The sequence below is a fragment of the Sorex fumeus genome, unplaced genomic scaffold (genome assembly GCF_029834395.1).
Source record: "Sorex fumeus unplaced genomic scaffold, SorFum_2.1 ptg000006l, whole genome shotgun sequence".
Taxonomy (NCBI): Eukaryota; Metazoa; Chordata; class Mammalia; order Eulipotyphla; family Soricidae; genus Sorex; species Sorex fumeus.
This window is the reverse complement of record NW_026606063.1, coordinates 68,031,899-68,103,987: the sequence shown is the minus strand read 5'-3', so window position 1 is coordinate 68,103,987 and position 72,089 is coordinate 68,031,899. Positions and strand designations below refer to the sequence as shown.

Genomic DNA, 72,089 nt, shown 5'->3' with positions numbered 1-72,089 from the left:
GGACACACTTAGGCAAATTATAGCCAGGATAAATTTATGATTTTTCTCCAGTTATTTGATTTATGTGTCAGGGTGTGGTGCAGTAGCAGATAACCAATGCTGTGAGTGTGGTTTTTTTCCCTGTAGGCAATTTTGGCCAGCTGAGCCAACCAGTTCAGTGTAAGAGTTGATGATTTGAAGCTTTTAGGGGCTTATGGTGCTGGAGACCACCAGGGCACACCCCCAATGCCTGTGCCTACCAAGGTCAGTCAGGTAGTACTCAGAGGTTTCCAGGAATGCCCCATAGACACTTGGGGAAACTGTGGTTTCAGGGATCCCCTGGGTGGATTGAGGCATAAACTGCAAGCCCTGTACTTTCTCTCCTCTCTGGCTTGGGATCCTCTCAGGATGAGATGCTCCTCACACTCTGTGTGGCCCTGAAGGTGACAGGGACCCTCTTCTGGGAACCTGTCCGGGAGGTTGGAAGAGGCCACACAATATCCTCACTGACATCTTAGTGGACAAGCAAACAGGATCATCCGAAATAAATACCTGGAAATTAGTTCACTCAGTCTGATGCATTTTCTAATCAGAGAAGAAAAGCAGCCAATAACATCATCTCCAAGATTATGTAGGAGTTTTAGCCAATAAGGCAAGGATGAATCTGAGGCTCTTTACCTCAGCATTCAGAACATCATGGGATGAGGATGAAGAGAGGAGTGAAGCTCCCCACCCCCTCTCCCCAACCCTCACAGACACTTCCACGAAGTGCCCCCAATGCAGACCCCGCTCAGAGGACATCATGGTGTAAATCCTCAGCTCAGACTCCCCCACAGGAACACAAGACTGAGGGTTCACACCCCACATGGGATTCTCACACTCTGGGAGGTTGGAGAGAGAAGTTGGAGAGTCAAGGTTTCCCGCGGTCACTTCCAGTGAGACCCTTCTCCTGTCAACAGGTGTCCCTCTCTCCTCTCGTGCAGCAGATCTCTCCTGGGTGGGTGTCTGGTGGGACAGAGGGGGGTTCCCTGAAGTCCCTATATTCCGATCTAATCCCCCTCATGTGACCTCCCTCATTTTACCTTAAGTGATTCGACAGATCTATCTCCAACTATGAATAGTAAATATGGGATAAAAACAGTTCATAGCACAAAGACATTACAGGACTTCTGTAGCGTATTATTTTATATATTTAGTTATTTATTTCTATTGAATCACAGTGAGATACACAGTTACAAGTTGTTCATGATTGGGCTTCAGTCATACAATGTTCCAAAAGCCATTCTTTGGAGTACATATTCCACCATCAAAGACAAAAGGACTTCTAACACACCAGAAAAGGGTGAAAATCTCGCTCCAACTCAGACTCCAAAGTCTTCACACTTTCCCAACACACTATAAAGCCCCTGTCCCTGCTGACAACAGGCCTGTGACTCTCTCAGTATTTCAAAGTTACGGGGACGCTCTTGTCACTGCTGGGGTCAGTTTGCCATCTAGTGGCCAATGTGTGATATAGCAACTTAATAGGTTTTAGGTGCTGGTGATCTCTGTCATCCTGGGGAATCCAGAGATTTTCTCTAAGTCTTTGGAACAGAGTGTAAAGCCCATCACCAAGCCAGACTACAGGGAAATGGGCCTCGCTGAAGCCAACTGGTTTGTCACCTTCAACCTCCATTCATCAGGGGTTGGTCACAGAGAATGAGACAAACAGACACACAATGAGATAAACAAACACACATCCAAGGACTGTCCAAGCTTTAGGGTGGTGGGGCAAGCCCAGTGAGCTCACAGGAAGCCGTTTAGTCAATGTGGTGTTTCTGCCTCCAAACTGGATCCCAATAGGCGAGTCAGTGTTTAAGTTGTTTAAGATGGCATGGAAATTAGGACAGTTGATGAGCACATCCATAAGGATGCATGAGGAGTAGAGGATGGGGTGTCTCACAAAGACAATCAGTAGGCACCTACAATACAAAGTCTGGGCAATTTCTTATTAATTTTTTTCTGAGTTTCTCTCTACCCCTTAATGATCCTCAGCTCTTTTATTCTGGCATTTTCTGGGTGCTGCCTTTGGGTGCATTTTTGTATGCCTGATTATATACTCTCAGACCTAACGTGTTTTGCCCAGGGAACTATCCTGACCTTAATATTTGTGATACGGGGACAATTTCACACAAGAGTGTGTGGGAAAAAGGAAGTGGTTCATATTACTAATAAACTGTCTACTAGATGAGAAGGAAGGGCACTTAACTAGGATTTTCGAAGAGATGTCAGTCAAAGTGGGGAAGTACTAGGGACTGTGAATCCTATATATGCCCCAGATGTTATTTTTGAAAAGGCAGGAGGGTCCCAGAGATGAGGAGGAGCCTATGAGGATAATGGCACACGTGGGGGTGGGATGGCAGAAAGCAGAGGGCTCCTGGGTCCTCTCTAGAGTGGCTAATGCAGCCTCATTCCTCCTTCCAGGATAACCCAGACCAGCTCTGAGAACCACAGTGGCTGCACCACTGAGGAGGCCTCAGAGCCCTGAGCTCTAGACCAAGCTTAGTGCATATTGTTCCTATGTCTCCATGAGACACCAAGGAGAACCAATCTACCAATAATAACCCATAATGCATACCTGGTGTGTTCGGATTCAACCACAGAGTCTCATACATGGTCTTCTATATCACTGGTCCTGAGTGATTCTGATCAGGAGATTGTGATCAGGCTTTTCTAATGTGTGAATTACTCTACAAATGATTATAGTGGAGAGACTTGAAATGCAGCTAGTGCAAGTCAGTTGTTCTACATTTGAGTTTAGTATAATTTAAAACTATGAATCCACATCTTAACTACACCTATTTCTTATGGTATACACTATACAGCCCTGTTGTGGACTATTTCCCATTTAGGAAGCAATAAGCAGCACCAGGACCACCAGGCTGCCATCTGTTAATCATAGGGTCTGCCCCATCTGGTACATGGAGGATTTATCCCTCGGCCTTTATTTAACCACTGCCTTTTCTAATAAATTTTGACACATGACTAAGAATCTATTGCCTGTGTGGGTGGCTCTGTCTTGGCCATGCTTCATGAGTGAGTCTTTGAGCACGCGCTCCCCTAGACCATAATCATCTCCTCATTCCCGAATTTCCTGTAGTTACAGATAACTACAAGAAACTTAATGGAACAATCACAAGGTGGGAGTTGTAAACTGCCCTGATAAATGTTTTTTCCATTACATGGACAAGTCCCTCTATCTGGAAGGCATGAAAAGAATCCGTACGCTTTCTTGGGATCTGCAATGTTTTTACTGCATTACAGAAATGATGGAAAAACACAATGAAGCAAATGTAAACATTGTCCCATGCTCTAGTCTTTGCAGTAAGATTGCTGCCTGTGGCAAAAGGGCCAGGAGAGTTGCCTTTGCTGTTGCGGATGGATAACTTTGTTCCTGGTCATTGATTGGATGTCTCTCTGGAAGTGAGAAGTGGGTTAGGTGCTGATTTCTATATAACTAGATATGAAAATAATAGTTCTTATAATGTGTGGGTTTGTATTTTACACATTTATGTGAATGTGATAAACCAGCATATTCCCGTCCCTCTGGCCCATCCAACCCAGACCAGCATCACAGGGGCCTCTGTGAGCCAGTGGAAGCTGGACACAACTCTGGTCCCAGAGTGACTTTGGGGTTCTAGAATCTTGGAATTAAGGAGGTATTGGACAGGATCTAGAGATTAGAGTACTCTCTAGAGCTGAGTTCAGGGACAATGTCCACTTGGTGACTGTCAGGAGCAGCATGGATGATCAGGGTCAGCCTGATACCAGGGCACACCCCCCTCAGTCCATTGCCAGCTTCCCATGGAATACCAGTGAGAAAGATTCCCAGCCTGCTCCATTGTCTTTCCTGCTATAAGGATTTGACTTTAGAGGACTGTGTCTGCCCCAGCGACCAAGTGGCAGAGAAACTTCTACTCTACATTCTGCTTCCCATGGTTCCACTCACCAAGAGGCTCTTGCACAGGAATCCAAGGAAATGAGTGAGAATTAGGGGTGACCATGAGCAGTAATGAGAAAACCAGAGTTCTAGCTCTGAAGGCACCAGGACCCCTGTGTGAGCAGGATGACTGGGGCCTGTGAAGTCAGGAACAGGGAGTTGGAGCTGACACACTGGAGTCTCCATCAGGGACACAGAGGAGAAGCCCTGGGGGTGCAGGTGGAGGAGGTGAGAGGGACTGGGAAGGGTGGCCTGGGATAAGGGAGAAGTGAGGCTACTTTTTTGTTTGTTAGCTTTTTCATTTGTTAGTTTGCGGCCACTCCTGGCAGTGCTCAGGACTTATTCCAGGCTTAAGGACCACTCCATTCCCGGGATGTTGAAAGCTTGACCATACACAAGGCAAACACCTTACCTGTTGTACTCGCTTTGACCCATATTAAGCACTTTATTTTCATAAAAATGTACATTTCGCAGTAAATTCCATTATGCCTTGAAATCTTTAAAACATTGTGTCAATAATCACATACTTCGGTAGAAATGTATCTCTTATAAATGTGGGCAAAACTGGGAGGGTGAAGTGGGTTTGCTCCTCAGCAGTCAGTTCAGGACAACTGGTCATTCAGAGCTCACAGCCCCCTGCATACCTGCTGCTCTGCCAGGCCAGTCCTGTGCCTCTGACCAGGCCCTAATGTGGAGTGTCTGCAGTACAGCAAGGGCTCTCAGGGTCCACACCCACAGTTGCAGCTTCCTTCCGTGAAACCCCAAGAGTCTTCCTGTCATTGACTCAGAGACTCTATTGTCTGCTCACCAGCAAAGAACAAGTGTGGTCATCTGGGGCAGACCAGGCAGGGAGGCACATATGCTGGCTGACTTTGACCGTGAGTGTGGAAAGTAGGACTACAGCTGAATCTTATGAAGACAGTGTTTATGAGAAACAACCTCGTTCCTGATGCTCCACTCGTTCTCAATGGAACGACCATCTCTGAATGCAACAGTTATGTGTACCTAGGTAGAGAAATCAATATGATGAATGACCGGGCACCTGAGTTGCACAGGAGGAAGAGAGCAGCTTGGAACGACTTTAAGAGTGTCAAAGAAATAGCTAAGAGGACGAAGAACCTCTGGCTCCAGGCACATCTCTTTGATTCCACTTTTCTTCCTGCATTAACATACATCTCAGAGTCCTGGGCCTTAGGAAAACAGGATGAGAATGTTATTCGGGTCTCCTAAAGAGGAACTGAAAGAACTATGCTTGGAGTATCACGTGTCACTCAAATGAGAGAATCCAGAGTTCCAACCTCCTTAGACAATCAAGAATCAGGGATGCTGTCTCGTTTGCCAAGGTGTCTGGGCTGGACACGTAATGAGATTTGGAGACGACCACTGGACTAGAGCTGTTACTGACTGGATTCCACAAGACGTTAATAGACCATGTGGCCCCCCACCTACCAGATGGTCAGACTTCATCAAGATCCTGAATGATCGGTTTGAGGCTCTTCGTGTTCCTAGAACGAACAGACGCCATTGGGCTACACTAGCACGCAACAGGGACAAATGGAGATGTTACTGACGCCCGCTCGAGCAAATCGACAATTAATGGGAAGTCAAGTGATCGAGTGATAGCCACGCTGGAGCAAATTGTATCTCTAGAGGTCAGTGCAAGGGGTGATTTTGCCATAGCAGACTGTGGGGTTTGAGTCACAGGGACTGTTAGGGATTCAACCCAGAGTCTCTTATGGGCTTCCATAGCCAGTGCAGATTATTAAACTTAAAATGTTTGTGTCTGAATCTTACAAACTTTCAAGCCTTCCCTGGCTCAACAGTATGTGGGTGATGTTTTCTTTAACTATATAAGACGGTAGAAGACTATAACAAATACTTAATCAGTACATGAACGCTATTGTCCCGAGAGGTAAATCCCCTATTTTGTTAGGAAAACCCCCAAATTTTATTTCTATCTCTTTGGTTTATGCCTTTGCTTAGGCCTGTTTGCTTGTGGGGCTGGTTTGGGGAGGGGCACTGCTACACTGCCCGGTTCCCTACAGTCCTGCAGCCCTGACTGTCATTCGTCATCCCCAAATAGTGAAGAAAATTCAAAATATGTGCCTTGTGCCTTTGGTTAGGACCCTGGGTAAGGACAGACTCTGAGCATGGAAAATTAATTTTTGGTTTTCAGGACTAAGGAGTGGCACCTGGGGGCATCCTATCACTTCTTTTTTCTCTTCCAATTCCTTCCCTTCCCTTCTTTGCCCTGCCCTGCCCTTCCCTTCCTATCCCTTCCCTTGCTATTTCTTTCCTTCCCTTGCTATCTTTCCCTTCCATTGTTATCCCTTCCCTTCTTTTCTCTTCCCTTCCCTTCACTTCACTTCCTTTTTCCTTCCCTTTCCCTCCCTTCCCTTCCCTTCTCTTCCCTTTTCCTTCCCTTCCCTTTCCTCACCTTTTCTCTACTCCCTCTTCCCTCCCCTTTCTTTCCATTCCTTTCCCTTCCACTTCCTCCCATTCCCTTCCCTCCATCCCCTAATCTCAACTTTCTCCTTCCTTCCTTCCTTCCTTCCTTCCTTCCTTCTTTCCTTCCTTCCTGCCCCTCTCCCTCCCTCCCTCTTTCTTTTTCTTTCTCTTTTCTCTCTCTCCTTCCTTCCTTCCTTCCTTCCTTCCTTCCTTCCTTCCTTCCTTTCTTTCTTTCTTTCTTTCTTTCTTTCTTTCTTTCTTTCTTTCTGTATTTGATCCAAACCCCACATTCTCCTGCCTCTGCAGTCAGTGATTACTCCTGACAGCCCAGGGTACTGTAGAACCCAGCCACATGCAAGACACCTGCCTTATGCTCTGTAGGATCTCTCCAAAATGTGCTTTGCTAAATATTGTAGAGAACATAATTTTGTACGTTGCTAATGCTAATATTATCCTTTTTTTCTGGAGACTTTTTTTACTTTATATGAACCCTAACTGATGTTAGAACCCAGGTTCCTCATCTTTAATAAACTCTATTGTTTATTAAGAATTACATCAGCAGAATGAACATGTCTGTGTTCCTGGAATGAGGATGAAGGGAGAGAATTGGGGTGACAGGAACATCCTTGTGATATCTCTCACAAAATTCCTGTAAAATCACCATGTGGCTGCATCAGACGCTCTCAGTAGTGGAGGCACCAAGAGGGGCAGCTGGGCCAGCCCAGCCTCACACAGCTGATCTTTGGGGGTTTATGTTCTGGCTTGTATCAATGTGAGAGGGTAACTATTATGCAGTTGACAGTAATAAGTGGCAGCGTTCTCAGGCTTCAGGCTGCTGATATTGAGAGTGAAATCTGTCCCAGACCCACTGCCATTGAAAAAGAGAGGGACATCTGGTCCTAAACCGGTTGCACTTATGAGAGCCTCAGAACATTCCTGGTTTCTGCTGATACCAGGCTAATCCATTGCTAATGCTCTGACTGACCTTGCAGATGATGGTGACTTTCTCTCCCAGAGATGCAGACAAGGATGGGGACTGAGTCACCTGAATATCATACCTGGCACCTGAGATTGAAAATATAAACACACATTGTTGCCATTCATCTTACTTTAAGTCATTTTCCCTGATGCCCAGGTATCATTAGGTCCAGTAAGCCCTCGTTTCCCTCCTTACCCGGGAGCCAGAGCAGCAGGAAGCTGAGGAGCTGCACAGGGGCCCTCATGTCCACTCTGGGTATAACAGAGACAGACCATGCAGGGTGACACAGACTATCATTGAGTAGCCAGGCATGAGCTCTGAGCACTTGCAAATGAGAGGGGGCTGGGCAGGCCGGGCAGCCCTTCCCTTCCCTTCCCTTCCCTTCCCTTCCCTTCCCTTCCCTTCCCTTCCCTTCCCTTCCCTTCCCTTCCCTTCCCTTTCCTTCCCTTCTCCTCCCTTCCCCTCCCTTTCTCTTCCCTTCCCTTCCCCTCACATTTTTTCCTCTCCCATTTCCTCCCATCTCCTTATCTCCACTTCCTCTTTATTTTCTTCCATCCTTCCTTCTTTCCTTTCATTCTCCCTTCCTTCCTACCTTCTTTACTTCCTTCTTCTCTATCTCAGACCCCTCCCTTAGGTAAATGTGATCCTCTTCTGGGAATCAGTCAAGGAGAGTGGAGGTGAGTCACACCCTGTCCCCACAGGCAACTCAGTAGAGACCCAGTCAGGACTCATCACACATTCACACCTGGCAAGGAGCTCATTCAGTTGGATTAATTCTGATTACAATAAAGTCACAAAAGTTTATCCTAAAGGCAATGTCAGGTTCAACAAACAAGCAGAAAATGAAGCCTGAGCAGTAAGAGCACAAGAAGAGGAGAAATTCAAATCCCTGATGTGGCCTCCAAGGTGCTGAGGTGTGAAGCATCAGCTCAGGCTCCCTCACAGGAACACTCAGGTTGGGGGACTCACACCACACTCGAGATTCTCACACTCTGAGAGGCTGGAGAGGGAAGGTCAAGGTCCCTCAGGGTCACTTCCTGTGAGACCCTCCTGTCAGCAGACCCCCTCCCTCCTCTTGTCCTGAGAGGTTTCTTCTAGGTGGGTGGGACAGAAGGCGTTCCCTGGTGTCTCTGTATCCCATCTTACACCCCTCCAGTGACTGTATCTTTACCAAAAGTGACTCTATAGCTCTATATTTGAAACTTTTACAGAGGAAGTTAAGTCAAATTACAGTTTGATGGGGGATCAAACCAGACCATACATTATAGTAGGGTAGAACTTCTCTCCCCACAGCAGATAAAAATCTTGTTAAAATTTACACTCTAACAGGCTTAGAAAAAAAAAGCTTTCATACTTTTCTACCACACCCATAGAACCCACTGTCTCTGCTTAAAAAATGACTTTTACTGCCTTAGTATTTTGAAGTTCGAGTATATTTTGGTCACTTATGGGGTCTGTCTGATTCTAGAGCCCATTTTATGATACAACAACTTATAGGTTGCAGATGCTGATCCTGGGGGATCCAAGAGACTTTCCTAAAATTTTTGGAACAGAATGTAAAATATGTCATCAAGCCAGAAACATTGGCTAATTCCTATTGGATTTAGCCAATAGGATTGACACCCTGATCATCTGTCATTATGGGTTGTTCTCAGAGAATGAGAGACAGACACCCAAGGAGTCCAACAAACACACATACAAGAGCTGTCCAAGCTAAGGTGGCCTGGGCAGCCCCAGTGAGCTCATATCATTGTGAAGTTGCTCCCTGACCCTGGGTTCCAACAGGTGCACCATTGTTTCAGTTGATAGGGACATTAAATACAGTGAGCACATCCACATTCAGTGGGTGTGTGAGGAGTTGCCTTTGTTTTTTAGGATGGAGACCATGTTTCTACACACTTATTAACTGTTCATTGGATGTATCTTTGGAAGTCAGAGGGTATTAGGTTATTGATTTCTATATGACTATACATGAAATCGCTAATTGCTATAATGAATGATTTAATATTTTAAACATTTTCTGAAGGTATAAAACCAGCGATGTGCCCGGCCTCTGGACTGTCCAACACTCAGCCAAACCTCATGAAGGGCAAGTCCCCACACAAGGGTGTTTGTGAGCCAGTGGAGAGCTGGACACAGCTCTGGGCTCAGAGTGACATAGGGGTTCTGGAACCCTGGATCTCAGCAGGTAATGGGCATGACCTAGAGGACATGGGCTCTCCTTAGAGTTGAGCTCATGGACAGTGTCCACCACATTATTTGTCTGACAGAAGGAGCCCAGGGGACTCAGGGTCAGCCTGTTCTCAGGAAAGAGCCACTCCCAGTCCATTGTCACCTTCCTATGGGACCGCAGTGAGGAAGGTTCCCTGTCTGCCCCATTGGCCCTCCTGCTACAAGGATTCACCTCTTAGAGTACTGTGTCTGCCCCAGTGAGCAAGTGTTATAGCAGCTCCCACTCTACATTCTGCTTTCCATGACACCAATTACCAAGAAGGTCTTTCACAGGAATGAGAATATGAGTCAGAATTAGGGTGGACTGTGGGCAGAAATGAGAGATAGCAGAGCCCAGTTCTGAGGGCACCAGGACCCCAGTGTGTGCAGGATGAACTGGGGCCTGTGAGTTCAGGACAGGGAGTTGGAACTGACACACTGGAGTCTCCATCAGGGACGCAGAGGAGAAGCCCTGGAGGTGCAAGTGGAGGAGGTGAGAGGGACTGGGAAGGGTCGAGTGGGATCTTGGAGCTGTGAAGGACTTTTATTTGTTTATTTGTTTGGGGCCCACATCCTGCAGTGCTCGTGCTTATTGATGGCTTATGACTCAATCCTAGAGAGGAATGAAGTGGGGTTCAAAGATCCAGTCAATTCAACCATATGCCAGGCAAACAGTTTGCTATGTCTTCAACTTCATATGAAGCAGCTTACTACACAAATATACATAGCACAGTAGTTCTGTTGTTGTTTAGGATATTCTTGGAGAAATTGTGTCACTTGCCTGATACTTAGGTAGTAACATTTTCCTTAAAAATTTGGGCAAGGCAGGGAGGACACCTTCCAATCAATTGTCAGTTTACTACAACAGCTCATTTACAGCACACAGCCCTCTGCATACCTGCTGTTCTGCAATGCCAGGCCTGTGCTCTGACCAGGCCCTAATAGGGGTTGTCTGAAGTACAGCAGGGACTCTCATGGTCCAGACTCACAGCTGCAGCCTCCTCTCTTGAGACCCCCAGTGCCTTCTCTCACTTACTCAGAGACTCTGCTTTCTGCTCACCAGCAAAGAACACGTGTGGGCATCTGGCCCCAGCTTTGTAGTGAAGTTGGTGTTTGGGGCTGTGGTTTCTTGCTCTTGTACGAATCCCTTGGTTTAGTAAAAAAAAAATGGCCTTCGCTGTCCCTTCTAATCTTTTTCAACCTGAGATCTATGTTTTCCAGATACTAGTATGGCCACCCTGGCTTTTTTGAGGGAGTTGTTTGCTTTCAGGATTGTTTTCCATTCTTTGACTTGGAGTCTGTATTTGCTCTGACTGTGCAGATGTGTTTCTTGTAGGCAGCAGAATGTTGCGTTCAGTTTCGGAATCCACTTTGCCATTCTGTGTCTCTTCATTGGTGCATTTACACCTTGACATTGAGAGAAATTATTGTCATGGGGTTTTGTGCCAAGCCCCCCATCTTCACGTGGTACCTGTGAGGGAATTGGCCTCCACCTCAGTGCCCAGCCAAATTAAAATTCCAGTTCTGATTCTGTCCTAAGGCTTGCCGGGACTCCCTAGCCGGGGTTCTGTGGGAATCTGGCTGAGGGAGGGAGGGGGAGATCTCACAGTTCCCTGGGTCTCTTTTCTGGGCAGGCTGCCGCCCAAGTGCTAGTTTCTTTCATCCTAGCATGACACGGATGAAATGTCAGAAGGATTTTCAGGAAGGAAGAGGAAATACAGCTGAGCATGGGTAAAATGTCAGGTAGCAGAGGGCTCCTGACTCCTGATCTAGACTTCTCAACACAGCTTCGTGCCTCCTTTGAGAACCCTCTAGTCTAGATCAGAGACCCACAAATTCCACACCAGTGAGGACGCCTCTGGGCCATCGGCCTATGGACTCACTGGCTGTGTCCATAGGTTGGTGCCTGTGCCCATAGCTGTTTCTGAAACCAAATGGAATGGTCCAAACATTTAGTGCCCAACAGCAGTATTTTAATTTTTAGATATCATAATGAAGGTTGGCCTCAGATATGTGAAAGGTGACCCAAGGCATCTGCATTTCTGGCACTACATAATTTTCAGCAATGATACAACTTTGCTTGTGAGTAGCTGTGCCCACATATGGAATTTGGATACTTGAAATGTATCATGTGAAAATACTAGCTGTTTTTTTAAAATGTAGTACAAATATTAGTTTAGTCCAACTTAAATCTTTCCACTCAGTTTGGCCATCTTAATAGTGATGTTTTATGCAGTAAAATCCAGCCACATCTCCAGGAAACAAGGTTAAATAGTTATTCCTTTTCCCTTCAGCCAACTGTGCATGATACACGTGTCAGTGTGGATGCAACACGTGGCATCTCTGGAAACTTCCCAGGTTTCTGCTGCTGTTGGACACTTATGGAGACACTATTGAGCCCCTGAGGAAAGCTAGATATATTGGGCCCTCAGGCTGCACTAGAACCCAGACACCGAGACTAAATTCCAGGGTGTCCCTGTGTTGATTGTGTCCCCAAGGTCTTGCTGGTGACATTGATGTGCTAGGGCAGACAGGGCTGTGACACTGCACGAGCTGAGCCAAGGTCTCATCTCAGTGCCCGGATCACAGGCACCTGTCCCTGAGCCCCTACATCCCTGTTCTCAGCTGGAGCCAGAGTCCAGGGTCTGGGGGACTCAGGTCCCGTGTTCAGGGAACAATTAACTCCATGACCCACGGGCTTCCTGCCCACAGGCCGGGACCAGTTTGGCAAAGGCTCTGAGTGGTTGGTCTATGCTTAGGGAAAGTGGAAAATAAAACGTGGAATACAGATCTGGTCATCTGTCTTTTGAAGAGCGGTAAAAATGTTTCCCATCAATGTCACTTTATATTTTATGTTCCCATTCTAGGGATTCAAATCCAAGAAAAATCAATACTGGTAGATAAATGGTGGGCTTTTGGCCAACAAGAGTGGGAAAATATCATGAATAATGTGGATTTCTTAAGGTAACAATTATTTCCATAGATTTACATTTCCTCTGAGAGCATCAAGGCCTGCCATTCAGGGAAGCTCAGGCACTGTGATTCAGGGTATCTCCCACGAGTACTAGATAAAAGATTTTGGGCTAAGTGCAGGGTGTTGACATTTTACTTTTCTATATGATCTCTTAGTTGCCGGAGTTGCACCCTCCCCCCAACCCCCACTTACTTTGAAATGAAGTATATATCTCTTTACATGTTCAAGGGTATCCAGGATAGTATACCAGTTTCTATTAATAAAACTCCTTCAATTCCTTCAGAAAATGGAGTAGATCTCAGTCTCCCTCCTCCCCAAACACACACACTGCAGGATTGTGAGGGTTTGTCCCCTGGTGAGACGCATTCTCTCCCTCTGGCCCACATCAGATAGGACTTCATGACAGTGGAGGATGCACCTGTGAGATGCCCTCAGTGTGAGCCTACAACGCTGTTCATGTGTCCTCACAACTGGGGTGACAATATATGTGATTATTAAAAGAAATATCTTTTAAAGAGGACATGAGGAAATGGAAACATATCCCTTGCTCATGGGTTGGGAGAACTAACATGGTCAGAATGGCAATACTCCCCAAAGCATTATGCAGATTCAATGAGATCCCTATAAGTATACCCATTACATTCTTCAAAAAAATGGATCAAACACTCCTGAAATTCATATGGAAGAACAAACCACCACGAATAGCTAAAGCAATTCTTGGGGAAAAGAAGATGGGAGGTATCACCTTCCCCAACCTTAAACTCTACTACAAAGTGGTTATAATTAAAACAGCATGATACTGGAACAAAAACAGCTTCAGACCAATGGAACAGAGTGGAATATCCTTACATGCACACCCTCAAATATATGATCATCTAATTTTTGATAAGAGAGCAAGAAATGTGAAGTGGAGAAAGGAAAACCTCTTTAACAAATGGTGCTGGCAAAACTGGACAGCTACATGCAAAAAATGGGCTCAGACCTCTACCTAGCACCATGCACAAAGGTCAGATCAAAATGAATTAAAGGCTTCAACATCAGACCAGAGTTCTTCAGGTACATTGAAAACATGGTCGGCAAAACCCTCCATGACATTGAGGCTAACAGTATCTTTTTTTTTTTAAATTTTTATTAGTGAGACACCATGAGGTACATTTGTAGACTTACAAATTTTTGTGCTTGGGTTTCAATTATACAATGATCAAAGGTATCTTTAAAGAGGACACTCCACTGGCCAACCAAGTGGAAACAGAGATAAACAGATGGGACTACCTTAAACTGAGAGCTTCTGTACCTCAAAAGACACAGTGAACAGAATTCAGATATTCAACAGAATGGGAAAGTATATTCACCCAATTCCATCTGAGTATCTCGCCCTCATGGCAAAGCCTGGCAAGCTCCCCGTGACGTATTTGATATGTCAAACACAGTACTTCCACTACCCAGCCGTCGCCACACTGCAGGACGCTTTCCAGACCCATGCGGCAGCTCCGGCCGAGACCCACGCACGACTGAAGACCCACAGAACAAGATAAGCAGAATTCTCTGAGACCTTGGACTCCAGGCTCCGCGGACCCAGGGACAGAGCTTCTCTGCTTGCTCCCACCACCACAGGTGACAAAGGGATTCTAATCAGGAGCCCCACCCTACCCTGCCCTGTCTGCTTCCATCAACCACCCAGGGATCGAATTTCGCACAGGAGACCCACCCTACCCAGATAAATACCCCACTGGCAGGCTTCCACTCTCGATACTACTTCCACTACCCAGCCGTCGCCACACTCCAGGACGCTTTCCAGACCCATGCAGCCGCTTGCGGCCTCGCGACACATCATAAGACACTAAATACCCATCTTCTGGAATTGTTGTACCATATTTGATAGGGTTCAAATATGGTAACACCTACAAGGGTGATTAGAGGTCACCCCAAAAGCCTCTATCCCTCCCGGAAAGACTGGCAAGCTACCGAGAGTATTCCACCCGCACAGAAGAGCCTGGCAAGCTATCCGCTGTGTATTCGATATGCCAAAAACTGGTCTCATTCACCTGACCCTGAAGGCTTCACCGACATGGCAGCACTGAGAAGGATGAGAAAGGAGAGGCCGACAGAATCTCAAGGCCGACGTAGGCTGCCACAACGAAGGAAGTCAAAAATGATCGTCTGTACTTTCAATGTACGTACGCTAACATCAGATGCATCCATCGAGGACCTGATGGTACAAGCGCGAATGATCAAGTACGACATCATTGGTCTGACCGAGACAAGAAGGCACGAATCTCACCATGCCGTTTTCGACACTGGAGAAGAATTGTTCCTCGGAACATGCGATAAAAGAGGTGTTGGAGGCGTCGGTGTCCTTGTCAACACAAACTTGGCCAAGAGCATTGATTCATTCGAATGCCTAACAACCCGAATCGGACGTTTACATTTGAATAGATGTGGCTCACTGCCTGCAGTTTCTATCTTCGTTGTCTACGCACAAACATCTCATTATGATGAAAGAGAAATCGAGAAGTTCTACATGGAGCTAGAGAAGTTCTATAAAGAAGACCACAACTTCTACAAGATCATTGTGGGTGATTTTAATGCCAAGATAGGACCGAGAAAATCAGCTGAAGAACTTCACATCGGGACCCATGGCCTAGAATGGAACGAACAGGGTGAGAGACTGTCTGAGTTCATCATGTCGACCAAGACCATTCATGGTAACTCACAGTTCCAGAAGGCAGAATCTAAACGATGGACATGGGAGTCTCCCGGTGGACGATTCCACAACGAAATAGACCACATCATATTCAATCGACCGTTTTGCCTGACTGATGTCGCTGTTGTCCCAAAATTTCAAATGGGATCGGACCACCGTCTCCTTTGTGCAAAATTCTACTTCACAGAGCGGGGAGAAAGGGCTGCAAAGTTCAAAAAGAGAACACCCAGAATGACCACCAACTGGGAACTCTTTGGCACTATTGCGGCAACATGGGAAGATGCCATTGTTGACAACATTGACGAGGAATACGATCGACTGGTTCAGCACCTCCATGAATGTGCGAGGAATGCCAAGAGAGAGATAGCCACAAAAAGTCGCCTATCTTCGAAAACTCTTGAGCTAATTCGCCAGTGTGGTTTGGCGCATGCCTCAGGCAACCGCAAGCTAACATCCGAGCTTGCAAAGCAGTGCAGAGATGCGATCAAGGAAGACCTCAAAGAGAGAAGAGCAGAAGTACTGGTAGATGCGGCAGAAGCCGGGGAAAGTATTCGTAACGCCCGCCTGTCCTTCGCTAACTATAAGACCAAGATGACTGCCCTCCGACGTCCTGATGGATCCATCACATCCTCCAGAATGGCAATGGAGAAGATTATCCATGACTTCTACTCAAATCTCTTCGATAGCCATGTACACTTGCCGACATACCAAATACCACAGGATGGGTACGTCGTTCCCAACGTTCTCCCTTCCGAAATCCGACACGCCATTTCGTCGGTAAAGAAACAAACAGCACCCGGCCCAGACAAGGTCAGACCTGAACACCTGAAGAACCTGCCATCAGTACTCATCAATACACTGGCTCGGCTCTTCACTCGCTACCTGTCTGAATGCAAGGTTCCGTCCCAATGGAAAACCAGCAGGATCGTACTACTGTTCAAGAAGGGAGACATCCATGACATTGGCAACTATCGCCCCATCTGCCTATTGTCTGTCATCTACAAGTTGTTCACTCGAGTCATCCTGAATAGGATTGGCAGAACACTAGATGAAGGACAACCATGCGAGCAAGCAGGGTTCCGCAAAGGATTCAGCACCATCGACCATATCCACATAATATCCAAGCTCATTGAGGTTTCTCGGGACTTCAAGATGCCGCTCTGCTTAACGTTCATTGATTTAAAGAAGGCCTTTGATTCTGTTGAGACGGAAGTGGTCATTGAAGCCCTAGCCAATCAGGGCATTCAAGCCCAATACATCAGGATCCTCCGTGAGCTGTGTTGCGGATTCACTACCAGGATCTCACCATTCTACAAAGAAGTGATCGTTGATGTCAAGAGAGGGGTGCGGCAGGGTGATACCATTTCACCGAAACTCTTCAGTGCCACCCTCGAGAACATCATGCGACGACTGGAATGGGAAGGAATGGGAGTGAAGATAGATGGTCGGCAACTACACCACCTCCGCTTTGCTGATGACATTGTTTTAATAACACCAAACATCAGCCAAGCGGCACAAATGCTGGCTGACTTTGACCGTGAGTGTGGAAAGGTAGGACTACAGCTGAATCTTACGAAGGCAATGTTTATGAGAAACAGCCTTGTTCCTGACGCCCCATTCGCTCTCAATGGAACGACCATCTCCGAATGCAACAGCTATGTGTACCTAGGTCAAGGGGTCAACATGACAAATGACCTGGCACCCGAGCTGCGCAGGAGGAAGAGAGCGGCTTGGAACGCCTTCAAGAACGTCGAAGAAATAGCTAAGAGGATGAAGAACTTCCGGCTCCGGGCACATCTCTTTGATTCCACTGTTCTTCCTGCATTAACATATGCCTCAGAGACCTGGGCCCTACGCAAACAAGATGAGAACGCTATTCAGGTCTCCCAAAGAAGAATAGAAAGAGCTATGCTTGGAATATCACGTTTCACTCAAACGAGAGAACGAATCCGGAGTTCTGACATCCGTCGACGATCAAGGATCAGTGATGCTGTCTCATTTGCCAAGGTGTCGGAAATCAAATGGGCTGGTCACGTAATGAGATTTAAAGACGACCGTTGGACTAGAGCTGTTACTGATTGGATTCCATGGGATGTCAAGAGACCGCGTGTCCACCCACCTACCAGATGGTCAGACTTCTTCGTCAAGATCATGAACGATCAGTTTGAGGCCCTTCATGTTCCCGGAGCGAACAGATGCCATTGGGCTACACTAGCACGCGACAGGGACAAAAGGAGACGTTACTGGCGCCCGCTCGAGCAAATCGACGACTAACGGGAAGTTAAGTGATTAAGTGATTAAACACAGTAACAACAAGTCTCACAATGGAGATGTTACTGGGCCCGCTTGAGCAAATCAATGAATAACGGGAGGACTGTGACCTTGACCATCTGATAAGAGGTTGATGTCCAGGATTTACAAGGCACTGATTGAACTCTACAAAAAGAAAACATCAAACCCCATTCGAAAATGGGGCAATGAAATGTACAGAAACCTTCTCAAAGAAAAAATCCGAATGGCCAAATGGCACATCAAAAAATGCTCTTCACCACTAATCATCAGGGAGATGCAGATCAAAACAACAATCTGATATCATATCACACCACAGAGGTTGGCCCACATCCAAAAGAACAAAGGCAACCGGAGTTGGCATAATAGTTCTTGGGTGGGAAGAAAGGGACTCTCCTTCACTGCTGGTGTGAATGCCAACTGATTCAGCCATTTTGGAAAACAATATGGACAATTTTCAAAAGATTAGAAATTGAGCTCCCATTTGGTCCAGCAATACCACTCCTGGGAATATATCCCGGAGAGGCAAAAAAGTATAGTCGAAATGATATCTGCACTTGTATGTTCATTGCAGCACTGTGTACAATAGCCAGAATCTGGAAAAAACCCAAGTGCCCAAGAACAAGATGACTGGCTAAAGAAACTCTGGTACATCTATACAATGGAATACTGTGAGGCTGTTAGAAAAGATGAAGCCATGAAATTTGCATATAGATGGATCAACATGGAAAGTATCATGTTAAGTGAAATATCAGAAAGAGAGAGACTGACATAGAAACCTTGTACTCATTTGTGGAATATAAAATAAAAGGCCCGCCTGTCCTTCACCAACTACAAGACCAAGATGACTGCCCTTTGATGTCCTGATGGATCTATCAGATTTTCTAGAAGGGCAATGGAGAAGATTATTCATGACTTCTACTCAGATCTCTTTAATAGCCACGTCCACTAGCCCGATACCAAATTCCGCAGGATGGATATGTCATTCCCAACGTTCTCCCTTCCGAAATCCGACACGCCATCTCATCGGTAAAGAAACAAAGAGCAACTGGCCCAGACAAGGTCAGATCTGAACACCTGAAGAACCTACCGTCAGTACTCATCAATACACTGGCTCGGCTCTTCACACGCTACCTGTCTGAATGCAAGGTTCCATCCCAGTGGAAAACCAGCAGGACTGTACTACTATACAAGAAGGGAGACATCAATGATATTGGCAACTACCGCCCAATCTGCCTTTTGTCTGTCATCTACAAGCTGTTCACTCGAGTCATCCTGAATAGGATTGGCAGAACACTAGATAAAAGAAAACCATGTGAGCAAGCCAGGTTCCGAAAAGGATTCAGCACCTTGACCATATCCACATGATAACCAAGCTAATTGGTTGCTCATTGCTAGGGAGTTCAAGATGCAGCTCTGTCTAACGTTCATTGATTTAAAGAAGGCCTTTGATTCTGTTGAGACGGAAGCGGTCATCGAAGCCCTAGCCAATCAGGGTGTTCAAACTCAATACATCAGGATCCTCAGTGAGCTATATTACGGATTCATTACCAGGATCTCACCATTCTACAAAGAAGAGATCATCAATGTCGAGAGGAGTTCAGCAGGGTGATACCATTTCACCGAAACTCTTTAGTGCCACCCTTGAGAACATCATGTGACGACTGGAATGGGAAGGAATGGGAGTGAAGATAGATGGTCGGCAACTATACCACCTCCTCTTTGCTGATGACATCGTTCAAATAACACCAAACATCAGCCAAGTGGCACAAATGCTGACCGACTTCCACCATGAGTGTGGAAAGGTCGGATTACATCTGAATCTCACAAAGACAATGTTCATGAGACACAGTCTTGTTTCTGACGTTCCATTCACTCTCACCAGAACAACCACCTCCGAATGCAACAGTTATGTGTACCTAGGTCAAGAAGTAAACATGATGAATGACCTGGCACCTGAGTTGCGCAGAAGGAAGAGAGCAGCTTGGAATGCCTTCAAGAGTGTTGAAGAAAAAACTAAGAGGATGAAGAACCTCCAGCTTCAAGCACATCTCTTTGATTCCACTGTTCTTCCTGCATTAACATATGCCTCAGAGATCTGGGTCTTACGAAAACAGGATGAGAACACTATTTGGGTCTCTCAAAGAGGAATTGAAAGAGCTATGCTTGGAGTATCATGCTTCACTCAAATGAGAGATAGAATATGAAGTTTTGACCTCTGTCAATGCTCAAGAATCAGGGACACTGTCTTGTTTGCCAAGGCATTGAAAATAAGATGGGCTGGACACGTAATGAGATTGAGAGATGAGTGCTGGGCTAGAGCCATTACTGACTGGATTCCATGGGACATCAAAATATCACGTGGACATCCACCTACGAGATGGTCAGACTTCTTCGTCAAGACTCTGAACGATTAGTTTCAGGCTCTTCATGTTCCTAGAATGAACAGATGCCATTGGGCTATGCTAGCACACAACAGGGATGAATGGAGATGTAACTGGCACCCGCTCGAGCAAATTGTTGAGTAACTGGATATCAAGTGATCAAGTGAAAATAACAGAATAGGAGACTAACACCCAAGATTATTAAAGATAAGTACTTGGAGGATTACTCCACAGCTTAGAATCTGGACTCACATACTGGGGGAAAAGGCAGCTCAGGTACATAAGGGATCACCAAGTAAATGGTGCTAGGAGGATCCGCTCAGGATGGGAGATGTACCCTGAAAGCAGACTACAGACCGAACATGATGGCCACTTAATACCTCTATTGCAAACCACAACACCCAAAAGGAGAGAGACAACAAAAGGAAATGCCCTGCCACAGAGGCGGGGTTGGGGGAAGGGTTGTCGGGTGGGGATGGTGGGGATGGTGGGAGGGATGCTGGGACCATTGGTAGTCGAAAATGGGCACTGGTGAAAGGATGGATACTTGACCATTGTATGACTGAAATGCAAGCATGGAAGTTTATAAGTCTGTAATTGAAACTCATGGTGATTCATTAATTAAAAAAATTAAATGCCCAAACAACTATTATGATAAAATATATATATATATATATATATCTTTTAAAGCATGGTTTCTAGGCCTTCTAGAGTGACCAGTCGAGCACATATGAACTCTGAATGACACTATCACCTACTTTCTTCAGGAAATAGTAGCAGCAGTGTAGCAGTGTCTAAATCGTTGTTCATTGATTTGCTTGAGCTGGCACCAGAAATGTCTCCATTGTGAGACTTGTTTTTACTGTTTTTGGCATATCGAATATGCCACGGGGAGCTTGCCAAGCTCTGCCGTGCAGGTGGGGTACTCTCAGTACCTTGCTGGGCTCTCGAGAGGGACGGAGGAATCAAACCTGGGTCGGCCACATGCAAGGCAAAATATTCTCTATAAATTCAAACAGCAGACCTGTTATCATGTCTGTGCTACTGGGATGAGAAGAATAATGGAGCCTGAAAATGTTTCTTCGACATGTACCAGAACTGTCCATCATTGCGCAGCCTCGCTGCATCTGACACACCCTCAGTGGGGGAGGCTCTGGGAGGAGTAGCTGGGACAGCCCAGGCTCATACAGCTGATCTCCGGGGGTTTATGTTTTGGCCTGTATCACTGTGCGAGGCAGATGACTATACTGTAGACAGTAATAAGTGGCAGCATCTTCAGTCTCCAGGCTGCTGATGGTGAGAGTGAAATTTGTCCAATATCCACTACCACTGAACCGGGAAGGGACATCTGGTTGTAATCTGCTTGCATGATTGATCAGGAGCCTGGGAGCTTTCCCTGGTTTCTGTTGATACCAGGCTAAAGCACTAAAAATGCTCTGACTGGCCTTGCAGGTGATGGTGACTCTCTGTCCCAGAGATGCAGACAGGGATGGAGGCTGACTCATCTGGGTAGCACAACTGACACCTGAGATAAAAAATATGAGTGGACATCATTATCATTAATCATAAGTTAGATAATTTACCTGAAGAGCCAGGCAGTCCAAAGTCATGTAAACCCCCATTCTCTCCTTACCCGGGAGCCAGAGCAGTAGGAAGCTGAGAAGCTCCACAGGGGCCCTCATGTCCACTCTGTGTGTGACAAAGACTGACCCTGCAGGGTGACACAGACTATTATTGGGTGTCCAGGCATGAGCTCTGAGGACTTGCAAATGAGAGGGGGCTGGGAAGGCTGTGCAGGCAGATGTGAAAGGGTGTATTTGGGGACCAGCACAGCTGCAGGGAAGTCAGGGGTGTGGGTCCCTGTGGGGAAGCAAAACTTTGCCCACAGAGAACATGATCCTCCCTGGGTCCCAGGAGGGCCCCAGTGTGAGCACAGAAGGGCGGGTCCCTGGTCTCCTGAGGTTCATGACACAGTTTCTTGCTCTCAGTGCTCCTTCAGCTCACATCCTTTATCACACATCTCTTTTTCTTCTCCTTTTTCTTCTTCAATTTTTTTGTTTTGTTTTTGGACCACATGAAGAAGTTCCCTAGGCTTACACCTAGCATTATACTCTGGAATCACTCCTGACAAAGTTCAGTGGAGTTGTGGAGTACCCTATGGAATGCCAAGGATTGAAATGGGTTGGCCACATGCAAGGCAAATACTATACCCACTGTGCTATCTTTACACACATCTCTTCTAATTTTGAGAAGCTCTCAGGAAAACCAGGTACAGAGCAATGTGATTTAAGTAAGGATAGGGTACAACCCAAAGAGAAATGACTCACAGTTAGTAGAGAAGGGCATCAAAGTGGGCATGAGGCAGTGCCCAACCTGGTATTTAGGCTCTGAACAGGGGTTAATACCCCAGTGAGCTAGTGAGGGTAGAGTGCTGGGTGAGATGAGTCAGTATAGACTCCAGTGAAGGGATAGATGAGATGAGTCTCCTCCACCAACTTCCCCTTGAATGCACTGTGCTCCTTCAGTTCACATCCTATATCACACATCTCTTTTTTTCTTTTTGTTTGTTTTTGGACAACATATAGCAGTTCCTAGGGGTTACTCCAGGCACTATGCTCTGAAATCACTCCTGACAAGGTTAGTGGTGGAGGTGCAGAGTACCCTAAGAGACCCAAGGATTGAAACTGGGTTGACCACATGCAAGGCGCACACCTTACCCACTGTACTATCTTTCCAAACATATCTTATAATTTTGAGCATCTCTCAGCAAGCCCAGGCGCAGGGCATTGAGACTCAGTAAGGTTTAGGGTATGACACCACAGAGGAATGATGACCAGTCTTAGAGGTGGGCATCAAAGTGGGCATGAGAGTGCCTAGCCTGGGATCTAGGCTCTGACAGGTAATAATACCCTAATGATGTGGTAAGGGTAGAGTGGTGGGTGAGATGAGTCAGTGTAGTCTCTAGTGATGATTCCCTCCCCCCCCCCCCCACCATTCAATCACTGTGTCTTCATTCAGTAGAATGTCCCTGGGAGTTAAAACCAACAAAATATTAAAAGCCCCAAAGACCCTCCATATCATCAAATTCAAGTTTCATGATGTCTAAGGACTGCCCTTCACAAACTGCTGGTCCATCTGGTAGTTTTCTATTTATGAGGAATCCAGAGCCCTAGGCAGGGTCAGAGATCCATGGAAGGTACCACAGAAGGTCCCAGGGGAGCCTTACAGTTATCATGGATTCTAGTGGAGAAGAGTTTCCTCACAGTCATCAGCCTGTGGCTGGGGCCTCCCCCGGTGCTTCTGTCAGACAGGGGCAGCACAGGGAGCCTCAAGTTCTGCAGGGCCCCTGACAGGACCCTCCAGAGTCATTTGAGACCTCAAACCTGATTTAGGCAGGAGAGATATCCCATCAGAGCATGCAGTACCCTACTCCACTTTTGGTTCTTGTGGCCTCCAGGGTTCTGCTCTCATTAGACAACCGATGACCCCATGAACAAACTTCTAACCAACTGATACTCTATGATTCCCATCAACTCACTTACCAAAGGGCAATCCTGAGAGGGATTCTTTGAGACAGGATTGTGTAAGGGTTACTAGTGGCAGGACAGGAGACAAGAGACCTCAGTTACAAAGGGCACCAGAGAGAGTGAAGGCGGGTGCCCTGGGTGCGTGTACTCAGAAGAGCAGCTCAGACCAGACACACACTTTTTCCTTCACTGTCTGCACCAGAGGAGTTGCCCTGAGGTGGTTATTATGGAAGAGGAAGGTGTTTGGGAAGAAGGAGGATGACACTCCAGGGTGTTCACACAATCCTGTTGTCACAAGAGGCTCTATGACTGCGCATTCCACCACAGGAGCTTCAGATGGTGGTTAGCACACAGAGACTGTCTGAGCTCCTGTGGCAGCTTCCTCTAATGATGAGGAAGGGACAGAGCAGCTGTCAACATTCTGCAGAGCCTCAGGGGGAATGCGCTGAGTAGAAGCTGCAGAGCTAGATTCAGTCTCTGATGCTCTGAACCCTCATATTGGCCCTGTAGGGACACTGGTCTTCTGGAGCAGCATAAGGACACCCAAAACATAACTATCAAGGTGATAGTTCCTTCAGTTTGATGGATTTCTGGTTTAAATGAAACAGCCAGCAGTTTCATCAACAAGGTGTTGTCTGACAAAGTTAAAATGATTTCTGAGTTCTCCTCAGCAGTCAGAATAGAAGAAAAAGGAGTAAAGTTGCCTCAGGGCCAACTTCTCTAAGTGCCCTGAGACAGACCCTGCTCAGAATGTGCTGGGTGTGACGCATCAGCTCAGGCTCCCTCACAGAAACACACAGGCTGGGGGCTCACACCACACACAGGGGATGCTCACACTCTGGGAGGCTGCAGACTGAAGGTCAAGGTCCCTCAGTGTCACTTCCTGTGAGACCCTTCTCCTGTCATCAGGAGTCCCTCACTCCCCTGTCCTAACAAGCCTCTTTTGGAATTTGTGCCTGTGGCGACTGCAAGGGAGTGGGGTGGGGGCCGTGTTCCCTGGTGTCCCTATACTCCCATCTAATCCCACTCCTGTGAGCTCATTTTACCTTAAGTGACTCTACTGCTCTCTCTCTGAAATATCACAGAAGAACTTAAATCAAATTATGAACACTGGATGTGGGATCAAAAGTTCATAGCAAAGAGGCAGGACAGGACTTCTATCCCCACAGCAGGAAAAGGGAAATATCTGCTTAGACTCTAAGCAGATACAACTCAGACTCTAACAGCTTTTACACTTTCCCACCACAGCAATGTCCCTTCTGACAATGGACCTGTTTCTGTCTCAAGGTTTCAAGGATTCAGGGTCTCTCTTGTCATGTATGGGGTTTGTCTGCCATCTCGTGGCAACTTAATAGGTTTCAGTTGATGATGATCTCTGTACTGCTGCTATTTAGAGACTTTCTCCAAGTCATTGGAACAGATACTGCAAAGCCTGTCAGTAAACCAGATTATACAAAAATGTACCTCGCTAAAGTCAGTCAGATTGTCACCTTCAACGTCAGTCCATCAGTGTCAGTTGCTGAGAATGAAACAGACATACAAGTGATAAACAATCACACATACAAGGACTGTGCAAGATTTAATATGACCTGGGCACTCCCAGGAGCTCACTGGAGACAATTCCGTGCAATGTCATTTCAAACTGGGTGCCAACCTGTGAGCCGTTGTTGGGCAGAGACATTAAGGACAGTGAGTGTGTACCTGCACATTCAATGAAGAGCAGAGGCTGGACTGTTCCAGACCAATCAGCAGTAACATTCAAGTATAAAGTCTAGACTCTCTCTGTCTCTTTCTCTCTCTCCCCCTCTCTCTTTTTCAAAAATTTTTATTAGTGAAACACCATGAGGTACAGTTGTAGATTTACAAATTTTTGTGCTTGGGCTTTAATTATACAGTGATCAAGTACCCATCCCTCCACCAGTGCCAATTTTCCACCACCACGGATCCCAGTATCTTATTTTTTTAAATTTTATTGAATCACCGTGAGATAGTTACAAGCTTTCATGTTTGAGTTACAATCACACAATGATCAAACACTCATCCCCCCACCAGTGCACACTCCCCACCACCAATATCCCCGGTATACCCCCCCCTCCACGGCAAACAATATTCCCCATACTCTCTCTATTTGGGGCATTATGCTTTGCAATACAGACTTTGAAAGGTTATCATATTTGGTCCTTTATCTACTTTCTGCACACATCTCCCATCCGACCGGTTCCTCAAGCCATTGTTTTCTTAGTAATCTCTTTTCTATTCCAGCTGCCTTCTCCCCTTTGCTCATGAGGCAGGCTTCCAGCTATGGAGTAATCTACCTGTCCTGTGAATCTACTATCCTTAGGTGTCAGCCTCATGTTATGTTTTTTTTATACTTCACAAATGAGTGCAGTCCTTCTATGTCTGTCCCTCTCTCTCTTTCATTTCACTTAGGATGATACTCTCCATGTCTATCCATATATAAGCACAGTTCATGACTTTATCTCTCCTGAAAGTTGCATAGTATTCCATTGTGTAGATTTACCAAAGTTTCTTTAACCAGTAATCTGTTCTAGGGCACTTAGGTTATTTCCAGATTTTGGCTATTGTGAAAAGTGCTGCAATGATGTCATTTCTACTGTGCTTTTTTGCATCCTTGGGATGTATTCCCAGAAGTGGCGGGGTCATATGGAAGCTCAATTTCTAGTTTTTGAAGGACTGTTCATATTGTTTTCCAGAAAGGCTGGGCCGGTAAGCATTGACACCAACAGTGAAAGAGTGTCTCTTTTTCCCCAAATCCATACCAGCACTGGTTACTTTTGTTCTTTTGAATGTGTGCCAGTCTCTGTGGTGTAAGATGATATCTCATTGTTGTTTTGATTTCCATCTCCCTGATGGCTAACAATGTGGAGCAATTTTTCATGTGCCTTTTGGCCACTTGTATTTCTTTTTTTGAGGAACTTCGGTTCATTTCTTCTCCCCATTTTTTGATGGGGTTGGAGGTTTTTTTTTCTTGTACAATTCTACTAGTGTCTTGTATATCCTGGATATTAATCCTTTATCAGATGGGTATCGGGTAAATATTCTTTCCCATTCTGTGGGCTCTTTCTGTATTTTGATCACTGGTGTTTTTTGAAGTGCAGAAGCTTCTTAGTTTGATATAGTCCCATTTGTATATGTTTGCTTTCACTTGCATGGTCAGTGCTGTTTCATCCTCAAAGATTTTTTTTCTTCAATGTCATGGAGAGTTCTACCTACATTTTCCTCTATGTACCTTATGGATTCATGTCTGATATTCTCTCTCTCTCTCTCATTTGCCTATGGTGCCCTCTACAAGTCAAAAACAATAAACAATTTAATATATCATTTTCAGGTACACTTATGCTGTTTGGGTACATTTTTGAGTGCCTGGTTATGTACTCTGAGATCTAAACTGTTTTACCCAGGGACTATCCAGACCTTGGGCTTTTCCTAAAGGGGAAGTCTCACACAACAATGTGGGGAAAAAGTGTTCATATTCCTAATAGAATGGTCAGCTAGTTGAGAAGAAATGACTAACAGGTGATCAGAGATTTTTCCCCTCTTTTATTTTCCCTCCTGACTCCCCCCAATCCACCATGCTTCTACACAGTCTCATTTCTCTCTCTCTCTTTCTCTCCTCTCTTTCTTTCCTTTTGGGCCTTATGGTTTGCAACATAGATACCTAAAAGTTATCATATATCTCCCTTTACCTGCTTTCAGTACTCAGTTCTCATCCTGGTGACTATTTCCAATTCTTATTGTTATATTGTAGGTGACCAGAGTTTAGAGGAGAAGCCAGGCTCAAATATCCAAATACTAGGGACTGTCGTGCCAGAATATGGTCACAAATGTTATTTTTGAAAAGGCAGGAGGGTCCCAGAGCCTAGGAGGAGCCTGTAAGGATAGTGGCACACGTGGGGGTGGGATGGCAGAAAGCAGAGGGCTCCTGGATCCTCTCTAGAGTGGCTAATGCAACCTCATTCCTCTTCCAAGAGAACGCAGACCTGCTCTGAGAACCACGGTGGCTGCAACACTGAGGAACCCTCATGTCATTAGCTCTAAACCGATTCATAAGGATTGTTTATATGGATTCATGAGAGATCAAAAGTAACAATTCAACCATTGTTGTTCTAGAATGCTTTCATGGTGTGTAGGATTCAAACCCAGGGCCTCAAACATGGGACACATGTTTTCTAAGTCAGTTAAATGCCTGGTCCTATATTGATTTTGGTCTGAGATGGTGCTTTAATTACCAATGTATGACTGTCTCTACGAATGATAGTAGTGGAGAGATTACAGGCACAACTAGTGCATCTCAATAGCTATTTTACATTTGAGTTTGGTATAATTTGAGACTATGCAGCCATGTCTTTAATGCAGCCATGTCCTGTCCTATACACTAATCAACACTGGAGTATACAATTTCCCAGATAACAGTGTGTTTTGAGAACACTATAAACAGTAACAGGAGAACCAGGCTGCCAATCATTAATCACAGACTTTGCTCATGCTCATGTAATCGATCTGGGTATCAGGGACCGATGAAGAAAAATCACATGGTGGGTAATTGTAAGCTTCCCTGACATAAGGTGCTACCGGTTCTGAGATGGACACCCTCTGTCTTGGGAACACAGAAAAAGAAGCTGTAGGCTTCCTTGGGGTCTGCATGTTGCACTGAATTACAGAGATGGAGAACAATCACAATGAAACAAATGGAAATTTTGCCAAACCTTGTAATACTTGGAAGAAATTGTGCTGCCTGTTCCTACAGAGCTTTGGAATAGATGATGAATCATTTTTTGCTTGATTATTACTGAAAATTCACTGGAACTGTCTTCAGAATTAAGACAGAGTGTGCTGTTAGACAGTTTATTTGTTTGACTTGATGCAAAATTGATAGTTGTTGTGATGTATGGTTTTCTCTATACAAATTTCACAAAGGTGCAAAACCAACAATGTGTGCAGCCCTCTGACCCAGCTGCTACACAGTCCAGCATGAAGGGCAGGTCCTCACACAGGGACCTCTGTGAGCCAGCAGGAGCCGCACAAAGCTCTGGGCTCAGAGTAACATAGAAGTTCTGGAACCCTAGCATTCAGTAGGTATTGGGTTGGATCTAGAAAACAGGGTCATCTCTTGTGCTGAGCTCAGGAACAGTGTCCACCAGGTAACTTGTCTGACAAGAGCTGCGTGGAGGCTCAGAGTCAGCCTGTTCCCAGGGCAAAACCACCCTCAGTTCATTGCCAGTTTTCCAAGGGACCCCAGTGAGGAAGGTTCCCTGCCTGCCCCATTGTCCTTCCTGCTACAAGGGTTCAGCTCCCAGAGGACTGTGTCTGCCCTAGAAAGCAAGTGTCAGAGAAAATCCTACTCTGCATTCTGCTTCCCAGGACCCCACTCACCATGAGGGTCCTTCAGAGGAATCCACAAAAAAGAGTAGAACTAAGGGTGACTGTGGCAGAAATAAGGAGAATGGGAACTGAGCCCTCCCCCCTGCCCCCCCACCCCCGGGAATGACATGTGTCCTGTGGATCCAACTGGAGTTTGCCACATGCAAGACCAGGGCCTTACCCACTGTAATATCTCTTCCTCGTTATATGATGCACTTTTCTATAAAAGTGTATGTACATCAAAAGCAAATTCCATTATACTTTAAGGGCTTTTTGAAAAGATTTGTGTCAATCATCTTAGGTAGTAATATTTCCCATACTAAAGTGGGCAAGGCATGGAGGATAAGATTAGGCTTCCCATGATTTGTTTGTCCACTAAAATTGGTCATTAACAGCAGATCCCCCTTTATATCTTTTAAGACATGGCTGGCCAGTCCTGTGCCTCTGACCAGGCCCTGATGTGGGGTGTCTGCAGTACAGCAGTGGCTCTCAGGGTCCAGTGCCACAGCTGAAGCCTCCTCCCCTGAGACCCCCAATACCTTCCTCTCACTCAGACTCTGCTGTCTTCTCACCAGCAAAGAACACATGTGGGCATCTAACCCTAGGAAACCAGAGAGGTTTGTGTTCAGGTCTGTGTCACTGTGTGAGGCAAGTGTGTAGCTTGCATATAGTAGCAAATACCAACATCTTCAGGTTCTACCTTGCTTATTTGAAGACTGAATTCTGTCCCAGCCCCACTGCCTCTGAACCTATCTGGGACTCCATGTTCTCGTTTTGAAACTTGATAGATCAGAACCTTTGGAGATTGCCCTGGCTTCTGATGGAACCAGCTCAGATAGGTGATTCTATCACTATGTAGGAGGCTCTCGCTAGACTTGCAGGAGATGGACACTGAGTTCCCGGGGACAATGGGAAGGGTCAATGGAGACTGGGTCAGCACAACGTCACCTCTAAATGCTGAAAAATATTGAGTGGAAAGAAGTGCAAGATTTGCAAATGTAAATAAAAATAAAAAGAAGTACAAGATTCTACTGAAATATGATTAACACCATTGTTTTCTTTCTTTAATAATATTAGTCACAATACTCCTTCCCTTCTTATCATTGCTAGAATGGTTTATATTTATTTATTTTTTTAATTAATTTATTTATTTATTGAATCGCTGTGGGAAAAATTACAGAGCTTTCAAGTTTAGGTCTCAGTCATGCAAATATCAATCACAATTCCCTTTACCAATACTTATTTTTCACCACAAAGAACCCCAATAAACCCCCACCCCCAACCCCCCCAATGTCTGTGGGGTAGATGAATTCTAGTTAACACTCTGTCTACTTTGACTAGCTTCATTGTTTTGATAAAAGTTGGATGAATGGTTTATATTTATATATCAAAAATATGCCATGGGAATGAAGAAGTGATTTTAGTGACACTGCTTGTGTCATTGCTATATTCTTCTCTCCAAAGCACAGACCCTTGTTCCTTCCAAAATGTGTCTCACTCTCTCAGCTCTATCACTTGTCCCATTAGATCATAAATGTGTCATCAAATACACAGACAGACACGCAAGTATCCCCAACGCTCCCCTGCTGAACTATTTCCATTTCTCATGTCCTCTGTCCTTACCCGGAATCCAGAGTATCAGCAGCCCCAGGACCTGAGCAGGGAACCTCATTTTGAGAAGTTGACTTGAGGAGTCCTTGGTGAGTGAGAGGAAGAGCACAGCTGACCTTTATGTAAGACTCAAACATAGACCCTTCCCCGGGAAAACATGCAAATCCACTGGTGGGTGCATGGGTGTGAAAACATGCTAAGGGAGGGGCGCCTCTCAGTTGAACAAAGTGACTTTGTTTTCTGTTCTATAAAAGAAGAGAAACTTGGGGATCTTGAAAGGTAGAAGGTAGAATTGAACTTATTTTAAAGTCTTATTGTGGAAAGATTGAGTTTTGTTCCTTACCTCTTCTAAATAATATATTTTTTAATCAGCAGATTTTTTATCTATGTAAAAATGTGTTCAGGTCACCTCAGAAAGCATCTGACCACTGTGCATCTCTATCTCCAACATGCCAATATGAGAGAGTTCTGGCACGTTTGTTCAGAGTCTCCTGCAAGACAGTCCTGTGAGTCACCAATTTTCTGCTATCTGTTGGTATCAAGTTAAGGTAAGTGTCATATTGTTAGAACCAAGTATTAGAAACTGCTTTTTTCCTGGATCTAGTGAATTAAATTCACAATGTTTATGTGCAAAGAGCTCAACACAGAAAAATCTCATCCGCCTCTTAGTGACAGGGGCTTTCTAACCTTGTGAAGATAAACCTAGAAAAAATGTTTGCCTGCTTTTTTCCCTCATAATACAGCAACTGGAGTCCTGCTCTTTCTGGTCACACCTTCCCTTGGTGGCTGTGTCCCACTGCACTGTGAGTGTCCCTGGTGTCTCGGGACTCAGTGTCTCTGCCTGCTGGAGAATCACCTGCAAGGCAATGCCAGACTCTCAGCCAATGATCTGAGATTGAATCCTGAGTCCTTCTTCCTCTGCAGTCAGAGCAGGGAGGACTGAGGGTGAGGAGAACACTGAAGTCCCCATGCCCTGAGGTGCTTCTGAGGCAGACGACTTGGATCCAAAGTGCATCTTCCAAGGGTGTGAAGCCCCAGCTCAGGCTCCCTTTCAGGAACACACAGTCAGGGGCTCACAACACACACACGGGATTCTCACACTCTGAAAGACTGGAAAGAAAGTTCAAGGTCCTGTAGGGTTACTCCCCTGAGCCCATCCTACTGTCAGCAGGAGCCCCTCCCTCCCTTGTCCTCACAGGTCTCTGCTGGTGGGCACCTGAGAGTACAGAGGGCGGCTCCATGGTGTCTCTATGCTCCCATACAATCACCCCTCCTGTGTCTGGGAGGAGTGATTGCATGGGATCATACAATCACAGTGAGTGGTGGTTTTTCACTCATGTCTACAAATAAGCACCGTATAATTATTCAAAATGTGCATTGGTGGGGCAGAGTTGGGCATAACCCCAACATTCTCATGTGGCAACACTAATATTGTCCGTAGCAGACATGTACGGACTTTCACTTTCTACTCACACAGCATAAATCATATATTTTATCTAAAACTCAGTCATTAACAGTCATTTCAATACTTTCCCCATCATACCCACGGGACCTCGTCCCCATGAACAGAGAGAATAACTCTGTTCCTGATCCAGCACTTCTAGGATCCAGGCTCTTGCTCTAGTCAGTAACGGGTGTTTCTGCCATCTAGTGGTTGTTTATGAAAGGGCAAATGCTGGTCCCAGGGATCCTGAGAGGGACTTCAGCAGTCTTTGCAACATTCTATGCCATCCGTCATCAAACCAGACTCTAATGCAAAAATATAAATAAAAAAGTCCAGTCCTTGATAAACTGATCAAACGAGACCCCGTATCGCCGCCCACGAACGAGCCCTCTGGATACTCAACAAGTGGCTTAAACCTTAATCCCAGAGACTCAGAAACAATGTCCAGGAAGTAACAAGTACCTGGCTGAGGTGCATCCGCACAGGGGCTGATACCAGATTTTCCAAGACTCTGAGCAGAGAACATGGATTTAGCAAAGAGAACAAAAAATAAAATGTAGATCTGAATTTATTTCTATCGAAAAGTGGAAAATTTTAATTTATTGATCATCAAAACATAGTTAATGTTCTGTTGTAGGAAAGAAAATCTAAAGAGATTTAATATTTTTGTAAAACTTGTTTATATTGACCTACTACTATATAGAATATAAAACTAACAAGGAATTCTGAAGATACTAATGACTTTCAGGCACATATATTGACTCTGAGCTTTTCAAGAGTCTTTGAAGCAGGAAGCACAGTCATTGTGATCAATTGTATATTCCCTGTGAGGAACACACAATAAGATGTTGGGCTAAACTTGGAGGTGAAAATTTTCTCTTTCCCATGATATCTCATTTGCCTTCAATTTTTATAAAACTTTTATTTTCAGACACTGGATTGAAATGTCCCTTCACATACAAATGGCAATGAATAAAAAATACCAAATTCCCATCAATCTAACGTTGCGTTTTTTTTTTTCAGCGACAGATATGGCACAGATCTCTGCAGACACAGGAGCAGATCTAAGCAGCTGCCCAAGTCTGAAGTTGCTGGGCCCTGGTAACGTTTCTCCCTCTGGGTCACAGGAGAAGGTTCCTAGGCAGGGCGAGCAGGCACCCTGTGGTATGCACTCGGTGTGAGCATGTAGGTGTGTACCTATCACAAAACGTTGGGGTGATAATATGCTCATTTTATTTTAAAAAACTAGTGAAACAATGGTTGATGGACTTTCTTGAGTGTCATTTTCCTCACATAGCAGTTCTGAATGAAACTACACCCAAGTTTTTTAGGAAAGATTATCTCCATAAAGTAAGTCATCAGATCTATACCGACATCATTAGGAAAAGAGTCGCAAAGACTAGATGTGTCCCTTAACTCCCAGCACTTCACAGCTTAACTGCATCTGACGCTCTCAGCAAGGGAGATGCCAGGACAAGCAGCTGGGTCAGCCCAGCCTCACACAGATGATCTCTGGGGTTTACGTTCTGGTGTGTATCACTGTGTGCCAGAGCTTATCATACTGTTGTCAGTAATAAGTGGCAGCATCTATAGACGTCAGACTGTTTACTATTTCATTACTTCCACTTCACCCTAAAAGTAAAAATTTCCCTTCTCATCTTCAAAAACTTGTTCCTTTTCCATCTTTAATTCATGACAGAACTGAAAATTCCTTGACCTCCTTGACCTGTCTTCCTATCTTTCATTCTCTTCCCTTGAGCATGGTTCAGATGCGGTGGCTGAGACAGTCCAAGTTGATCGAGTTCTCATTGAATTTCCTCTGTCCCATCACAGGTGCATCCCTTGCTCGAAACTGTTGCTCTGAGTCACAGAGGCTCTCATATCCCAGACGTAACACCCAATGCCTTAAGAAGATCACTTAGAGCTCCGGGACTGGTGCGCCCAGCAGCCCACCGCCCCCCCCCCATCCAGGTGGGTTGGAGGAGCCCAGCGGAGCCCCGCCCCTGACCCCAGACGCGCCGCCCGCCCAGCGAGCCCCGCCGGAGGACAGCGCGGACCCCAGCCCCCAGCACGTGTCCAGCTCCGGGACTGGTGCGCCCAGCAGCCCACCGGCACCCCATCCAGGATCCTGGGAGGGAGTGGCCTGGGACTGGCTAGGGGCGTGGCCTCTAAGAAGGGGGCGTGGCCTCCTAAAAGTGGGCGTGGCCTGCTTCCGGCCGCAGGTATATCACTCACTCCAAGCAATTTGGACCTTCATCCTTTCGTCCTTTTCATCAACTTGTTACCTAATACCAACCAAAAATTTCTCACCTCTTCTACTACAATTCAACAAAACCCCACTCGCCTACTCCATTTCCAACAAAAGTTCAGTTGGAAAATAGCTATACAAGCTCAGTAGTAAATAGCACCTCCTCCAAAAGTTTCACTCAATGTCAGTTATAAAACAAAGAATAACGCCTGATTGAGAAGAAGGTCAGACTCAGAAAGATAGAAGAGGCGCATCTAGCAGCAACAAAGCTGAACGGCTCCTGGCAGTCTCTCCTCACTCAACCAGAACAGTAAAAGCGAGTGTGAAGGACCAAACCACACTGGTCACAATGGTAAAGCAACGCAAAAGCCCACCAAACTTTCTTATTCACGAGGCTAGCCCAGAAGACATCAACAGTACTATAGCGTTAGACAATATCTCTGACAAGGAATTCAGAATGGAGCTACTCAGGATGCTTAGGGAACTAAAAGAAACAATGGAAACCAATGCCAATAAAAGACAAGAGGATTTGAAGGCAGAAATGAGGAAAATGCAATCGGAAATGTCGGACCTGAAAAACCTGGTAGCCGAATTGAAAACCTCAGTGGAAGGCCTCAGCAGCAGAGTAACAGCGTCTGAGAACAGAATCAGTGAGCTTGAAGATCAAGTTCAGAGACTTGTCAGAAAAGAGCAGAAAATGGAAAAGAGACTCACAGTTCGAGAACAGATGGCAAGAGAAGATCGCGATGAAGCCAAGAGGGGTAACATAAGAATTATTGGAGTCCCAGAGGGACAGGAAGAAAACCTTGATGAAGAAGAAACTGTCAAAGAAATCATTGCTACAACGTTTCCAGAGCTGAAGAAAACTTGTGACCACATCCAGGAGGCCCGAAGGGTACCGGCTAGAAGAAATCCGAATAAAAATACCCCAAGACACATCCTGATCAAAATGACCAAAACCTTAGACAGAGACAAAATTCTGAAAGCAGCAAGATCGAAGAAAGAAATCTCTTACAAAGGAGCATCCTTAAAATTCACAGCTGATTTTTCTGATGAAACCCTCAGGGCCCGAAAACAGTGGTGGGACATAGTGAAAAAACTCAATGAAATAAATGCTTCTCCAAAAATACTTTACACAGCGAGACTCTCATTCATAATAGAAGGAACAACACACAGTTTCACAGACAAACAACAGCTCAGGAACTTCATAGACTCAAAACCATGGTTACAAGTACAACTAAATGGGCTACTTTAAGGCAAGACAGGCCTCTCAAATACACCAAATTTCAACTGAACAATGGGACAAAATCCCATAACAATAATCTCTCTCAATGTCAATGGGCTAAACGCACCAATTAAAAGACATAGAGTGGCAGGATGGATTAGAAAATTGAACCCAACATTCTGCTGCCTGCAAGAAACACATCTCAATAGTCAAAGCAAACACAGACTCAGAGTCAAAGGCTGGAAAACAATCCTACAGGCAAACAGCTCCCAGAAAAAAGCTGGGGTAGCCATCCTAATATCAGACCACATCGATTTCAGAGTGAAGAAGGTCATAAGAGACAGTGAAGGCCATTTCCTATTGATCAAAGGATCTGCACAACAGGAAGAACTTACAATAATAAATGTGTATGCACCTAATGAGAGACCAGCAAAGTACTTAAAACAACTACTCATAGATTTGGAAAAAGACATCGATAGCAACACAATACTAGTGGGAGACTTCAACACCGCTTTGTCACCTCTTGATAGATCAACCAGACTCAAGCTTAGCAAGGACATACTTCATCTGAGGGAAACAATGGAAGAAAGGGACTTAGTAGATATATACAGGACACTTCATCCACAAAAAGCTGAATACACATTCTTCTCAAGCGTACATGGAACGTTCTCCAAGATAGACCACATGCTGAGCCACAAAACATGCCTCCATAAACTTAAGAAGATAGAGATTATATCAACAATCTTCTCAACCATAATGAGCAGAAATTAGAAGTAAATCACACACAAAAACAGAAAACTAAATCAAACACCTGGAAATTAAAACAGTGCGCTATTGAACAATGAGTGGCTTAGAATGGAAATCAAAGAGGAAATCAAAAGATTCCTAGAAACGAATGAAAATGAGGACACAAGTTACCAAAACTTATGGGACACAGCAAAAGCGGTTTTAAGAGGAAAGTTTATAGCTCTACAAGCATTCCTCAGAAAGGAGGAGCAAGCCTACAAAATAAACTAACCTCACAGCTTAAGAACTTGGAGAAGGACCAACAAAAGGAGCACAACCCTAAGAGGAGAAAGGAAATAAAAAAACTCAGAGCAGAGATTAACGAGATGGAAACCCAGAAAACAATCCGAAAGATCAATGAAACCAAGAGCTGGTTCTTCGAGAAAATTAACAAAATCGATAAGCCCCTAGAAAAACTCACAAAGAAAGGGAGAGAGAAAACCCTAATAAACCGAATCAGAAATGAAAAGGGGGTCATTACAACAGAAACTACAGAAATTCAAAGGATCCTCAGGGAGTATTTTGAAAAGCTTTATGCCACGGAACATCAAAACCTCGAGGAAATGGATAAATTCCTAGACTCCTACAGACTCCCAAGGCTGAACCAAGAAGACCTGGAATATCTGAACAGACCTATCACCATCAAGGAAATTGAAATGGTAATAAAAACTCTCCCCAAGCACAAAAGCCCTGGCCCGGATGGATTCACCAGTGAATTCTTCCAAATCTTTAAAGAAGACTTACTCCCAATCCTCTTTAAGCTTTTCCATGAAATTGAAATATCAAATACACTTCCGAACAGTTTCTATGAAGCAAATATCACACTGATACCAAAAGCAGACAGAGATAACGCAAAGAAAGAGAACTACAGTCCGATATCCCTGATGAACACAGATGCAAATATCCTCAACAAACTACTAGCAAATAGAATCCAACTACTCATCAAAAAGATCATACACCATGACAAAGTAGGATTCATCCCAGGGATGCAAGGATGGTTTAACATTCGGAAATCAATTAACATAATCCATCATATCAACAAAAGAAAAGATAAAAAGCATATGATCATAACAATAGATGCAGAGAAAGCATTTGACAAGATCCAGCACCCCTTAATGATGAAAACCCTAGCCAAAATGGGTATAGAGGGGACTTTCCTCAGCATAGCTAAAGCCATCTACCACAAGCCTACAGCAAGCATCATCCTCAATGGGGAAAAACTGAGAGCCTTCCCTCTAAGATCAGGGACGAGACAAGGATGCCCACTCTCTCCACTGCTGTTCAATATAGTCCTGGAAGTACTTGCAATAGCGATTAGGCAAGAAAAAGATATTAAGGGCATTCAGGTAGCAAAGGAAGAAATCAAGCTCTCACTATTCGCAGATGATATGATAGTATACTTAAAGAACCCAATAACCTCCACGAAAAAACTCCTAGAAACAGTAGACTTGTATAGTAAAGTTGCAGGTTATAAAATCAATACCCAAAAGTCCATGGCTTTCCTATACGCAAACAGTGAGAGAGAGGAAAGCTATATGAAAAAATCAATCCCGTTAACAATTATGCCCTAGAAAATCAAGTACCTAGTAATCAGCTTAACTAAGGAAGCAAAGGACCTGTACAAAGAAAACTACAAAACGCTACTTCAGGAAATAAAAGAGGACATGAGGAAATGGAAAGATATCCCCTGCTCATGGGTCGGGAGACTTAACATTGTCAAAATGGCAATACTACCGAAAGCAATGTATAAATTCAATGTAATTCCTATAAGGATACCCATGACATTCTTCAAAGAAATGGAGCAAACACTCCTGAAATTTATATGGAACAATAAGCCCCCACGAATAGCTAAAGCAATTCTTGGGAAAAAGAAAATGGGAGGAATCAACCTCCCTAACTTCAAACTTTACTACAAAGCGGTAATAATCAAAACAGCATAGTACTGGAACAAAGGCAGAACTGCAGACCAATGGAACAGAGTTGAATACACTGACATCTCCCCTCAATCATATGATCATCTAATCTTCGATAAAGGTGCAAAAAATGTGAAGTGGAGTAAGGAAAGCCTCTAACAAATCGTGCTGGCATCACTGGACGACTACATGCAAAAAAATGGGCTCAGAACTCTGCTTAACACCATGTACAAAGGTAAGATCAAAATGGATTAAAGACCTCAAAATCAGACCAGAAACCATAAGATACATTGAAGACAAAGTTGGCAAAACCCTCCATGACATTGAGGCTAATGGTATTTTCAAAGATGACACGCCACTGGCTGAGCAAGTGAAAACAGAGATAGATAAATGGGACTATCTTAAACTAAGAAGCTTCTGTACCTCCAAAGAAACAGTGACCAAAATACAAAGACAGTCTACAGAATGGGAAAGAATATTCGCTGAATACACATCTGAAAAGGGGTTGATATCAAGGATATACAAAATACTGGTTGAACTCCACAAGAAGAAAACATCCAACCCCATCCAAAAATGGGGCAATGAAATGAACAGAAACTTTCTCAAAGAAGAAATCCGAATGGCAAAAAAGCACATGAGAAAATGCTCTACATCATTAATCATCAGGGGGATGCAGATCAAAACCACAATGAGATACCATCTCACACCTCAGAGACTGGCCCACATTCAAAAGAACAAAAGCAACCATTGCTGGCGCGGATGTGTCGAGAAAGGGACACTCCTTCACTGTTGGTGGGAATGCCGACTGGTTCAGCCCTTTTGGAAAACAGTATGGACATTCCTCAAAAAATTAGAAATTGAGCTCCCATTTGACCCAGCGATACCACTCCTGGGAATATATCCCAGAGAGGCAAAAATGTGTAGCCGAAGTGACATCTGCACTTGTTTGTTCATTGCATCACTCTTTACAGTAGCCAGAAACTGGTAGAGACCTGAGTGCCCAAGAACAGATGACTGGTTAAAGAAACTTTGGTACATCTACACAATGGAGTACTATGTAGCTCTTAGAAAAGATGAAGTCATGAACTTTACAAGCAAGTGGTACAATATGGAAAGTATCATGCTAAGCGAAATGAGTCAGAAAGAGAGGGATAGACATAGAAAGATTGCATTCATCTGGGGGATATAAAATAACAAAATCTGAGATTAATACCCAAGAATAGCTGAGATCAACACCAGGAGGATTACTCCATAGCTTAGATGCCAGCCAGGTATTCTAGGGGAGAGGACAGTTCAGATAGAAAAGGGAACACCAAATGGAGGGTGTTTGGCGGATCTTCCCAGGAGGGGAGATGCAGGTTGAGGGTAGACTGGACTGAACATGTTCGCCACTCAATGCCTCTTTTGCTGATCACAACACCCAAAAGGAGAGAGAGAACAAAAAGGAATGCCCTGCTACAGTGGCAGGGGGGAATGGGGGGATTGGGGGGATGGGGGGAGGGATATTATCCTGGTGGTGGAAAATGGGCACTGGTGGAGGGATGGGTATTTGATCGTGGTATGACCGAGATCCAAGCACAAAATATTTGTAAATCTACAACTGTACCTCATGGTGTTTCACTAATAATAAAAAAATTAAAAAAAGGAAAAAAAATAAATATCACTTGGGTTTGCAAAAGAAAAAAAAAGAACACTTAATCACTTAATCACTTAACTTCCCATTAGTCGTCGATTTGCTCGAGCGGGTGCCAGTAACGTCTCCATTTGTCCCTGTCCCGTGCTAGTGAAGCCCAATGGCATCTGTTCGCTCCGGGAACATGAAGGGCCTCAAACCGATCGTTCATGATCTTGACGAAGAAGGCTGACCATCTGGAAGGTGGGCGGCCACGAGGTCTTTTGACATCCCGTGGAATCTAGTCAGTAACAGCTCTTGTCCAGCGGTCGTCTTTAAATCTCATTCCGTGACCAGCCCATCTGATTTTCAACACCTTGGCAAATGAGACAGCGTCCCTGATTCTTGATCGTCGACGGATGTCAGAACTCCGGATTCTTTCTCTCATTTGAGTGAAACGTGATATTCCAAGCATATCTCTTTCAATTCCTCTTTGGGAGACCCGAATAGCGTTCTCATCTTGTAAGCATAGGGCCCAGGTCTCTGAGGCATATGTTAATGCAGGAAGAACAGTGGAATCAAAGAGATGTGCCCGGAGCGGGAAGTTCTTCGTCCTCTTAGCTATTTCTTCCATGTTCTTGAAGGCGTTCCAAGCCGCTCTCTTCCTCCTGCGCAGCTCGGGTGCCAGGTCATTTGTCATGTTGACCCCTTGACCTAGGTACACATAGCTGTTGCATTCGGAGATGGTCGTTCCATTGAGAGCGAATGGGGCGTCAGGAACAAGGCTGTTTCTCATAAACATTGCCTTCGTAAGATTCAGCTGTAGTCCTACCTTTCCACACTCACGGTCAAAGGCGGCCAGCATTTCTGCTGCTTGGCTGATGTTTGGTGTTATTAAAACAATGTCATCAGCAAAGCGGAGGTGGTGTAGTTGCTGACCATCTATCTTCACTCCCATTCCTTCCCATTCCAGTCGTCGCATGATGTTCTCGAGGGTGGCACTGAAGAGTTTCGGTGAAATGGTATCACCCTGCCGCACCCCTCTCTTGACATCAACGATCACTTCTTTGTAGAATGGTGAGATCCTGGTAGTGAATTCGCAATAGAGCTCACGGAGGATCCTGATGTATTGGGCTTGAATGCCCTGATTGGCTAGGGCTTCAATGACCACTTCCATCTCAACAGAATCAAAGGCCTTCTTTAAATCAACGAATGTTAAGCAGAGCGGCATCTTGAAGTCCCGAGAAACCTCAATGAGCTTGGTTATTATGTGGATATGGTCGATGGTGCTGAATCCTTTGCGGAACCCTGCTTGCTCGCATGGTTGTCCTTCATCTAGTGTTCTGCCAATCCTATTTAGGATGACTCGAGTGAACAACTTGTAGATGACAGACAATAGGCAGATGGGGCGATAGTTGCCAATGTCATGGATGTCTCCCTTCTTGAACAGTAGTACGGTCCTGCTGGTTTTCCATTGGGACGGAACCTTGCATTCAGACAGGTAGCGAGTGAAGAGCCGAGCCAGTGTATTGATGAGTACTGACGGCAGGTTCTTCAGGTGTTCAGGTCTGACTTTGTCTGGGCCGGGTGCTGTTTGTTTCTTTACCTACGAAATGGTGTGTCGGATTTCGGAAGGGAGAACTTTGGGAACGACGTACCCGTCCTGTGGAATTTGGTATGTCAGCACGTGGACATGGCTATCAAAGAGATTTGAGTAGAAGTCATGGATAATCTTCTCCATTGCCATTCTGGCGGATTTGATGGATCCATCAGGACGTCGGAGGGCAGTCATCTTGGTCTTATAGTTGGCGAAGGACAGGCGGGCGTTACGAATACTTTTCCCGGCTTCTGCCGCATCTACCAGTACTTCTGCTCTTCTCTCTTTGAGGTCTTCCTTGATCGCATCTCTGCACTGCTTTGCAAGCTCGGACGTTAGCTTGCGGTTGCTGAGGCATTCGCCAAACCACGTTGGCAAATAAGCTCAAGAGTTTTCGAAGATAGGCGATTTTTTGTGGCTATCTCTCTCTTGGCGTTCCTCGCACATTCATGGAGGTGCTGAACCAGTCGATCGTACTCCTCGTCAATGTTGTCAACAGTGGCATCTTCCCATGTTGCTGCAATAGTACCAAAGAGTTCCCAGTTGGTGGTGGTTCTGGGAGTTCTCTTTTTGAACTTTGCAGCCCTTTCTCCCCTCTCTGTGAAGTAGAATTTTGCATGAAGGAGACGGTGGTCCGATCCCGTTCAAAATTTTGGGACAACAGCGACATCAGTCAGGCAAAACCGTTGATTGAATATGATGTGGTCTATTTCATTGTGGAATCGTCCACCGGGAGACTCCCATGTCCATCGTTTAGATTCTGCCTTCTGGAACTGTGAGTTACCATGGATGGTCTTGGTCGACATGATGAACTCTGACAGTCTCTCACCCTGTTCGTTCCATTCTAGGCCATGGGTCCCGGTGTGAAGTTCTTCAGCTGATTTTCTCGGTCCTATCTTGGCATTAAAATCACCCACAATGATCTTGAAGAAGGTGTGGTCTTCTTTATAGAACTTCTCTAGCTCCATGTAGAACTTCTCGATTTCTCTTTCATCATAATGAGATGTTGGTGCGTAGACAACGAAGATAGAAACTGCAGGCAGTGAGCCACATCTATTCAAATGTAAACGTCCGATTGGGGTTGTTAGGCATTCGAACGAATCAATGCTCTTGGCCAACTTTGTGTTGACAAGGACACCGACGCCTCCAACACCTCTTTTATCGCATGTTCCGAGGAACAATTCTTCTCCAGTGTCGAAAACGGCATGGTGAGATTCGTGCCTTCTTGTCTCAGTCAGACCAATGATGTCGTACTTGATCATTCGTGCTTGTACCATCAGGTCCTCGATGTATGCATCTGATGTAGCGTATGTGCATTGAAAGTACAGACGATCATTTTTGTCTTCCTTCGTTGTGGCAGCCTAGGTCGGCCTTGAGATTTTGTCGGCCTCTCCTTTCTCATGCTCATCAATGCTGCCATGTCGGTGAAGCCTTCAGGGTCAGGTGAATGAGACCAGTTGTAGTTACTGGTTTTGGCATATCGAATACACAGCGGATAGCTTGCCAGGCTCTTCCGTGCGGGCGGAATACTCTCGGTAGCTTGCCAGTCTTTCCGAGAGGGATAGAGGCTTTTGGGGCGACCTCTAATCACCCTTGTAGGTGTTACCATATTTGATCTCTATCAAATATGTTACTACAATTCCGGAAGATGGGTATTTAGTGTCTTATGATGTGTCGCGTGGCCGCAAGCGGCTGCGTGGGTCTGGAAAGCATCCTGGAGTGTGGCGACGGCTGGGTAGTGGAAGTAGTGTCGAGAGTGGAAGTCTGCCAGTGGGGTATTTGTCTGGGTAGGGTGGGTCTCCTGTGCACAATTGGATCCCTGGGTGGTTGATGGAAGCAGACAGGGAAGGGTAGGGTGGGGCTCCTGATTAGAATTCCTTTGTCACCTGTGGTGGTGGGAGCAAGCAGAGAAGCTCTGTCCCTGGGTCAGCCAAACCTGGAGTCCAATGTCTCAGAGAGTTCCGCTTATCTTTTTCTGTGGGTCTTCAGTCGTGCCTGGGTCTCGGCTGGAGCTGCCACGCGGGTCCAGAAAGCGTCCTGGAGTGTGGTGATGGCTGGGTAGTGGAAGTAGTGTTCCTTAAGAAGATGAGGTGATAAAACTACAGGACAGTGAATGAGAACATCCTCACAGTTTATGGGATTCACAGACAGTAGAAGAACTTCTCTATGGGGTGCAGGGTGCCACAAGGGGTGGGCAGTCAGTATGGAGTGAAGATAGAACCACACAAGAACTATCACTCTGGGCTAGGGCAAAGAGCTGTCCTGTGTGAGTCAACATCTGGTTCCTAAGGGTGCCATCCCACCACCTCATCACCATCACTGTTCTTTCATTCTGAAGCCTGATCGTGGAACTGCAAACCCAGCTCTCCCTGCACAGTCCTATCCCCACCACTGAATTCATCAACGAACAGACAAAACCATACCCCCCAAGAACCACTAGCCCAGCAGGACATACACATGCCAAAGTACTGAGTGTCTTGAGGAGGCTCTGGAATGTTTTCTAGGAAGCTGCAGGGTCCAGCAGAACCCTGCAGTGATCATGGAGTCTAGAGGAGACAGTTTTCCTCTTCAGTGGTCAGTCTGTGACTGGGGCCTCCCTGAGTTTTCTGTCAGATAGGAGCAGCTCTTGGGGCTTCCCTTCCTCTGGGCCCAGAACCAGGGTCATTTGCTGCCTCCCACCTACTTAGCAGGAGAGCTCTCCCCAGCTTGCCACGATTGCTCTTCCTGTAGCAGGATCTTGTTAAATGGATCTTGTTGTCTTCTAAGGGAGTGTGAAACCAATCCCTATATGATCAACTGCTCCCTGCACCACAATTATCAACAAAGACCCTGTCAGGGAATCATGGATACGGGTCAGAACTTGGGGTCAGGAATAAGCAGTATGTAAGAGAAACCTGGGCTTTAACTCTGCAGCCACCACAGCCTGTTTGATGCTAGATGACCTGGGGTCAGTGAGTCCAAAACAGAAGTTCCAAGAACCCACATATTCAGGCTCCATCAGGGAGTCAGAGGAGAAAGTATGGGGCTATGTGTGGAAGGAATTGGGAGAAGAAGAGAGAGTGGGATTTCAGAGCTGTCCCCCTGTCATGTTGCTATCGGGGAAATAAAGTCCACAGATGCTTCAGAATAGGTAGAGGAGATGTTCATCACCGGTAGGTAAGTGCTAGGTTCTATGATTCCAAGAAATGTGATGGATGTTACTTTGGAAAATTGAAAGAGGGTCCAGAGACGAGGAGAAGCCTTTGAGGATAATGGTAAAGGTGGGGGTGGGATGGCAGAGAGGAGAGGGCTCCTGACTCCTCTCTAGTCTGGTTAATCCAGCCTCATTCCTCCTCCAGAATAACCCAATCCAGCTCTGATGCACCATTGGATGCATCATTTAGAAGGCCTCGGGAACATTCCCTCTATACCAAGACTCAAAAAGATTGTTTCCATGACTTCATGAGAGAAGAAAAGCAACTATCCATCCAGTACTGACCCATAATGCTTCCTTGCTGTGTAGGGATTCAAACCCAGGATCCCAATCACAGGAAACATGTTTTCTTTGTGAGTTACATGCCTGAATCTAGAATGATTTTGATCTTGCGAATTGCTCATGTTTTTCCAATGTCTGATGTCTCTATAATAATTATAATGGAGAGGAATGAAATACAACTAGTGCAATTCAGTAGCTGTTTTTCATTTGAGTTTAGTATAATTTACGACTATTCTGTCATGTCTTTAATGCAGTCATGCCTTGTCCTATACACTATTAAACACTGTTCTAGACTATTTGCAATCTAACTATGTGCTTTTAGGGAAACAACAAGCAACAACAAAGCACTCCGATTGGCCATCACTAATCATAGACTTTGGCCATGTTCATGTCACCTCTGGGGAGTGTCAGAGACTGACGTGGATAAGTCACTTGGTGGTTTATTGTAATCTGCCCTAGTATGAGTTATTTTCAATACAGAAATGGATACCTTCTTTCTTGGGGACACGGGAAAAAAAGAAGCTGTAGGCTTGCTTGAGGTCTGCAAATTACACCAAATTACAGAGATGGAGAAAAATCACAATGAAACAAATGTAAACTAAGTCCCTTCCTGTAGTCCTTGAAGTAAATTGTGTTTTCAGTTCCAATAGGGCTTAACTGTGAAAATGAATGACTAGCTCTTGACAATTACTGAATACTCGTTAACTATTTCTTTGGGAGTAATACAGGGGATGGTATTAGACAGTTGATTTCTATATGACTAGATGTGAAACTGATGGTTGTTATAATGTATGGTTTTATCTTTTATATGTTTTCACAAGTGTGAAAAACCAGTAATGTGCCCAGCACTGTGACCCACCCACCACAGAGACCAGCATCATGAAGGACAAGTCCTCAGACAGGAGCCTACGTGAGCCCGAGGGGAGCTGGACACAGCTCTGGGCTCAGAGTGACATGGGGGTTTTGGAACCCTGGGACTCAGCAGGTGCTGAGCAGGACCTAGAAGACATGGGTCCTCTATAGAACCGAGGCTGGGGACAGAGTCTATCATGAGCCTTGTCTGACAGGAGCAGTACAGGGATTCAGGTCAGTCTGCACCCAGGACAAAACCACCTTCTGTCCATTGCCAGATTCCCATGAGAATCTCAGTGAACAAGGGACATTGACTGCCCCATTGTCCTTTCCTGCTACAAGAGTTCATCTCTCAGAGGACTGTGTCTGCTCCAGTGAGAAAGTGTTAGAGAAATGAGGAATGACTAACAGGTGACAAGGATACAGAGATGTTCATCACAGATAGTTAAGTCCTAGGTACTATGATCCCATGAGATATCATGGATGATATTTTGGAAAAGACTGGAAAGCCCCAGAGATGAGCTGGAGCCTGTAAATATAATGGTGCATTTTGCGGGTGGAACCCGACTCTACATTCAGCTTCCCATGACCCCACTGATCAAGAGTGTCCTGCATAGGAAGCCACAGAAATGGTCAGAATCAAGCAGACCATGGGCAGGAGTGAGAGAAACCAGGGCCCAGCTCTGAAACACCAGGACCCTATGTGACCAGGATGAATTGGGGCCTGTGAGGTCAGGACAGGCAGTCAGAGCTGACACACTAGAGTCTCCATTAGGGATGTAAAGAAGAAGACCTGAAGGTGCAGGTGGAGGAGGTGAGAGGAACTGGGGAAGGGAGATGTGGGATGTGGGAGCTCTGAACTTTGTTTCATTGTTTTGGAGCTACACCAGGCAATGATCAGGGCTGCTTCCTGGCTTAGAGAAAACTCTTGAAGGAAACAGTATGGGGATCCCAGAGATGCAACATGAGTTGACCAAATGTGAGATAAGCATCTTACCTGCTCTACTATCACTTTGACCATGTATAAGACACTTTTTATATATAAAAGAACCAAAATTCTTGGGTATTACTCGAAAGGTAGAGACTTGAACAGGAACTTTTCTTTCAGTTTTGATGTGGAATAACTGAGATTTTACCCCTTTATTTTTTACAAATAATAGATTTCTGGTGCATCAGATACTTTATTCCTGTGAAACTGTGTCTACATTATCCATAGGAAAACTTTGGCTGTGTTGCATGTTCATCTCCCACATGTTCAGTATGAGATAATTCCCTGCTCAGATATTCAAAGTCTCAGAATTTTTAAAATTTTTATTAGTGAAACACCATGAGGTACAGATGTAGACTTACAAATTTTTGTGCTTGGGTTTCAGTTATACAATGATCGAGTTCCCATCCCTCCACCAATGCCAATTCTCCACCACCATGGATCCCAGTATCCCTCCCATCCCCCAACCTCCCATCCCACCCTGTCTCTGTGGCAGGGCATTCCCTTTTGTTCTCTCTCTCCTTTTGGGTGCTGTGGATTGCAAAAGAGATATTGAGTGGCAATCATGTATGTTCTATAGTCTACTTTCAGCATGCATCCCCCAACTTGCGAGGATCCTCCCAACACCCTTTATTTGGTGCTCCCTTCTCTATCTGGGCTGCCTTTTCCCCTAGCATGTGTGGCTGGCCTCCAAGCCATGGAGCAAACTTCCTGGTACTTATCTCAGCTATTCTTAGGTGTTAGTCTCCTATTTTTGTAACTTTATGTTCCCCAGATAAATGCAATCTTTCTATGTCTGTCCCTCTCTTTCTGACTCATTTCGCTTGGCATGATACTTTCCATGTAGTACCATTTGTATTTAAATTTCATGACTTCATCTTTTCTAACATCTACATAGTAATTCATTGTGTAGATGTACCAAAGTTTCTTTAAAAAGTCGTCTGTTCTAGGACACTCAAGTTTTTTTCCAGATGCCGGCTATTGTAAACAGTGCTGCAATAAACAAGAGCAGATGTCACTTAGAAAAGTCTCGGATTTTAAGGTAGTCTTGGGAGTCAACAACTCTTTGCTGTTTGTTGGTATAGCAGGTTAACAGAAATTTCATGTTTTTAGAAACAAGAACTAGAAATTTTCCTTTCCTGAACCTAGTGAATTGAATTCATTCTATTTACATACAAGTTTGACAGAGAAAGTATAACCATCTCTTAATGACAAGGCTTTATAGCTTTGATAACATAAAAATAGAAGAAACGAGGAAACGTTTGCTTATTTTTTTCCCTCATGAAACAGCAACTCTAGTCCTGTTCCTTCCTGCCTCTCCTTCCCTGGTGTCTGACATTGAGCTGTGAGAGATCCTGCTGTCTGCTGGACACAATGTCTTTGCTGCAGGAGGAATCACCTACGAGCAATGTAAGACTCTCAACCAATTAGGCAAGACGAATCTTGATTATTCTTCCTCAGCAGTAGGAGCAGTCAGGGGTGAGAGTGGGGAGAACAGTGAATCCCTCCTGACCCTGAGGTGTCCTTGAGGCTGATCCTGCCCAGAGGCTGCCAGGTGTGGTGAAGCATCATCTCAGGCTCCCTCACAGGAACACACAGCCTGGGGGTCCACAATACACACATGGGATTCTCTCACTCTGGGAAGCAGGAGAGGAAAGGTCTAGGTCCCTCAGGGTCACTTCTGGTGAGACACTTCAGGAGTCCCTCCCTCCCCTTGTCCTCACAGGACTACCCTGTGTGGTGCCTGTGGGGACAAAGGGTGTTTCCCTGGTCTTTTTATACTCTCATCTAATTCCCCTCCTGGGACTTCATTTCACATTCAGTAATGGTTTATCGTCTCTATCTACTAATGGTTAAAGTGAAATTAAGTCATGATGTCAGTTGCAGATGTGGGGACTGTGGCCAAACCCACAAACGTTTACAGCAGACAGCTTGTAATGCACTCATACTCACACTGCAGAGAATATGACCATTTGTGTAAAATCAGTATCTGAGAGCTACTTTCACAATTTACCCTCACACCCACAGGACTCACTGCCCCTGTTGATCATGGGACACTAACTCAGTTATTGTCCCAGTACTTCTAAGATCCAGGCTCTCTGCCTTATCAGTTCTGAGTTCTGTCTCCCATCTAGTGGCTGTTTTCTGATACAGCAACTGAAATGATTTCAGATGCTTGTGCCAGGGTTTCTGTTAGAAATCTTTCATAAGTGTTTGAAATAGAGATCAAAATACATATTATCAGTCCAGTCAATAAGAAGAAAAAAATTCTCTTCTAAATAAACTTCTCAACTAATGGGAAGTAACGATTAACAGGGGACCAGGAATTCAGGAGGGTTGTTTGTCACCAGTAGTTAAGCACAAGTTTTGTTCATCCTCACATGACATGAATATAATTTCAGAAAGATTTTAAGGAAATAGGAAGTGGATCATCAGCCTATGCCCACATCTGACAGGACATCACAGCAGGTGAGGATGCACCCTGTGAGATGCCCTCAATGAGAGGCTATAAAGGTGCTCACGTGTCCTCACTACTGGGGTGGCAATATGTGTGATAATTTTTAAAAATATCTATTAAAGCATGGTTTCCAGACTGTTTATAGTGACCAGGCCAGAACAAATGAACTTTGAAGGACACTGTCACCTATTCCTTCAGGAAAATAGTCTCTATAAATTCAATCAGGAGATCTGTTGCCATCCATGTCTGTGCTTCTGGGATAAGGAGAATAATGGAGCCTAAAACTGTTCCTTCACATTGTACCCAAATTGTTCATCATTGCACACCCTGGCTGCATCTGACACACCCTCACCAGGGGAGGCTCTGGGAGGAGCAGCTGGGGCAGCCCAGCCTCAAAAAGCTGATCTCTGGTGGGGCTATGTTCTGGTGTGTATCACTGTGGGAGGTGTAGTCCAATGTTGTCTACAGTAATAAGTGGCAGCATCTTCAGGCTTCAGGCTACTGATGGTGAAAGTGAAATCTGTCTCAGATCCACTGCCACTGAACCGGGAAGGGATATCTGGTTGTAAACTGGTTGCTCTATAGAGAGCCTGGGAGCTTTCCCTGGTTTCTGCTGATACCAGTTTAACCAATTGCTAATGCTCTGACTGGTCTTACAGATGATGGTGACTTTCTCTCCCAGAGATGCAGACACAGATGGAGTCTGGGTCATCTGGATATCACACCAGGAACTGGGGTTGAAAATAGAAACACACATCATCACCACCATTCATTGTACTTCTAGTTATTTTCCCTGAAGTCTCATTGATTGTCGAGTAAACCCTCATTTCCCTCCTACCTGGAAGCTGGAGCAGCAGGAAGCTGCACAGGGGCCCACATGTCCACTCTGCATGTGACAAAGACTGACCTTGAAGGGTGACACAGACTATTATTGAGTGTCCAGGCATGAGCTTTGAGCACTTGCAAATGAGAGGGGGCTGGGCAGGCTGGGCAGGTAGAGGGGGGAGGGTGTGTGTGGGGACCAGCCCAGCTGCAGGGAAGTCAGGGGTGCAGGTCCCTGTGGGGAAGTAGAACTTTGCCCACAGAGAACATGCTCCTCCCTGGGTCCCAGGAGGGCCCCAGTGTAAGCACGGAAGGGGGAGTTATCTGGTCTCCTGAGATTCAATACAAGGCTTCTTTCTCTCTCTGCCCAGGGACAGGCTCTCTCAGACCACAGCCTCACAGACCCTCTCAAGAATTGTAGACTCCTTCAAGCTCACATTTTTGGATCAAATTGAGGGCACGCAATCTTCTATTTAGCTTTGATATCCTGGTATTATTGGTGTTAGAGATGTCATCACTGCCCACCCGAAATGTACATTAACTGAAGAAAAACCGTGGGGCCGTGGTTAACAAGCTGTGTCCAAATTCATTCCTGAGAGACAGTCTCACCACTTCCACCTCAGGCTCAGATTCTCCACGTTTAGAAAGGCTCTCTATATTCCTAGAACCAAAAAGTGCCCTCTTTTCTCTTTGGAAAGTTTTCCATGTTCTTCAGTCGCTCTTTTCCTGAAAGATTCCCTTCTGAGCTGACCTGATACAAATGAGTACAGAAGGGATAGATGAGATGAGTTGCCTCCACCGAATTCCTCTTGAATACACTGTGCTCTTTCAGCTCACATCCAATATCATACATCTCATTTATTTCTTCTTCTTCTTCTCTTTTTTTTTGGACCACACTTAGCAGGTCCCTAGGCTTACTGCTTGCACTATACTCTGAAATCACTGCTGACAAGGCTCAATGATGGGGATGTAAGGTATCCTATGGGCCCTCCCGTTGATCGTCGATTTGCTCGAGCGGGCCCAGTAACATCTCCATTGGAGACTTTGTTGTTACTGTGTCTGGCATATCGAATACTCTCGGTAGCTTGCCGGGCTCTCCGAGAGGGGTGGAGGAATCGAACTCGGGTCGGCCATGTTGGCCGCTTGTAAGGCGAACGCCCTACCCGCTGTGCTATCGCTCCAGATCCTATGGGATGCCAAGAATTTAACCTGAGTTGGCCACATGCAAGGCAAACACACTACAGACTGTACTATCTTTCCAAAGATCTCATCTAACTTTCATGTCTCTCAGCAAGCCCAGGTGCAGTGCATTGAGAATCATGTAAGGTGAGAGTATAAACCCACAGAGAAATGACTCACAGGTCATAAATTGGGCATGAAAGTGAGCATGAGGGAATGCCCAACATAGGACCTACACTCTGATAGGGGCCTATGAGTTGGTGAGGTTAGAGTGCTTGGTGAGATGAGTCAGTATAATCTCTAGTGATGAGTTCCCCACTCCTACCACCCCCACCCCCATTTAATCACTGTTTCTTCTTTCAGTAGAATGCCCCTGGGAATGCAAACCAGCAAAATATTGAAAGGCCATGGATGATCCAAATCATTGATTTCAGGCTTCTTGATATCTTAGGAATCTCTTCCATGAACTGCTGGCCCAGCTGGTAGCTTTCTATTTCTGAGAATTCCAGAGTCCTGGGCAGGGTCAGAGATCCATGGAAGGTACCACAGAAAGTACCTGGATTCTAGTGGAGACAAGTTTCCTCCACATCATCAGCCTGTGACTGGGGCCAACCCTGTTGCTTCTGTCATACAGGAGAAGCACAGGGAGCCTCATGTTCTACAGGGCCCCTGACAGTACCCTCCAGAGTTATTTGAGGGATCACACCTGATTCAGACAGGAGAGATCTCCCCCTACCAAAAAACCCCATCCCCCAGTCCACTATAGATTTTTAAATCTTCCAGGGTTCTGCTCTCAATGGACCACCAGTGGCCCCATGAATAAACTTATAACCAACTCCTACTCTATGATTCCCATCAGCTCACTAACCAATGGACAATCCTGCACAAGGATTCATTGAGAAAGGGCAGAATAAGGGTAGCTAGTGGCAGGATGGGAGAGAAAGAGACCTCAGTTACAAAGGACACCAGAGAGTGTGAAGGCAGTGAACTGGGTATGTGTACTCAGAAGAGCACCTCCGATCAGCCACGCACTTTTGCCTACACTGTCTGCTCCAGAGGAGTTGCCATGAGGTGGTTATGATGACCAGGGGAGGGTTGGGGGAGAAGGAGAATGATACTTCAGGGTGTTCACACAATCCTGTTGTCACAAGAGGCCCTAAGACTGCGCATTCCACCACAGGAGCTTCAGATGGTGGTTAGCACACAGAGACTGTCTGAGCTCCTGTGGAAGCTTCCTCTGATGCTGCGGAGGGGACAGAGCAGCTGTCACCAGCCTGCAGAGCCTCAGGGGAATGGACTGAACAGAAGCTTCAGAACTAGATTCAGTCTAGGATGCCCTGAACACTCATATTGGCCCTGCAGGGACACTGACATTCTCCTGGAACAGCCAGGGGGACTGGAGGTTGGGTGGCATTGTGTTCCCCATGACACCTGAGTGGAGTCGCATAAGGACACCCAAAACATAACTATCAAGATCATAGTTCATTCAGTTTGATGGATTTCTGGTCAAAATTAAACAGCCAGAAGTTTCATCAACAAGTAATTGCTTTACAAGGTGAAAAAAGTTTTCTGAGTTCTCCTCAGCAGTCAGAATAGAACGGAGGAAAGTTTCCTCAGGACCAGCTTCTCTGGGTGCCCCTGAGACATACCCTGCTCAGTGGGTGCCTGGTGTGAAGCATCAACTCAGGATCCCTCACAGGAACACACAGGCTGGGGGCTTATACCACATACATGGGATTCTCACACTCTGGGAAACTGGAGAGTGAAGGTCAAGGTCTCTCAGGGTCACTTCCTGTGAGACCCTCCTCATGTCAGCAGGAGCCCCTCTCTCCCCTTGTCCTCACAAGCCTCTCTTGGAATTCATGCCTGTGGGGACTGGGAGGGGGGATGGGGTCAGTGCTCCCTGGTGTCCCTAAACTCCCATCTAATCCCCCTCCTGTGAGCTCATTTTACTTTAAGTGATTCTATTGCTCTATCAAGTCAAATTATGAGTCCTGGATGGGGATCAAAAGTCCATAGCAGAGAGGCAGGACAGGACTTCTATCCCCACAGCAGGAAAGGGTGATAATCTGGCTCCAACTCAGACTCTAACAGCTTTCATACTTTCCCACAACAGCTGCTGACAATGGACCTGTTACTGTCTCAGGTTTCTAGGATTCAGGGTCTCTCTTGCCACGTATGGGGTTTGTCTCCCATCTGGAGGCTGTTGTGTGATACAACAACTTAATAGGTTTCTGTTGACTAGCCAGACCTTGGGCTTTTTTCTATAGGGGAATTTTCACACAACAATGTGAAACAACAAAGTGTTGTTATTTCTAATAGAATGGTCAGCTCCTTTAGGAGAAATGACTTACAGGTGATCAGTGTTTATTTTCCCTCTTTTTATTTTTCCTCCTGACGCCCCACCCCACCCTGCTTCTATGACAGGCACCATTCTCTCTCTCTCTCTCTCTATATATATATATGTATATATATATCTTTCTCTCCTCTCTTTCTTTCTCTTTGGACAATATGGTTTGCAGCACAGATACTGAGAAGTTATCATATATATCCCTTTACCTGCTTTCAATACTGAGTTCTGATTCTGAGTGCACATGTCCAACTCTTATTGTCATATTGGAGGTGACCAGAGTTTACAGGAGAGCCCAGGCACAAATCGGCAAGTAATAGGGACTGTGATGCCAGGATATGTCATAAATGTTATTTTTGAAAAGGCAGGAGTGTCCTAGGGACAATGAGGAGCCTCTAAGGATAACGGTACATGTGGGAGTGGGATGGCAGAGAGCAGAGGGCTCCTGGCTCCTCTCTAGAGTTGCTAATGCAGTCTCATTCCTCCTTCCAGGATAACCAGACCTTCTTTGAGAATCACAGTGGATGCAACACCGAGGAGGCCTCACTATACTAGCTCTAGACTGACTCATAAAAATTGCTTCTGTGGCTTCACAAGAGACCAAACGTAACGATTTAATCATTGATGTTCTAGAATGCTTTCACGGTGTGTTAGGATTCAAACTCAGGGCCTAAACCATGAGAAACATATTTTCTATGTCAGTTAAATGCCTGGTCCTACAATGATTTTGGTCTGAGATGGTGCTGTATTTTCCAAGTTATGACTATGACTCTACAAATGGTAGTAGTGGAGAGATTAGAAATGCAAGTGATGCAACTCAATTTACATTTGAGTTTAGAATAATTTGAGCCTATGTAGCCGAGTCTTTAATGCAGCTGTGTCAGTCCTATACAGTATTCAAAACTGTAGTAGATAATTCCCCAACTAACAATGTGTTTTATGGAAACAATAAGCAACACCAGGAAAACCAGGCTGTCAATCATTAATTATACATTGCCCATGCTCATGTCATCAATCTGGGTGTCAGAGATGAACGTGAATAAATCCCATGGTGGGTAATTGTAAGCTGCCCTAATTATGAGGTGTTACCAGTTCTGAGATGAATATCGTCTCTCCTGGGGACATGGAAAGAGTAGATGTAGGCTTCCTTGGGATCTGCATGAAGCTCTGCATTAAAGAGATGGAGAACAACACAATGAAACGAATATAAATTTGCCCCACTGTCCAGTATTTGCAATAAATTGTACTGTTGTTCCTACAGGACTTTGCAGTGATGGCGAATGAGTTTCTTGCTTGAACAGTTACTGAAAATTCATTGAAAGTTTCTTCAGAAGTAAGACAGAGGTTGGTGTTAGACAGTTAATTTCTGTTTGACGAGATGTGAAATTGATAGTTGTTGTGATGTATGGTTTGTCTTTTATACAAATTTCACAAAGGTGTAAAACCAACAATGTTCCCAGCCCTCTGGCCCAGCTGCCACCCAGTCCAGCATGAAGGCCAGGTCCTCACACAAGGGCCTCTGTGAGCCAGTGGGAGCTGGACCAAGCTCTGAGCTCAGAGTAACATGAGGGTTCTGGAACCCTGGGATTCAGCAGGTATTGGGAAGGATCTAGAAGACAGGATCCTCTCTAGAGCTGAGTTTGGGGACAGTGTCCACCAGGTGATTTGTTTGACAGGAGCAACACAGAGGCTAACGGTCAGCATTGTTCCAGGGGAATACCACCCTCAGTCATTGCCAGTTTCCCAAGGGACTCCAGTGAGGAAGGTCCCATGTCGGCACCATTGTTCATCCTGCTACAAGGGTACGGCTCCCAGAGGACTGTGTCTGCTCCAGGGTCAGAGAAACTCCTACTCTACATTCTGCTTCCCAGGATCCCACTCACCAAGAGTGTCCTGCACAGGAATCCACAGAAAAGTGTCAGAAATAAGGGTGACCATGACAGGAACGAGAACAGGAGCACAGCTCTGAAGCCACCAGGACCCCTGTATGAGCAGGATGAACTGGGGCCTATGAGTTCAGGACAGGAGGTTGGAGGTGACACACTGGAGTCTCCATCAGGGACGCAGAGCAGAAGCCCTGGGGGTACTTGTGGAGGAGGTGAGAGGGTCTGGGAAGGGCGGACTGGGATGGGGGATGGCTAAGATGGCTCACATCTTGTGAGCCAGGTGCTGGGGGCCTGGCTCCCAGAGAGCACAGCAGCCCCAGAAGGAGCAGTAGGACAGGGAGGTGTGTGTTCCCCGGCTCACAGGAGGTGACTGTCCTCTGTCATTCCGAGGCTACTAGAGATGAGATGTCCTCGACCTGTTCCACTGTCCGACCCTGGATGAAAGAGCTGTAAAGTACTTTTATTTTGTTTCTGTGTTTGATTCTTTGAGTTTCACAGCTGTGAGTGCCCAGGGCTCATTCCTGGCTTAGGGAAACTCCCTCAGGAAATAATATGGGGTCCTGTGAATCAAAGTAGAGTTTGTCACATGCATGGCCAGGTCTTACCAATTGTACTATCTTTTCCTCGTTATATGTACATCAAAAGCAAATTCCGTTAAGCTTTAAGCCTGACTGCATCTGATACACCCTCAGCAGTGGAGGCACCAGGAGGAGCAGCTGTGGCAGCCCAGCCTCACACAGCTGATCTCTGGGGGTTTATGTTCTGGTGTGTATCACTGTGGGAGGAGTATAACCTTGTTGACAGTAGTAAGTGGCAGCATCATCAGAATTCAGGCTGCTGATGGTGAGAGTGAAATCTGTCCCATATCCACTGCCACTGAACCGGGGAGGGACGTCTGGTCCCAAACTGGTTGCACCATAGATGAGGAGCCTGGGAGATTTCCCTGGTTTCTGCTGATACCAGCTTAAACTACTGTAAATGCTCTCACTGGCCTTGCAGGTGATGGTGACCTTCTCTCCCAGAGATGCAGACACGGATGGAGGCTGGGTCATCTGGATATCACATCTGGCACCTGAGGTAAAAATATAAGTGTAGGTCATTATCATGAATCATAAGTTAGATAATTTCCCTGAAGGACCCAGCAGTCCAAGTTCATGTAAACCTGCATTTCCCTCCTTACCCGGGAGCCAGAGCAGCAGGAAGCTGAGGAGCTGCACAGGGGCCCTCATGTCCATTCTGGGTGTGACAGAGACTGACCCTGCAGGGTGACACAGATTATTATTGAGTGTCCAGGCATGAGCTCTGAGGACTTGCAAATGAGAGGGGGCTGGGTAGGCTGGGCAGGCAGAGGGGTGTGACCAGCCCAGGTGCTAGGAAGTTGGGGGGGAGGTTGCATGTCCCTGTGGGGAAGCAGAACTTTGCCCACAGAGAACATGTTCCTCCTGGGCCCCAGGAGGGCCTCAGTGTGAGCCCAGAAGGGCGGTTCCCTGGTTCCCTGCTTCTCTCCCCTGGAGACAGGTTTTGTCAGAACACACCAGTATAGACTTCTTCAGGAATTGTACACATTCCTTTGATTTCTCAAGTTTGTATATAATTGAGGAAAGGGAAATTTTGTCTTTGGTTTGGAATTGCATTATATTTTCCTAAACGTTATAAAGAATTAAAATTTTATGTTTTTCTATTTTATGGGGTGGGGACTATATGTCAGTGCTCAGAGAACATGGCAGTCACTGAATATCACGTAGCCATGGGGATGAGCATTTCAATGCCGGGGACCAAGGATGCAAGGCTATTGAGATGCTGCAGTGCTGGAACTGTCAGGCCTATATCTGTAGGTACTCTGGGCCATGTGAGTCCTGTGCTCATATGTGGACCCCAGCTCATGCCTCCTTATGTGTCAGTCTCCCTCACTAATCACTCTACTATTTTATATGAGAAATTGTTATTATTAGCACACAGAAATGCAATGAATGAAAAGAACAATGTGCTCAGAAGAAGTGGCTGAGATAGTCCAACTTGACCAACTCATCATTGAATATCCTGTCTCATCACTGGTGTGTCTCTTTCTTGTAAACCTCCTAAAGACACAGCAGCTCTCAGACACCAGATGCTAGACTTAGTGTTTTGAGTAGATTGAGGTGATAACAGTACAGAACAGCCAATGACAGCCCACTCACAGCATATGCAATTCACAATCAGTGTGGAGTGAAGATAGAACCACACACGAAGTATCACTTGGGGCTGCAGAGAGCTGTGCTTCAAGAGTCAGCAGCCAGATTCCTAAGGATGCCATCCCACCACCCCATCAACATCACTGTTCTTTCATTCTGGAGGCTGTCCCTGGGACTGCAAACACAGCTCTCCCTGCACAGTTCTAGGGTCTCCCCACCACTGAATTCAGCACAGGACAGACTAAACCAGACCCCCATGAACCACTAGCCCAGCAGGACCTCCACATGCTTAATTTAAGTACTGAGTATCCTGGGGAGAGGCTGGAATATTTCCCAGGAAGCGGCAGGTCCCATGGGAGCCCTGCAGTGATCATGGAGTCTAGACATGACAGTTTCCTCTCCTGTGATCAGCCTGTGACTGGAATCTCCCCGAGTTCTTCTGTCAGACATGAGCAGCTCCCAGGGCTCACCCTCTGCAGGGCCCAAGACAGGACCCTCCAGGGCCAATTTCTGTCTCACACCTGATTGAGCAGGAGAGATCTCCTCACCCTGCCACCATTGGTCTTCATGCAGCAGGATCCTGCTTTCAGTGGGCCTCATATGCCCTTCTGAGGGAGCTTTAAACCAATCCCTACTTACTTCTCTCTGCACCACATTTACTGAAAACTGGGGTCAGTAATGGACTGGATGTAAGAGAAATCTGGGCCCCAACTCTGCAGGAAGCCACTCCTGACTGAATGAACTATTTTCCAGGTATGAGTGTAGGGGGTGTCCTTTTTGTATGTACACTAAGATGTCAGTGAAGATGCTGTGTGGCCCTTTGCAGTCTTCCTGACTGTTTCTCATCCCAGCATAGCGTGACATAGGATAAAATAAGGTTTTAGTTCAGAACAGAAATTCAGAGAATACACACACACTTCAGGCTCCATCAGGGAGGCGAGAAGTGAGGTGGGGATGTGGAGGAGAGGAGAAGGGAACGGGAGAAGAAATAGCAAAATTTCAGAGCTGTTCTTTTGTCATGTTGTTATCAGAGACCCTAAGACCATAGAAGCCCAGAATAGGAGCATCTGGGGGAGGGTATTGCCCAAGGGGATATCTCTCACCAGGAGCACTATCCTGGTGATATGAGAGAGTCTTGTGTCTATACTCACTGTCCCTTTCCTGGCAAAACACCAGGACAGGCTATAAGCAAACTACAGCCCGGATAAAATTATGATTTTTCTGTGATTATTTGATTTATGGGACTCCATGCCAGGCAGTTTTCACTCTGGGCACACCAAGGGGGTTTGGTGAGAGCCCTCCCTGCCCCAAGGGACCCAGCCCCAGCAGCCAACCTCCACTACCCAACTGCCTCCATGCTCCAGGACGCTTTCCACAAGCTTGGGCCGAGCCCCACACATGAGTGAACATATTCCTGGACAGCGAGGCTGTGTCACATCATAAGACTCATAGAGGGAAATATATACATATATATTTGGAAATAGCGCAGTGGCAGTATCGTAGCCAATGAGGTTTATCTGAGGTGCGATTATTGCTAATTGAAATATATATATAAATATATATATGGGCTGGAGTGATAGCATAGCGGTAGGGCGTTTGCCTTTCATGCAGCTGCCCAGATTCGATCCCTTCGCCCCTCTCGGAGAGCCCAGCATGCTACCGAGAATATTCTGCCTGCACGGAAAAGCCTGGCAAGCTCCCCATGACGTATTCAATATGCCAAAAACAATAACAAGACTCACAATGGAGATGTTACTGGTGCCCGCTCGAGCAAATCCAAATCGATGAACAATGGGAGGACAGTGACAATGACAGTGAATATATATATATATATATATATATATATATATACATATATATATATATATCATGGCAGAGTCTGGCAAGCTCCCCATGGGGTATTCAATTTGCCAAAACTAGTAACAATATAACAATAACAGGTCTCATTCCCCTGACCCTGAAAGAGCCTCCAATCATTGGGAAAGACGGGTAAGGAGAGGCTACTAAAATCTCAAGGCTGGGACGAATGGAGACGTTACTGGCACCTGCTCGAGTTAATTGATGAACAAAGGCATGACAGTGATATAATAACTTGATTTCTGTACAGTAGCATCTTACCAATACTGCTAGTGTGTTTTGTCCCTCTAGGCAATCCTTGGCTGTCTGAGCAACCAGTTAGTTCAGTGTAAGAGTTGATGATTTGGAGCTTTTCGGGGTTTATGGTGCTGGAGAAAACCAGAGCACACCCCCATGCCTGTGCCTACCAGGGTCAGCCAGGTGATACTCAGAAACTTCCAGGAATGCCCTATAGACGCTCAGGGAAACTGTGATGCCAGGAATCACCTGGGTGGATTGAAACACAAACCGAAAGCCCTGTACTTTCTTTCCTCAGTGGCTTGGGCTTGTCTCAGGATGAGATGTTCCTCACACTCTGTGTAGCCTTGAAGGTAACAGGGACGTACTGGGGGAGGCTAGTAGGGGGCCATCTTATTGTACAATCAAATAGGATCATTCCTACATTAATACTTAGAAATTATTAGAACGAACCTCTATCTGATGTCCAGTGTCTTCTGATGTGTTTCCCTTTTACTTTATATAAAAACTAGTTTGCAAAGTTGTTTATGATGATTTCTTACATACATTCTCTATTCCAAAACCATTCCCACCATCATTGCACCATTCCCCAACCAATTTTCCCAAGCACCCCTTCATCCTGACCCCATAGAATTCCTTCAGTAATTCATTTTGTACATCTTGTTTTTAAATAGTTTGCTAAAATAAGATCAAAAATCTTTTCTTAGGTAAAAGTTAGTGAAGATTTTTGTATTTTACCATGCAGTCGTAAAGTCCTTGTATAAGAGATCACTATGAAATTGTGACAGGTTAGCCATCTGAGTTTACATTTTGTTAATTGCGATTGGCTGTCTTCTATATTACCTTACAGCCAATCTGGTGTGCTACTCCTGGTTTATCAGTGTTGTGGAGTTGAAATGTTGCTCCAGGAAGTCAAAATTTGTAATGGGATGATATAGTTGCAGTTAAATATTTAACTGGGTGGCAGATTTGTGTCATGTGAGTGACTACTGGGGCCTACAGAAAGACAGGGAGATAGGGGGAGGTAGCCCATCCAAACTCTGTGAAAGCCTAGAGTTCAGTCTCAAAACCCACATATATGCCATGATGACTCAACCTTACATTGGATTCAGAAGAATCTCTGAAACTTGTTGATCTCTTTCAAGATTTATTCACGAGTCTCTGGTTCATAGCCAGTGAATCCTGATGCATTTTCTGATTAGAAAACAAAATATTCAACAGTTTTTTTAAAAATTTTTCTTAAAATTTTTATTAGTGAAACACCATGAGGTAGAGTTGTAGACTTACAAATTTTTGTGCTTGGGTTTCAGTTATACAATGATCGAATACCCATCCCTCCACCAGTGCCATTCTCCACCACCACCAGTCCCAGTTTCCCTCCCACCCCTCTTCCCCCCCATCCCACCCTACCACTGTGGCAGGGCATTCCCTTTTGTTATCTCTCTCCTTTTGAGTGCTGTGGTTTGCAAAAGAGATATTGAGTGGCAATCTTGTTCAGACTATAGTCTACTCTCATCATGCATTTCCCATACTGAGAGGAACCTCCCAACACCCTTTATTTGGTGCTCCCTTCTCTATCTGGGCTGCCTTTTCCGCTAGCGTGTGCGGCTGTCCTCAAAGCCATGGAGTAATCCTCCTGGTACTTATCTCAGCTATTCTTGGGTGTTAGTCTCCTATTTTGTTACTTTATGTTCCCCAGATGAATGCAATCTTTCTATGTCTATCCCTCTCTTTCTGACTCATTTCACTTAGCATGATACTTTCCATGTAGTACTACTTGTATGTAAATTTCATGACTTCATCCTTTCTGACAGCTACATAGTATTCCATTGTGTAGATGTACCAAAGCTTCTTTAACCAGTCATCTGTTCTTGGGCTCTCAGGTTTTTTCCAGATTCTAGATATTGCAAACGGTGCTGCAATGAACAGACAACTGCAAATGTTGCGTCGACTATACTTTTTTGTCTCTCCGGGGTATATTCTCAGGAGTGGAACTGCTGGGTCAAATGGGAGCTCAATTTCTAGTTTTTTGAGAATCATCCATACTGGCTGAACCAGTCGGCATTCCCACCAGCAGTGAAGGAGGGTCTCTTTCTCGCCACATCCGTGCCAGCGCCGGTTGCTTTTGTTCTTTTGGATGTGGGCCAGTCTCTGTGGTGTGAAATGATATCTCATTGTTGTTTTCATCTGTATCTCTCTGATGATTAATGATGTAGAGCATTTTCTCATGCGTCTTTTAGCCATTTGACTTTCATCTTTGATGAAGTTTCTGTTCATTTTGTCGCCCCATTTTCTGATGGGGTTGGATGTTTTCTTCTTTTGGAGTTAAGCCAGTACTTTGTATATCCTTGATATCAGCCTCTTGTTGTATATCTATTTGGTGAATATCCTTTCCCATTCTGTGGACTGTCTTTGTATTTTGGTCACTGTTTCTTTGGTGGTGCAGAAGCTTCTTAGTTTAAGGTAGTCCCATTTATCTATTTCTGTTTTCACTTGCTTAGCCAGTGGCATGACATCTTTGAAGACACCATTAGCTTCAATGTCATGGAGGGTTTTGCTGACTTTGTCTTCAATGTACCTTATGGATTCCAGACTGATTTTGAGGTCTTTAATCCATTTTGATCTTACTTTTGTACATGGTGTTAGGCAGAGATCTGAGCCCATTTTTTTGCATGTAGCCATCCAGTTTTTTCAGCACCATTTGTTAAAATGGCTTTCCTTACTTCACTTCACATTTCTTGTTCCTTTATCAAAGATTAGGTGATTATATGCTTGGGGAGAGGGGGGAGATGCCAGTATATTCAACTCTGTTCCATTGCTCTGCTGTTCTGCTTTTGTTCCAGTACCATGCTGTTTTAATTATTACTGCTTTGTAGTAGAGCTTGAAGTTAGGTAGGTTGATTCCTCCCATTTTCTTTTCCCCAAGAATTGCTTTAGCTATACGTGGGGGCTTATTGTTCCATATAAATTTCAGGAGTGTTTGCTCCAGTTCTTTGAAGAATGTCATGGGTATCCTAATAGGGATCACCACCTCCAAACATCCTCTATGGCTCCTGATCAAGCTTATTAATGGCCATGATCCCAGAGACTCAGAAACAAATCTGAAAACCCAGAGGCTTTGGGCAGAAATGCATCTCGACCGCATACAAGGTGGCTGCTGCCTCAGAGCTTATTGGAAAGCCAGGTATGAGCCGGCAGTGACGGGGCAACAGTAGTCTCATGGGAAGGGGGGCGGTACTGCCTCATCCTTCACGCCCTACTGAGGTCACGAGTTGCCCCCCATGAGCTGAGCAGCTCTCAGGCATGGCCATGGCTCCAAAGGCAGAGGGACTTAATCCAGAGCCCGGCAGCTTGCAGTGGAAAAGTGAATAAACCATGCGTTAAACTATGACACCATTCCTCCCTTGGAGGGAAAGGGTGTTGCTCCCTTCCGCCTCCCCCCCCCCACCCCGCCCTCGGCAGCAAGGTGGCCACCACCTCAGAGCTTATAGGAAAGCCAGGTATGAACCAGCGGTGAGAGGGCAACTGCAGTCTCATGGTAAGGGGGGTGGTACCGGCTCGTCCTTCACACCCTACCGAGGTCGTAAGTTGCCCCCCACGAGTGGCTCTCCAGCACAGCCATAAACCAGATGCACAGATACCAGTATCGTAATTATCTGGCTATTTGCAGAAATCCAAAATCATTATATGATACTCATAACCAGCTATAGAAAACAAAGTACTTCACAATGTCTTTTGGGCAATTTTGATTGTTGGGGGTGAGGGAATTCTAAACAATAATGGTGCATCTTTTGTCAAGATAATGAATGTAATCAATGTAGAGAAAAGTTAAGTAGAAATCATCTACCTCACAGGCATTGGGAGGGGTGGGAGGGTATATTTGGTTCATGGTGGTGAAAAATGAGTACTGGTGAAGGGTAAGGTGTTTGATCATTGTATAACAGAGACTTAGACCTGAAAACTTTGCTTTGTAACTTTTCCCACAGTGTTTCAATAAATAAATATAAGAATAAATAAATAAATAAAAGGTAAAAGGTAAAGGCCCTCCCGTTGTTCATCGATTTGCTCGAGCGGGTCCAGTAACGTCTCCATTGGAGACTTTTGTTGTTACTGTGTTTGGCATATCGAATACTCTCGGTAGCTTGCCGGGCTCTCCAAGAGGGGCGGAGGAATCGAACTCGGGTCGGCCATGTTGGCTGCGTGCAAGGCAGACGCCTTACCCGCTGTGCTATCGCTCCAGCCCGGCAAGCTTACGAGAGTATTCGATATGCCAGACACAGTAACAACAAAGTCTCCAATGGAGACGTTACTGGGCCCGCTCGAGCAAATAAATAAAATTATGAAAAAAAGCACACAGAAACAATTTTAAAGTTTGTCCACCCTGTTTTAGTCTTTGCAGTAATATGTGCTGCCCATTTTGATATTGCTCTGAGAGTTGCCTTAGCTTGAGGATGAATGACTTTGTTCCAACATGATTACTGAATATTTACTAGATGTTGCTTTGGAACTAAGAATTTGATTAGGCTGTTAATTTATACCTGACTATTTATGAAATTGATAGTTACTATAATGTATGATTTTATCTTTAATCAACAATGTGCCAAAGCACTCTGGTACACCTATCACCCTACCCAGTATCATTAAGGGTGTGTCTGCAGTACACTAGGGGATCTCATGGTCCAGAGCTCACAGTTGTGGCCTCCTCCCCTGTGGCCCCCAATACCTTCCTCTCACTTAGAATCTGAAACTCACTGCTACTGTCTGCTCACCAGCAAATAACAAGTGTGGCCATCTGGCCCCGGCCATGTGGGAGGTTCGTTTGGGGGCTGTATCACTCTGGATGGAAACTTCATAAACTGCATGCAGGTGTAAACTCCAATGTCCTCAGGTAGACAACTCATACTGGACTCATGCCCCCACTGAAACGAAGCTGATCATTTGTGTAAAATCAGCTGCTGAGAGCTACTTTCATACATTTATCCTCACACCCACAGGACCCTCTGCCCCTGTTGACCACGGGACACTAACTCAGTTATTATCCCAGCACTTCTAAGATCCAGATTCTGTGCCTTAAGAGTTATTGGTCCTGTCCCCTATCTAGTGACTGAAATGATTTCAGATGCTTGTGCCAGTATTCTGTTAGAGACCTTCTATTAGTGTTTGAAGTAGATATTATAATACATATTATCAGTTCAGTCAATAAGAACAAAAATTGACTCCTAAATAACTGCTCAATTAGTTGGGAAGTAATGACTAACAGGGGACATGAATTCAGACAATATGTGTGTCACCAGGAGTTAAACTCTAGTTTCTTTCATCCTCATATGATAAGGAAGTAATTTCAGAAAGATTTTCAGGAAGGAGGAGGAAATGACAGGTGAGCACGGGCAAAATGTCAGGTAGCTCCTGACCGCTTCTCAGCCCAGGTTCAAGCCTACTCCGAGAACCATCCAGACCAGATCAGAGACCCATAGATTCTACACCAGTGAGGAGGCCTCTGGGCCATCAGCTTATGGATGTGCTGGCTGTGTCCATAGGATGATGATTGTTCCCATAGCTGCTTTAGAAACCAAATGGAATGATCAAACCATTAGTGTTCTACAGCAATATTTTAATTTTTAGATGTCCTAATGAATTGCCCCAAGTTTTGGGGGTCTGGCCAAAGGCAAAGCAGCAATTTTGGGGTATCTGAAAGTCTTACATTGCCATCAGGCTGCTGATGCACTCACCTCACAGGTACAGATTGACCTGCTCGCGGCACCATATCCCCATCATCTCTCCATTCTTCACCTGATATACTATCCATTACTTCCACATAGAAATAAAAATTTTCCTTCCTCATCTTGAAAACCTTATTCCCTATTTCTTGACATAGAACTAAAAATTCCTTGACCTTCTTGAATTTTCTCCCTATCTTTTATCCCCTTTCTCTGAACTGGCCAGTTGAGAATGTGTTACGATGCGGTGGCTAAGAGGGCCCAACTTGACCGACACATTATTGAATATCCTCTGTCTCATCACAGGTGCATCCCTTGCTCAAAATCCTGGTGTTGCTACAAAGACACAGCAGCTCTTCGAAGCAGATGAAAGACTTAGTGTCTTGAGAAGATTGAGGAACAGTGAATGACACCTCATCACAGCATACGGGATTCACAGACACTAAACAAAAACCCGTATGAGGAGTCAAGTACAACCTGCGGTGAAGCAGTCAGCATGGGGGTGAAGATAGAACTCACACAAGAAATATCACTCTGGGCTGGGGCAGAGATCCATGTTGCATGAGTCAGCATCCAAGTTCCTAAAGGGCCGTCTCAGCACCCCATCAATATCACTGTTCTTTCACTGTAGAGGCTGTCCCTGAACTGCAAACCCAACTCTCCCTGCACACTTTTTTTTTTTTTATAATTTATTTATTTATTGAATCACTGTGGGAAAAGTTACAGAGCTTTCGGTTTAGGTCTCAGTTATGTAAATATCAAACACATTTCCCTTTACCAATACTTATTTTTAACCCCGAACCCCCATAGACCCCCACCTCCCACCCCTCCCAATTCTTGTGAGGCAGATGAGTTCTAGTTAAAACTCTATCTACTTTGACTAGATACATTGTTTCGATAGAAGATGCACAATTATTGTTTAGGGTTTACGACCCACCCCCCACAATCAGACATGCTGAAACAGCGTTGTGAAATGATTTGCTTTCTACAACTTGGTTTAAGAATAAAAAGATGTCGCGTGGCCGCAATAGCGGCCGCACGGTTTTGAATTTCTGCTATTTTACTTATTGACCCTGGAAGAATTTCTATTAAAAGTTAGATAGTTAAGAGATTGGTTTCTGTGCCCTGGAGTCGTGGCCGTGCCAGAGAGCCGCTCGTGGGGGGCAGCTGGCGACCTCGGTGGGGCGTGGGGGACGGCCCCCAAAGCCCCCCTTCCCATGAGGTCCCTGCCGCTCTCGCCCACCCCGGCTCAAACCGGCTGTCCACAAGGCTCCCGTGCGGCCGCCATCTTTCTTTCCAGAGAGGAGCGGGCGGGCCAGTCAACACCCTTTCCCCTCCGGGCAGGCTTGGTGGCGCGGTTTAACATAGTCCATTTGCTTTTCTGCTCCAAGCTGCTGGTTCTCTGTGCTAAGTCCTTGTGCCTCCGGGGCCGTGGCCGTGCCGGAGAGCCGCTCGTGGGGGGCAGCTGGCGACCTCGGTGGGGCATGGGGGACGGCCCGCAAAGCCCCCCTTCCCATGAGGTCCCTGCCGCTCTCGCCCACCCCGGCTCAAACCGGCTGTCCACAAGGCTCCCGTGCGGCCGCCATCTTTCTTTCCCCTCCCTGCACACTTCTATGGTCTCCCCACCACTGAATTCAGCACCCGACAGATCAAACCAGACCCCCACAAACCACTAGCCCAGCAGGACATATACATGCTGAAGTACTGAGTATCCTGGGGAGGAGCTGGAATGTTTCCCAGGAAGCGACACGTCCCAGGGGAGCCCTGCAATGATCATGGAGTCTAGAGGAGACGATTTCTTCTCCAGTTATCAGCCTGTGACTGGGACTACCCGAGATCTTCTGTCAGAGAGGAGCAGCTCCTGGGGCTCCCCTTGTGCAGGGCCCAGGAAAGGAGCCTCCAGGCCCATTTGCTGCCTCACACCTGACTGAGCAGGAGCCATCTCCCCACCCTGCCACCGTTGGTCTTCAAGCAGCAGGATCCTGCTCCCAGTGGGCCTCATCTGTCCTCTTGAGGGAGCTTCTAACCAATCCATATTTTGTTATTGCTTGGTGCAACAAACTTAAGAACAAGGATTCAAGGTGACAGGTCAACAATGGGCTGAAGGTAAGAGAAACCTGGGCCCCAACCCTGAAGGCACCACAGCCTTTGTGATGCAGAATAACCTGCGACTGTGAGCTCAAAACAGCAGATCAGAGAATCCACACACTTCAGACTCCATCGGGGAGGAGAAGGAGATGCTGTGGGGCTTGTGTAGAGGAGAGGGAAGGGATGGATAGGAGAAGAGAGAGTGACGTTTCAGAGCTGTCTCCCTGTCATGTTGCTAGACCCTAAGACAATTACAGAAGCCTTGCAATCACTGTCCAAACTCCAACTCCAACAGAGCACCAGGACAGAATGTAAGCAGAGATCAGATTCTATTTTTTTTCATGTTATTTGATTTTTGGTTGCATGGATGTGGTGCAAAAGCTGCTGCTCAGTTCTGGGTGAGTGCATTGATCCGTCTAGGCAATTCTTGGCCAAGTTGAGCCAACCATTTCAGTGTAAGAGATGAGGAATTGCAGCTTTGGGGGGGGTTTTTGATGCTGGGGACAACCAAGGGACCATTCATGCATGTGTCTACCAAGGTCAGCCTGGTGGTACTTAGATGCCCCACAGAAAACTTGGGGGGAACTGTGGTGCCAGAGATCACCTTGTTGGATTGAGGCGTAAAGCACAAGCCCTGTACTTTCTCTCCTCAGTGGCTTGGGCTTATCTCATGGTGAGATGCTCCTAACACTCTGTGTGACCCTGAAGGTGACACGGACCCTCCCTTGGAAGCAGTCAGGGAGGATGGAGGGTGACATAGTGTCCCTACTGACACCTAGTGGACAAGGAAACAGAACAACTCATACATTAATACATGGAAATTAGTCCACTCTGTGTGATGCATGTTCTAATCAGAGAAGCAAAAGCAGAACAGACAATAACTTCATCTCCAAGACCATACAGGACTTTTAGCCAATAAGCAAAGGAGGAATTTGAGGCTCTTTACCTCAGCATTCAGAATATCATGGGATGAGGATGAAGAGATTAGCAAAGCCCTCACCTCTCCCCCAGGACCCCCCCCCCCCCCACACACACACACTTCCACGAAGTGCCCCTGAGGCAGACTTTGCTCAGAGGATGCTGATGTGTAAAGCCTCAGCTCAGACTCCCCCACAGGAACACACAGCCTGGAGGCTCACACCCCATACACAGATTCTCACACTCCAGGAGGTTGGAGAGTGAAGTTGGAGAGTCAGTGTTCTTCAGGGTCACTTCCAGTGAGACCCTCCTCCTGTCAAGAGTAGTCACTCTCTCCTCTTGTCCAGCAGGTGTCTCATGGGTGGGTGTCTGATGGGACAAAGAGACATTCCCTGATATTCCTATATTCCCATCTAATCCTCCCCATGTGACCTCCTTCATTTTACCTTAAATGATTTGACAGATCTATCTCCAACTATGAATAGTAAATATGGGATCAAAACTGTTCATAGCACAAAGGCATGACAGGACTTCTGTAACGTATTATTTTATATAATTTTAGCTATTAATTTTTATTGAATCACAGTGAGATACACAGTTACTAAGTTGTCCATTATTGGGCTTCAGTCATACAATATTCCAATAGTTGTCCTTGTTAGGGCATGACTCTGAATCTCCAACCACAAGCAAAGACCACACAGAAATGCAATCAGTAAGCAGGTAGTTTATTGAGTGGCTAGCCAGGGTCAAGCCAGCTATGCAGACACGCAGGTCTGGCAGGTTGGGCAAGACCCCGAGCTTCTTCAAAGGGGATCTTATATAGGCCTTCACCGGCCATTAAAGTAGAGCCCGCACATTTCATAGCTAATAGATTTGTAATAACCCATACTTTCCTGAACAATCCATTTTAAAGTACATCACTCCTTAGCCTATAGTTTAAAGATCAGCATTTGTGTCAGTGCTTAGGATCGTCCTGGATTTTTAGGCAATCCTGGGTCTTGTAACATGGGTCTTGTGAGAAACATCTGGTTATCTGGTCTGACTGCCCCCCCTTCTCGTGACTTGCAACTCAGGGCCCTTGTATCTGAATTCCTTGCTCTGGTGTACATTTTCCACCATCTAAGACAAAGGGATGTCTTCTATCCCCACACCAGAAAAGGGTGAAAATCTCGCTACAACTCAGACTCTAAAGGCTTCATACTATCCCAGCACACCACAGAGCCCCTGTCCCTGCTGACAATAAATTGGCCTGTGACTCAGTGTTTCTAAGATCCAGGGACTCTCTTTTTACTTGTGGGGTCAGTCTGCCATCTAGTGGCCAATGTGTGCTACAGCAACTTAATAGGTTTCAGGAGCTGGTGATCTCTGTCATTCTGGGGAGAGGCTTTCTACAAGTCTTTGGAACAGACAGTCTGTCACCAAACCAGACTACAGGGAAATGGACCTCGCTGAAGCCAACTGCTTTGGCACCTTCAACCTCCATTCATCAGGGGTTGGTCAGAGAGAATGAGAGAAACAGACACACAATGAGACAAACAAACACACTTTAAAGGACTGTTTGAGCTTTAGAGTGGCGTGGCAGGCCCAGTGAGCTCACAAGAAGCCATTTATTCAATGTGATGTCGCTCCCTCCAAACTGGGTCCAAATAGGTGAGCCGGTGTTTATGTTGGCAAGGACATTAGGACTGTTGGTAAGCACATCCAAATTCAGTGGGTGCATGAGGAGCAGAGACTGGAGTGTCTCACAGGCAGTCAGCAGGCACCCTAAAGTACAAAGTATGGACACTTTATTGTTATTTTTTTGCCTGAGTTTTTCTCTACCCCTTAAAGATCCTTAACTTTTATTCTAGACTTTTCTGAGTGCTTCCTTTGGGTGCATTTTTGTGTGCTTGATTATATGCTGTCAGACCTAACATGTTTTGCGTAAGGAACTATCCCGGGCAAACTGAGATTTGTGATAAGGAGACAAGTTTCACACAAGAGTGTGTTGGAAAAACAAACTAGTTCATATTAATAATAAACTGTCTACTAGATGAGGAGAAATGGCATGTGACTAGGACTTTCAAAGAGATGTCAGTCAAACTGGGAAACTATTAAGGACTGTGAATCCCATGATATGTCACAGATTTTTTTTAAATGTAGGAGTGTCCCAGAGATGAAGAGGAGCTTGTAAGGATAATGGCACACATGGGGGTGGGATGGCAGAAAGCAGAGAGCTCCTGGCTCCTGTCTAGAGTGGCTAATGTAGCCTCATTATTCCTTCCAGGATAACCCAGACCTGCTCTGAGAACCACAGTGGCTGCACCACTGAGGATGCCTTGGAGCCATGAGCTCTAGCCCAAGGCCAGTGAGAATGGTTCCTATGATTCCATGAGACACTTAGGGGGACACATCAATCAATAATGACCCATAATGCATTGTTGGTGTGTTAGGATTCAACTCCAGGGTCTCATACATGATCTTCTACATCACTGGTCCTGGGTGATTTTGATCATGAGGTTGTGGTCATGCTTTTCCGATGTCTGACTGACTCTTCAAATGATTATAGCAGAGACACTTGAAATGCACCTAGTGCATCTCAGTAGTTTTACATTTGAGTTTAGTATATTTTAAGGCTATGGAGCTATGTTTTAACTGCAGCAATTTCTAATGTTATATACTATATATACTGGGCTGTTGTGATAGCACAGCTGGTAGAGCTTTTGCCTTGCATGCGGCCCACCCAGGTTTGATCCCTCCATCCATCTTGGATAGCCAGGCAAGCTACCGAGAGTATCCTGCCCCCACTGGCGTATTCGATATGCCAAAAACAGTAACAAGTATCACAATAGAAACGTTAATGTTTCCCCCTGGAGCAAATCGATAAACAATAGGACAGTGCTACCGTGCTGCAATACACTATACAAACCTGTTGTGGACTATTTCCCCGGATAACCATGTGTTTTTAGGAAGCAGTAAACAACACCAGGACAACCAGGCTGCCAAATGTTAATCACAGGATCTGTCCCATGCTCACATCACCCTTCTGGTGCATGGAGTCATTCTCCCTCAGCCTTTATTTAAACACTGTCTTTCCTAATAAATTTTGTCACATGACTAAGAGTCTACTGCCATGTGGGTGGCTCTGTCTTGGCCATGCTGCATGTGTGAGTCTTTGTGCAACCACTGCCTAGACCATGATCATCACCTCTTCCTGAGGTCCCTGTAGTTAAAGATAACTACAAGAGACCAAGTGGAACAATCACAAGGTGGGAATTGTAAACTTCACTGATAAATGTTTCTTCTAGTACATGGACAATGTCCCTCTATCTGGAAGGCATAAAAAGAATCCTTTGGCTTTCTTGGGATCTGCAATGTTTTTCACTGCATTACAGAAATGAAACAAAAACCCAATGAAGCAAATGTAAACACTGTCCCACGCTCTAGTCCTTACTGTAAGATTGCTGCCTATGCCAACAGGGCTGGGAGAGTTGCCTTTGCTGTTGGGGATGTATGACTTTGTTCCTGGCCATTTACCGAATATTAATTGGATGTCTCTCTGGAAGTAAGAAGGGGGTTAGGCTGTTGATTTCGAAATAACTAGACATGAAAATAGTAGTTATTATAATCACTTAATCACTTAACTTCCCGGTTGCTCAAGCGGGCGCCAGTAACGTCTCCATTTGTCCCTGTCGCGTGCTAGTGCAGCCCAATGGCATCTGTTCGCTCTAGGAACATGAAGAGCCTCAAACCGATCATTCACGATCTTGATGAAGAAGTCTGACCATCTGGTAGGTGGGCGGCCACGCGGTCTTTTGAC

At 45.5% G+C, this 72,089-nt stretch overlaps 1 pseudogene and 2 gene segments (V, D, J or C); 1 reads left to right on the top strand and 2 right to left on the bottom strand.

Moving 5' to 3' along the window:
• Nucleotides 1–21,152: 21,152 nt before the first annotated feature.
• On the bottom strand, nt 21,153–55,188 carry LOC130037606 (immunoglobulin kappa variable 1D-13-like). The segment is given in 3 exon segments: nt 21,153–21,472; nt 21,581–21,658; nt 55,137–55,188. Coding segments are annotated over 3 exon segments (450 nt in total).
• Nucleotides 55,189–56,057: 869 nt separating this feature from the next.
• LOC130037597 (immunoglobulin kappa variable 1-39-like) lies at nt 56,058–56,537 on the bottom strand. The segment is given in 2 exon segments: nt 56,058–56,374; nt 56,483–56,537. Coding segments are annotated over 2 exon segments (372 nt in total).
• Nucleotides 56,538–58,950: 2,413 nt separating this feature from the next.
• On the top strand, nt 58,951–59,033 carry LOC130038618 (uncharacterized; annotated as a pseudogene).
• The last annotated feature ends 13,056 nt before the right edge of the window (nt 59,034–72,089 follow it).